General features: G+C 35.3%; 2 protein-coding genes across 4 annotated transcripts; one reads left to right on the top strand and one right to left on the bottom strand.

Annotated features, from left to right (window-relative positions):
* Nucleotides 1-7,308: 7,308 nt before the first annotated feature.
* LOC127880980 (protein kish-B-like) lies at nt 7,309-14,932 on the bottom strand. Its single transcript, XM_052428539.1, has 3 exons — nt 14,832-14,932; nt 9,478-9,609; nt 7,309-9,053 (listed from the first exon to the last, which is right to left on the bottom strand). The coding sequence occupies exons 1-3, from the start codon at nt 14,839-14,841 to the stop codon at nt 8,971-8,973; spliced, it is 225 nt and encodes a 74-aa protein (XP_052284499.1). The 5' UTR covers nt 14,842-14,932; the 3' UTR covers nt 7,309-8,970.
* A 197-nt stretch (nt 14,933-15,129) lies between these two features.
* LOC127880971 (ubiquitin-like modifier-activating enzyme ATG7) lies at nt 15,130-55,777 on the top strand. 3 transcript variants are annotated; one of them, XM_052428514.1, is made up of 19 exons: nt 15,130-15,201; nt 16,903-17,059; nt 17,897-17,951; nt 18,975-19,092; nt 23,285-23,362; nt 24,696-24,812; nt 26,654-26,797; nt 35,079-35,167; nt 36,102-36,229; nt 38,020-38,110; nt 39,726-39,870; nt 40,201-40,365; nt 41,342-41,393; nt 43,691-43,827; nt 44,119-44,289; nt 49,508-49,702; nt 51,305-51,385; nt 52,903-53,022; nt 54,680-55,777. In XM_052428514.1, exons 2-19 carry the CDS (start codon nt 16,912-16,914, stop codon nt 54,728-54,730), a joined length of 2,085 nt encoding a protein of 694 aa, XP_052284474.1. In that variant the 5' UTR covers nt 15,130-15,201; nt 16,903-16,911; the 3' UTR covers nt 54,731-55,777. The 3 variants fall into 3 exon arrangements, with proteins under 3 accessions (XP_052284474.1, XP_052284452.1, XP_052284463.1); XM_052428492.1 differs by having other exon boundaries at nt 15,136-15,284; XM_052428503.1 differs by having other exon boundaries at nt 15,137-15,299.
* Nucleotides 55,778-61,881: the final 6,104 nt, after the last annotated feature.

The following is a 61,881-nucleotide window of genomic DNA, read 5'->3' as shown; positions in this document are numbered from 1 at the left end:
GCACTTTGATTTTAGAGCCTATGTTAAAGTTTGATATTAGAGGTCACAGTGACCTTGACCTTTGACCTAGTGACCCAAAAATGGGTGTGGCGTGTAGAACTCATCAAGGTGCATCTACATATGAAGTTTCAAAGTTGTAGGTGGAAGCACTTTGATTTTAGAGCCAATGTTAAGGTTTTAGCACGACACCTATGGCGGACGGCGGACAAGCTGGCTATGACAATAGTTCGGGTGTTCTCCGAAAACAGCCTCGCTAAAAATGTTATTTGGTGACAATTCACATTATTTATTATAAAATGAGCACAAACGTCAAAACTGTTCTTATGCCTTAATATCAGTAAAATTAATAAATTAAAAAGACTATTGCCAAGCAATATATGTCCCCTACCGGCTCCACCATTGTCAGAATTATTTTTTGTTATTTGTTGCCATAACAACCAGAATTTTTGACATAGGAAGAAAAATAAATAACATGCATAATGTCCATATTGCCATCTATTTATGTTTCAAGTTTCATGAAAAAATATGAAGAACTTCAAAAGTTATCGCAGAACCATTTTCAGCAGTATTTCTAGTCTATTTGTTGCCAAAGCAACCAGAATTCTTGACGTAGGAACAAAATGAAATGATGTGCAAATCTCAATATTGCCATCTGTCCATATTTCAAGTTTCATGAAAAAATATGAAGAACTATTACAGTTATCTCAGGATCTAGAAAAGTGTGACAGACTGACGGACAGACGGACACACAGAGCGCAAATCATATGTCCCCTCCGGTGAAACCGGTAGGGGACAAAAAAACATTTCTTCATGCACATGAGAACCAACAGTTCTTCAAAAGTCGAAAATGTATCAAAGACATAAAAAAAATACTTTAGCAAAATAACAAAACCAAAACACAACCTTTTACAACTAATTGGCTAAAAAAATACTTTTATACAACAAAGGTTTAAACCCCAGGATAATGCATACATAATGTATTCATTTCAACATTACAGTATGCGAAAAATATTTAAACATGCTAAAACAATGTGATCATGGTTGCTATATAAAGTGCACATGAATATTATTTAATTGTACATTTGTTTCAAGTTCTATGTCTATAAGTTGTTGCAAAATACTTTACAAAACCCATATAATACAATTCATGCAAGTATACTATTTCAGAAACATCACATATATGGCCATGAAAGTCAATGACAAAGCAACAGGTATGTGCAACCTTGTCCCAATCACAGATGCTGAAATGAAGAAAAAAACTCAATTAAACATCTACAATTTAATACTTTTTTTTCAAAAAATATTATATCATTGAAAAGCAGCTAACAAAAACTACACAAGATAGGGAAATTAACCAATTAAATATTAACAATCTTGATTAAAAAATAAATGTATGTATTTCTAACATGAATCAGGAAAAAACATTTTGCATTTTACATCCATTTTAAAGCATGTGTATGCTTTATACTATTATAAATATTTAAATATAAATATATAAAAATTAAATCAACCTTACATAATTCCAAAACTGTTGCTGCTGTGTTTGTATTGCAGAGAATGCTAAATGTTCTTTTATCATTTATTATAATTTCTTACAATAAATGAAATGCAAAATTATTAATTACTCAAAATTAAATTGTAGAAATGATTAATCATATCATATACCTTTGTAAAATACACCAAGAAAGCCTTTCTTTTCAGACAGAAACCATTGCTTTAACCGTGGCACTCTCCTCATGTATGCACATGTGCAGATCACAAGCATGCTGAATATCAGCACGCCCTCAAATGAGTACGCTGCAAAATAGGAGAAGATATTGTTAAATAATAATACTTCTGAATCAATCCTATTATATGTCTACTTTTCAGACCACACAACAGTATAGATTTATTAATTGAATAATATGCACCCATAAAAAATGATCAGTCATGAAAAAGGAAACTCCATTTTCCCTCTGAAAGTGTGAACACAAACATCTACTTTTATCACTGAACTGCTTTTTCAGCTACAGCAAAATCATTCATAATTTAAGGTAAGAGATTTTGTGGAGTTTTTTTTGAAGAAGATGGCCCTTAAGCCCACACCAGTTCACGGACAAAACAGTTTACGGCCAAATTATTTTTTTTACCTTTGTGATTTTGACCGTAATACAGGCCACACTCAGTGGCCTCATGATAGTCATTTGCAGAAAGCTGTCATAAACATTACTGCCAGGACAAGCTGTTTTATAGACAAATTTGACCTGTGACCTCTTAATGTGACCAATCCTCTGAAGTTCACATGAAATGCCATGTCCTCATGGTCGCCTACTTGGAAAGAGGTTATAATAAAGAGCTGCGCCATGAGCGCATGATACGCCCGTCGTTCGCCAATGAAGTAGTAAGGTAATAAATAACCCTTTGAATCATTTTTTTACTTCAGTTTATTTGTATTTGAATACATGGTTTATTTTATAAGTACATGAGCATGGAGCGCCGTCTCCTTGACATTCAACAAAGTCCCATAACTGTGGAACAACAATTCAGAATTCCGTCAAAAACGAAAGGGGATCAGGGTTTATCAATATTAAGATTGTGTTGAAATTTGAAAAAAATCCATCGAAGGATATTTGAGCTACGGTAGGACATTCAATGAAATAACGAAATTTTGACGAACAAAGTCCCATAACTCTGGAACGACAATTCAGAATTCCGTCAAAAACGAAAGGGGATCAGGGTTTATCAATATTAAGATTGTGTTGAAATTTGAAAAAAATCCATCGAAGGATATTTGAGCTACAGTAGGACATTCAATGAAATCACGAAATTTTGACGAACAAAGTCCCATAACTCTGGAACGACAATTCAGAATTCCGTCAAAAACGAAAGGGGATCAGGGTTTATCAATATTAAGATTGTGTTGAAATTTGAAAAAAATCCATCGAAGGATATTTGAGCTACAGTAGGACATTCAATGAAATCACGAAATTTTGACGAACAAAGTCCCATAACTCTGGAACGACAATTCAGAATTCCGTCAAAAACGAAAGGGGATCAGGGTTTATCAATATTAAGATTGTGTTGAAATTTGAAAAAAATCCATCGAAGGATATTTGAGCTACAGTAGGACATTCAATGAAATCACGAAATTTTGACGAACAAAGTCCCATAACTCTGGAACGACAATTCAGAATTCCGTCAAAAACGAAAGGGGATCAGGGTTTATCAATATTAAGATTGTGTTAAAATTTGAAGAAAATCTGTCAAAGGATATTTGACGTAGCGTACGACATTAACAGACGGACGGACGGACAGACGGACGCGGGGTATACCATAATACGTCCCGTCATAGACGGGCGTATAAAAACAATGAATGAACTTAGCACAGAGGCAGTCATGAGGCAACAAATAGCGTGTAAAACTTGTGGCCTGTCACAAATGTCAAGGTCACATTTTATAGGTTCAAAGATAAAGTTGTCCACATAACAGCTTGTTCAGAGTTATTTGGTCATTCAAATTCACCCTACTATATTTAGTCAATGAAATTGGCAAATCACACATTTTACAAATGTAATTTACAGCTTTAACTATTATCTGCAGAAATAATTCCATAGATAAACACTTAAAGACATATCAACTCTGAAGTCTCTAGCATTTATTAACAACAATCAAATAACCAGACAGATGTAAACAAAAAGACGTTTGGCATTGAATCTTATCAATATGCATTAAAACACTTTTTACCTTTACGATAAGTTCAAATATTGTATCACCAAATTTTATGTAGATCTTTAGATATTAAAGGGGCCTTTTCACAGATTTTGGCCTGTTTTGAAGTTTGTCATTAAATGCTTTATACTGATAAATGTAAACATTGGCTCTAAAAAGCTCCAGTAAAAACCAAGAATAGAATTTAAAAAAAAGGAAAAAAAAGTAGCCTGCAGCAGGGCTCGAACCAGTGACCCCCGGAGTCCTGGAGTAAAAACCAATTAGACCGCTCGGCCATCCTGCCAAGTATGTAAGAGAGGCGTATTTTATACTTTATAAGCAATCTTCGTAGTTTCAAAAAATTAAACGACAACAACAGAACTCTCCAAATTATTCAATCGTTTCGCGTTGCAACGCTTTATAATTTTCAGGTTTTTAAATTGTCAAAAGATGCATATAATGGCTATTTTAGAAAATGGTACATGTTCAGTATTACTGTTTCCTCACAACTATCATAACTAAAACAAAAATTTGCGAATCTGAAACAACTTTTTTCAATTTTGCCAATTTACCAAAACGTGAAAAGATCCCTTTAAGTATATGTTTATTTTCAAAACAAAACTGTAAGTGTTCAGATTGAACATCTTTAAGTCAAACTAAGCAGCTAATTATAAATATATATCTATACATATAGATGATACATCTGTAGATGTTGATTGTCTATAGATTGTTGATCAGTGCTGGTGATATCTCCTTCATAACTAAATGTTGATTACATTTCCATTACACAATAATTTCAATAAGGTATTTTATATAACAAAACAGGATAAAATTGCAATTAAATAATATTTTACTAATTAAGAACGCTAGCCTCAGGGTACCAATTCTCCAACGATTTTTTGCCGATTTTATTTAATTTGTCAAACTGTTTCATGTTTTTAAAATTAATTTAAGCTGATATTTCAGGTAAAAGACTGCTCTTTCTGAAACTATAAAATGTCAAGAAAACAAGCGTTAATAACTCGACCTTACCGTTGGTCAAATGAAGTTGGTTCTGTTTACATTTTGCAACCCGTTTGGAACCAATTATCGAACGTTCACTAAAGCAAGCCATCAGACATTTGCAACACACACATACACTGGTAAAATAAAAAAAATTACATAGCAACTGACGTGGATAATCCTTACTTATATATATTTTGTTCATTTAATCGAAAGATACATATTGACTTTTGACAAACATTTTCCTTTTTTGACTTCTCTAACAGCTGCTAGTAAAGCACTGAGTATTTATTTGATTTTCTTCATGTCATTTGTCAAAAAGAAATAAAAATAAAATTTAAATAGATGTATTATATTTATGAATGAAATGATTCTTCATAAATGTGGTTGAAAGCAGAATGTTACCAAGTTACGAGTTGGCTTAAGTACGAATTGACGATAAAGAAACTTAGTTGTTTGCAACCTAATCCATCAAAATAAAAAATAGAAAACAGGGCAAGGTCAAGGATGTAATCGCTTATTTTGACAGTTGTAAACAAAGTGAAAGGTAGTAAAAAGCCTGACTGGGGAATGAAAACATCGCTCATATTGTTAGAATGTTATAAAACAAAACATTTTGATGACTTATAATGATCTAACTGAATTAACCACTCATTTATCTGGTCAAATATTAAAATTTTACTTGGTTCAATGAATCTTCGTCTGCAGTTGCGTTTACGAAGAAGAGGCTGTCAAGTGGGAAGTTTGCCATTAGAATGTATTCATATTGGACTTACTTAGAATGGGACCCGATTTCAAATTGAACAATTCCACCAAAAGTAAATTTTATAATTTATAAAAATTGTTCGAGAATTGGTTCTGTTCGAGAATTGGTACCCTGAGGCTAGTAACTGTATCTAATTTCATGAACTGACACTGACATAAACAAATTTCGCTGACACCCACACCACTGCTTTATTTGCTTAAAATATAGTCCGAATTACAATCAATTAACACAGACCGTTATCTCTTCAATCTCTTAATTAATGGACAACGATCCATAATGGAACATATTTATATGGTAAGAGGCACGCTCCATGTCTAAAAAGCCTTTCTGTAGCCTTTCAGGCCTGAGCTCAGTATTTACACATTAATGGCGCCGAGGTAAAAAGGTACTGTGAATGCGGGAGTCGGTCTGAGCTGTTTAATGGTTTCTGGTAGGGCCATGCGGTAGCAAGACATGCTGTAGCGGGCGTGTCTGGGCCTTGAATCATTAAAAGGGGGAGGGGTGTAGTAAAAAGTAAGGTCACTTCCAACAGCCTTCCTGTTGGGCTAGCTCTTTAGCGACGTGGTTAAAGTGTCGGACTACCACTCTGGAGATCGTGGGTTCAATTCCCGACCTGAGCTCAGTATTTTCACATTATGCTATGTTCTCGCACATTTGTGCCCCTTAACTTTGTATTTCGCGCATGCGAATACAATGACAAGTATTTTTAGCATTGTATTACTTTTATATCCTCATTAAAATACTATTTCAGTATTAAACCATCTGAAAATCGTCTTTGTTTACATATTTACTATTTTTTTCAACTCGTGAAGGTGAAGGCCAATGATCTGCATCATCCAGAAGATTATTCTCATTGGATTCGTGCTCCTTGCTTGACCGCGTTCTAAATGGGGCTCCCAGTGGGGAAGTTATTTTTATACATAACGGATTGCAATGTCTTATATACAGCAAAGATCAACAAAATTCAATAATTCATAGTTACTTTTAAGCTATGCTGAACGATTTTAAGTGTAAATGGGAAGACATCGTTAATAGAGAACATGGTCAAATACGCGCAAATGTGGGTATTTACACGAAACTAGAGGCATTTTAAGACAGAGGTCACTGTAGAGCCATACGTAAAGTGTACTACAATAGGTCGAACACTACGAAGTGCCTTGGCAAAATTCCGCGGTGGTGTTGCACCTGTTCGTATAGAAACAGGACGTTATGAAGGTGTACCGGAAAATGAACAATATTGTTTTATCTGATGCGTGTGTCGAAAGTGAACAGCGTGCCTTAATGATGTTTCCGCTATACCCAAATATAAAAGCCACTTTTACAAAAGGTGCTCTTTTGGTAAATCAACGCACTAAACCCAAGAAAGAAAATGAACTTCTTGCTGTGAGATGAATGCCTCATTAAACCCATTTCCAGAGCATGTCATGACATTTTAATGAAGCGACGCATAGATGTGTCAATTGCGTATCAAATAGTAATTACCTTGTAATTCATAACTAACTAATAGTTAATAATGTACACATTGCATTGATGTGTGTTAATATATTTTTATAAATTGTTTAAAAAGAAAATTCATCATTTTAATTTCCATAAGGATCTTCGTTTATATTTCTAACAAATGTGAAAGTTTTTACGATGCGTATAATCTTTGAACTCTTTTTAAATGTTTAACACGTCTTTCCTAAATCTTTTAGAGCGGTTTTGTACCCATATAAAGTTTGTTTACTGCTTTACTGTCGTGTTATGTACAAAAAATGAAACGTTAATAAACTAGTCGGTCTGTCTGTCTGCTTGTCCGTCTGTCCGCCCGATTGTCTTTCTGTCTGTCTGTCTGCCCAAAGAAAATGCAAATCTCATGGAATCAATTTTTATGCAAGATGATATTTGTGGTATACTATTGTATTGTCAGAAGTGTGAGGCAGATTATAAAAAAACAGAAGTACAGTAATTGTATGAAAGAAGAGACGTGGCCAAATGGCCATCAATACTAAAAAAGAATTACACAGCTGTTAAAAGCAACAGATTAACAAAACAAGAGCATCGCATAACGGGTGTCACGCTCGGCTGTGAAAGCTTGTCAGAATTTTTTTTTTTTTTGAGGTCACAGTGACCTTGACCTTTGACCTAGTGACCCAAAATGGGTGTGGCGTGTAGAACTCAAGGTGCATCTACATATAAAGTTTCAAAGTTGTAGGTGGAAGCACTTTGATTTTAGAGGCAATGTAAAGGTTTTTGTTAAAGTTTTATATTAGAGGTCACAGTGACCTTGACCTTTGACCTAGTGACCCAAAAATGGTTGTGGCATGTAGAACTCATCAAGGTGCAACTACATGTGAAGTTTCAAAGTTGTAGGTGGAAGCACTTTGATTTTAGAGCCTATGTTAAAGTTTGATATTAGAGGTCACAGTGACCTTGACCTTTGACCTAGTGACCCAAAAATGGGTGTGGCGTGTAGAACTCATCAAGGTGCATCTACATATGAAGTTTCAAAGTTGTAGGTGGAAGCACTTTGATTTTAGAGCCAATGTTAAGGTTTTAGCACGACACCTATGGCGGACGGCGGACAAGCTGGCTATGACAATAGTTCGGGTGTTCTCCGAAAACAGCCTCGCTAAAAATGTTATTTGGTGACAATTCACATTATTTATTATAAAATGAGCACAAACGTCAAAACTGTTCTTATGCCTTAATATCAGTAAAATTAATAAATTAAAAAGACTATTGCCAAGCAATATATGTCCCCTACCGGCTCCACCATTGTCAGAATTATTTTTTGTTATTTGTTGCCATAACAACCAGAATTTTTGACATAGGAAGAAAAATAAATAACATGCATAATGTCCATATTGCCATCTATTTATGTTTCAAGTTTCATGAAAAAATATGAAGAACTTCAAAAGTTATCGCAGAACCATTTTCAGCAGTATTTCTAGTCTATTTGTTGCCAAAGCAACCAGAATTCTTGACGTAGGAACAAAATGAAATGATGTGCAAATCTCAATATTGCCATCTGTCCATATTTCAAGTTTCATGAAAAAATATGAAGAACTATTACAGTTATCTCAGGATCTAGAAAAGTGTGACAGACTGACGGACAGACGGACACACAGAGCGCAAATCATATGTCCCCTCCGGTGAAACCGGTAGGGGACAAAAAAACATTTCTTCATGCACATGAGAACCAACAGTTCTTCAAAAGTCGAAAATGTATCAAAGACATAAAAAAAATACTTTAGCAAAATAACAAAACCAAAACACAACCTTTTACAACTAATTGGCTAAAAAATACTTTTATACAACAAAGGTTTAAACCCCAGGATAATGCATACATAATGTATTCATTTCAACATTACAGTATGCGAAAAATATTTAAACATGCTAAAACAATGTGATCATGGTTGCTATATAAAGTGCACATGAATATTATTTAATTGTACATTTGTTTCAAGTTCTATGTCTATAAGTTGTTGCAAAATACTTTACAAAACCCATATAATACAATTCATGCAAGTATACTATTTCAGAAACATCACATATATGGCCATGAAAGTCAATGACAAAGCAACAGGTATGTGCAACCTTGTCCCAATCACAGATGCTGAAATGAAGAAAAAAACTCAATTAAACATCTACAATTTAATACTTTTTTTTCAAAAAATATTATATCATTGAAAAGCAGCTAACAAAAACTACACAAGATAGGGAAATTAACCAATTAAATATTAACAATCTTGATTAAAAAATAAATGTATGTATTTCTAACATGAATCAGGAAAAAACATTTTGCATTTTACATCCATTTTAAAGCATGTGTATGCTTTATACTATTATAAATATTTAAATATAAATATATAAAAATTAAATCAACCTTACATAATTCCAAAACTGTTGCTGCTGTGTTTGTATTGCAGAGAATGCTAAATGTTCTTTTATCATTTATTATAATTTCTTACAATAAATGAAATGCAAAATTATTAATTACTCAAAATTAAATTGTAGAAATGATTAATCATATCATATACCTTTGTAAAATACACCAAGAAAGCCTTTCTTTTCAGACAGAAACCATTGCTTTAACCGTGGCACTCTCCTCATGTATGCACATGTGCAGATCACAAGCATGCTGAATATCAGCACGCCCTCAAATGAGTACGCTGCAAAATAGGAGAAGATATTGTTAAATAATAATACTTCTGAATCAATCCTATTATATGTCTACTTTTCAGACCACACAACAGTATAGATTTATTAATTGAATAATATGCACCCATAAAAAATGATCAGTCATGAAAAAGGAAACTCCATTTTCCCTCTGAAAGTGTGAACACAAACATCTACTTTTATCACTGAACTGCTTTTTCAGCTACAGCAAAATCATTCATAATTTAAGGTAAGAGATTTTGTGGAGTTTTTTTGAAGAAGATGGCCCTTAAGCCCACACCAGTTCACGGACAAAACAGTTTACGGCCAAATTATTTTTTTTACCTTTGTGATTTTGACCGTAATACAGGCCACACTCAGTGGCCTCATGATAGTCATTTGCAGAAAGCTGTCATAAACATTACTGCCAGGACAAGCTGTTTTATAGACAAATTTGACCTGTGACCTCTTAATGTGACCAATCCTCTGAAGTTCACATGAAATGCCATGTCCTCATGGTCGCCTACTTGGAAAGAGGTTATAATAAAGAGCTGCGCCATGAGCGCATGATACGCCCGTCGTTCGCCAATGAAGTAGTAAGGTAATAAATAACCCTTTGAATCATTTTTTTACTTCAGTTTATTTGTATTTGAATACATGGTTTATTTTATAAGTACATGAGCATGGAGCGCCGTCTCCTTGACATTCAACAAAGTCCCATAACTGTGGAACAACAATTCAGAATTCCGTCAAAAACGAAAGGGGATCAGGGTTTATCAATATTAAGATTGTGTTGAAATTTGAAAAAAATCCATCGAAGGATATTTGAGCTACGGTAGGACATTCAATGAAATAACGAAATTTTGACGAACAAAGTCCCATAACTCTGGAACGACAATTCAGAATTCCGTCAAAAACGAAAGGGGATCAGGGTTTATCAATATTAAGATTGTGTTGAAATTTGAAAAAAAATCCATCGAAGGATATTTGAGCTACAGTAGGACATTCAATGAAATCACGAAATTTTGACGAACAAAGTCCCATAACTCTGGAACGACAATTCAGAATTCCGTCAAAAACGAAAGGGGATCAGGGTTTATCAATATTAAGATTGTGTTGAAATTTGAAAAAAATCCATCGAAGGATATTTGAGCTACAGTAGGACATTCAATGAAATCACGAAATTTTGACGAACAAAGTCCCATAACTCTGGAACGACAATTCAGAATTCCGTCAAAAACGAAAGGGGATCAGGGTTTATCAATATTAAGATTGTGTTGAAATTTGAAAAAAATCCATCGAAGGATATTTGAGCTACAGTAGGACATTCAATGAAATCACGAAATTTTGACGAACAAAGTCCCATAACTCTGGAACGACAATTCAGAATTCCGTCAAAAACGAAAGGGGATCAGGGTTTATCAATATTAAGATTGTGTTAAAATTTGAAGAAAATCTGTCAAAGGATATTTGACGTAGCGTACGACATTAACAGACGGACGGACGGACAGACGGACGCGGGGTATACCATAATACGTCCCGTCATAGACGGGCGTATAAAAACAATGAATGAACTTAGCACAGAGGCAGTCATGAGGCAACAAATAGCGTGTAAAACTTGTGGCCTGTCACAAATGTCAAGGTCACATTTTATAGGTTCAAAGATAAAGTTGTCCACATAACAGCTTGTTCAGAGTTATTTGGTCATTCAAATTCACCCTACTATATTTAGTCAATGAAATTGGCAAATCACACATTTTACAAATGTAATTTACAGCTTTAACTATTATCTGCAGAAATAATTCCATAGATAAACACTTAAAGACATATCAACTCTGAAGTCTCTAGCATTTATTAACAACAATCAAATAACCAGACAGATGTAAACAAAAAGACGTTTGGCATTGAATCTTATCAATATGCATTAAAACACTTTTTACCTTTACGATAAGTTCAAATATTGTATCACCAAATTTTATGTAGATCTTTAGATATTAAAGGGGCCTTTTCACAGATTTTGGCCTGTTTTGAAGTTTGTCATTAAATGCTTTATACTGATAAATGTAAACATTGGCTCTAAAAAGCTCCAGTAAAAACCAAGAATAGAATTTAAAAAAAAGGAAAAAAAAGTAGCCTGCAGCAGGGCTCGAACCAGTGACCCCCGGAGTCCTGGAGTAAAAACCAATTAGACCGCTCGGCCATCCTGCCAAGTATGTAAGAGAGGCGTATTTTATACTTTATAAGCAATCTTCGTAGTTTCAAAAAATTAAACGACAACAACAGAACTCTCCAAATTATTCAATCGTTTCGCGTTGCAACGCTTTATAATTTTCAGGTTTTTAAATTGTCAAAAGATGCATATAATGGCTATTTTAGAAAATGGTACATGTTCAGTATTACTGTTTCCTCACAACTATCATAACTAAAACAAAAATTTGCGAATCTGAAACAACTTTTTTCAATTTTGCCAATTTACCAAAACGTGAAAAGATCCCTTTAAGTATATGTTTATTTTCAAAACAAAACTGTAAGTGTTCAGATTGAACATCTTTAAGTCAAACTAAGCAGCTAATTATAAATATATATCTATACATATAGATGATACATCTGTAGATGTTGATTGTCTATAGATTGTTGATCAGTGCTGGTGATATCTCCTTCATAACTAAATGTTGATTACATTTCCATTACACAATAATTTCAATAAGGTATTTTATATAACAAAACAGGATAAAATTGCAATTAAATAATATTTTACTAATTAAGAACGCTAGCCTCAGGGTACCAATTCTCCAACGATTTTTGGCCGATTTTATTTAATTTGTCAAACTGTTTCATGTTTTTAAAATTAATTTAAGCTGATATTTCAGGTAAAAGACTGCTCTTTCTGAAACTATAAAATGTCAAGAAAACAAGCGTTAATAACTCGACCTTACCGTTGGTCAAATGAAGTTGGTTCTGTTTACATTTTGCAACCCGTTTGGAACCAATTATCGAACGTTCACTAAAGCAAGCCATCAGACATTTGCAACACACACATACACTGGTAAAATAAAAAAAATTACATAGCAACTGACGTGGATAATCCTTACTTATATATATTTTGTTCATTTAATCGAAAGATACATATTGACTTTTGACAAACATTTTCCTTTTTTGACTTCTCTAACAGCTGCTAGTAAAGCACTGAGTATTTATTTGATTTTCTTCATGTCATTTGTCAAAAAGAAATAAAAATAAAATTTAAATAGATGTATTATATTTATGAATAAAATGATTCTTCATAAATGTGGTTGAAAGCAGAATGTTACCAAGTTACGAGTTGGCTTAAGTACGAATTGACGATAAAGAAACTTAGTTGTTTGCAACCTAATCCATCAAAATAAAAAATAGAAAACAGGGCAAGGTCAAGGATGTAATCGCTTATTTTGACAGTTGTAAACAAAGTGAAAGGTAGTAAAAAGCCTGACTGGGGAATGAAAACATCGCTCATATTGTTAGAATGTTATAAAACAAAACATTTTGATGACTTATAATGATCTAACTGAATTAACCACTCATTTATCTGGTCAAATATTAAAATTTTACTTGGTTCAATGAATCTTCGTCTGCAGTTGCGTTTACGAAGAAGAGGCTGTCAAGTGGGAAGTTTGCCATTAGAATGTATTCATATTGGACTTACTTAGAATGGGACCCGATTTCAAATTGAACAATTCCACCAAAAGTAAATTTTATAATTTATAAAAATTGTTCGAGAATTGGTTCTGTTCGAGAATTGGTACCCTGAGGCTAGTAACTGTATCTAATTTCATGAACTGACACTGACATAAACAAATTTCGCTGACACCCACACCACTGCTTTATTTGCTTAAAATATAGTCCGAATTACAATCAATTAACACAGACCGTTATCTCTTCAATCTCTTAATTAATGGACAACGATCCATAATGGAACATATTTATATGGTAAGAGGCACGCTCCATGTCTAAAAAGCCTTTCTGTAGCCTTTCAGGCCTGAGCTCAGTATTTACACATTAATGGCGCCGAGGTAAAAAGGTACTGTGAATGCGGGAGTCGGTCTGAGCTGTTTAATGGTTTCTGGTAGGGCCATGCGGTAGCAAGACATGCTGTAGCGGGCGTGTCTGGGCCTTGAATCATTAAAAGGGGGAGGGGTGTAGTAAAAAGTAAGGTCACTTCCAACAGCCTTCCTGTTGGGCTAGCTCTTTAGCGACGTGGTTAAAGTGTCGGACTACCACTCTGGAGATCGTGGGTTCAATTCCCGACCTGAGCTCAGTATTTTCACATTATGCTATGTTCTCGCACATTTGTGCCCCTTAACTTTGTATTTCGCGCATGCGAATACAATGACAAGTATTTTTAGCATTGTATTACTTTTATATCCTCATTAAAATACTATTTCAGTATTAAACCATCTGAAAATCGTCTTTGTTTACATATTTACTATTTTTTTCAACTCGTGAAGGTGAAGGCCAATGATCTGCATCATCCAGAAGATTATTCTCATTGGATTCGTGCTCCTTGCTTGACCGCGTTCTAAATGGGGCTCCCAGTGGGGAAGTTATTTTTATACATAACGGATTGCAATGTCCTTTTTCTAAGACACAATTGAATGTGTATTTAATGATGTAATCGATTTATTTTCAAATATAAAATTCCAAATAAGAGCAGGGATGTTAATATTTTAACCATGGTTACTTTCAACAAAACAATGCAAACGTGCTAATTGAAATATAATTGTCTCGCGCGTCTTGCATATTGAGTTACAATACCCTGTCGGGTACCTCTCAGTGCTCCGAATTAAATAGAGCGTGGCCTTCCTTAGAAATGATTCTGCCACTTGCACCGAATTTCTAAACTTTTTTGTTTTAAGTGCAAGCGATTTATAATGCAATAATACTCTGCAATTGTATTTTTTACCACAATTTAAGCAATATCTATGTCTGTGTGGAACATTTCTTGTTTAAAACTCATTTTCTCGGCAAAATAGTCAGCAGTTGTAAACGCTCGATCTACTTGCATAGAATCCTGACACGCGAAGTATTTGGCGAGAGCGAAAATGACGTATTAAATTGAGCACGAATCCAATGAGAAGACAAAAAAGTATGAGAACGAGGCATAATTAAAAGAAAATTTCAATTCATTGAGAAATCCAAAAGGAATGATGTTGTAAAAAGATCAACAATTGCTTGTTAAGCCAGAAAGTGTTTAATTTACCATTCGTCATGCTGACATCGCAAATAGAGCATTGATTTAGAAATAAAATGCCTGTGTTCACGACTTGTTGTCACCGGAAGTTGTTATATGGTCATTTTGATTTTCCTGTGTGATAATTTTATTTTTTTTATTATACCAACAAAGCTGAATCTATGTCATTATGTTAATCTCTTGTAAAGTATTTGATAAAATACACACGCATGCATCCGTTTACTTAACTTAATACGGTGATACATTGTCATTCCAAAATATAGTCGATTAATAAATTGACTTCAACAATTAATCAAGTAACGATAAATTCGTACCCTAATATTTCGAACCGGAAATCGCTCAATATGTCATATGCCAAAAAACACTAGATTTGTTTTACGTAAACAATAATAAATGCTTTCATTTAATGATAACTAGTTTCGATTTTAAGAAAAGATACTATATTGTTTATACCTGTATACGGTGTGTGTTTCACTGGTTTGTATTGATTGTTAAAATTTGTTAGCTAAAATGAAAGTGATTAAAATTGCAAACTGAAAGTGAGTTACAACTTGCAGTAAAGTGCTCAAAGAATCAACATTTTCATCAACTGCTTCAATATGAACATGAACAATTTGATGAATGTTTACTTTTTGGTTTTGATTGAAATTGCAAACAAAGTTATTCAAATTAACAGACTGTGAAATCAAAGTACAAGATATTTATCTTTGTTGCCCTCTGGTGAAAATAACTGGCATGTCTATCCTACATGTAGTATCAGCCCTCTTCATGAATACATACAAATTTTGGAAGTGAACAAATACAAAAATACGCATGTTTTATATGTCAATCTATAGTTAAATGTGTATTCTTGGACATAACAACGAAAACTGCATTTAAATCGGCAATGTTTTGACAAAATACTGGCTTGACTTAGATTCCCGGTAGTAATCTGCTGGATGTACAATTTTCTCGTAGTATCGGCCCTTCTGATTGGTTGCTAAGATTTACTACTATGTGCATGTGCTTGTTTTTTAAAAAGTAACTTAATGGAAACACGAAACTCTTGCTCATGTTGTTCTTAAAATATTTTTACATTTTATTTAAAAATAAGCGCGCATATAAAACATTTGACAGAGCTACTATTAATCCATAAACAAACTAACATAATTGTGTGTTACTTATTAAAAATCATAGCATCACCCTGGCATAAACATTACCTTCTTTCCAACTAACACCAGAAATCACAAGAATCATCGTCGTAATACTGAGTCCTGGATTACATGTACCATCAAATAAATGTCAACTTCTAAAAATTGAAAAAGCATTCACTTTCCGGCACTTCTTGAAGGTTTTTTGTTAAAGGCGTGATGCTATGAGGAGGACCTATACTATGAGATTAAGGGATTCATAGAAATAAAGGAATCAAACCATAAAAAACATTTATTGATAGAGAAAGTTATGAGTAAGAGCAGATGGCTATTACTCTATTCAATATTTACATGTTTTTAGCAGCCCTTTTTAAAAAATTGTATGTGACATATTCTTAATCAGTATTCAAGGAATTAAAAATATACAATTATAAAGACTGTTCATTAAGTGCAGACTGCCATAATCTAATTATTTTATCAATATTTTAAGAATAATTGCGTGATAATTGATAATTTGATTACTTCGAGAAATATGCCAGAAGAGCAACTCTAAAAAAATATTGAAAGGATTCAAATTATGCTCTGTACAAATATACAGCTATTTTATAGTCAAGTGTTTGTATATTTAAGTTTGTTAATTTAATCCATATTGTATAACTTTTCAATATAATGGGCTAGTCTATTTGTTGAAGATATATTTTGTAATATCATTAAATGTTATTAGTTTGAATGGTTTCCCTCAAGCTATTCCTGAAAAACTTGCTTACTGAACTTAAACCTGCCTATATAGTGCGCTTTAGCCTGGCTTGGACGCAAATGCTGGGGTGTGAAGAATAGATTAAATTTTTAATTGAAAAGTTAATTTAAAATGCCTTCATCATGCAACTTAACTAGTAATAAATGACACTTTAAAAATGACTATTTTTATCAACAGAATTAATTTTCTTCAGAGGAGTACGATGGCTGACAACCGAACCATGCCTCTTCAGTTTGCACCTTTCAGCAGTTTTCTGGATGGAGGCTTCTGGCATCAGCTGTGTCACAACAAAGTCAATGTTTATGGTTTAGACGATTCTGCCAGGCCCATAAATGCATCATATTATAATGGTATTGTTTTGATTAATATCGCTTTGACACAGTGTTTTTTCCACCATTTCGGGAATGAGTCCAGGTCGCTTTGGATTGGGAAATATCGCGTCTTAAATATACCGACTTAAATCGGGAAATTAATGTTGTTGACTTTCTGCTTACAAATACCTTATAATTGATACTTAAAGTGATTTCAATATTATATTTACTAAGGTTCAACTTATTAATAGATGAATGACATGTTGAGACTTATAAAACAAAAGATTATTTTTTGGAAACCTTCAATTCAGATTTTTATTGCCCCTGGTAGGGTGGTATAAAGCAGTTGAACTGTTCATCAGTCTGTCCGTCCATCCGTCCGTCCGATAATTTCTAAACCTGCCAAATGATATACCCCGGTATTAAAATTTTATTTCAAAGCGGCGCAATAGGGGGCATTGTGTTTCTGACAAACACATCTCTTGTTTAGGTCCCATTTGGGAAAAATAAATACTTAATTCCATTGGGGATGGGTTCCACTACAGGACCCACATTTGAACGAAAAAAACACTTTGTATGGAAGTTATTACTTGTTTTGAAGTTTTGATCATTGACTTTGTTTATTTTATTTTTTTGCAGCAAAATATTGTGGAATTGCTTTTGATTGGGTTAATAAATGCCTGTACTATGAAACAAAATATTGATTTTATGAAAAGATGTATACTCATTTTTTTATGCTTTAAAATACTTTGAATTTAATTTGTAACCATTTTTATTTAACTGGTAGCTTGTCTATTGTTTTGTTATCACTATTTTTATAACTGAGTCATGATTTATGCAATAACAATCTATCGGTACTGTAATTTCTATTCTCAGGGGATGCCAGTGGAATGCCTTGCAGAATGAGCTTAGAACATTCATCATTTGATATGTAAGAAATTTCAATTTTAAATTATTTCTGTGGCATAAAAGCCACTGACCCATGCCACCAAAGAAACCATCTATATTATAAACAAAGACTTGGTATTGCAAAACCAGCATCAATGGGTTACTTTTTAAAAGTGTTCTTAACATAAAAAATTATCTTCTAAATTTAAATACTTAGAGAATAATTCTTTATGTCTGTTGTTCATCGTCTGTAGTGTCAACATTTAAATTGTAATCATTTATCAACCAAACCTCGTGTACAGAAAATTTGACCCAATTATATCTCGACTGATTAAAAAAAAATGGTTATAGTAAATTGACAAACATGGCCGCCAGGGGCGGGGCAGTTTTCTATGTATCTCTATAGTGAAACCTTTTGAAAACACAAGAGATCACATTGATAGCCCAATCTTCAGGAATCTTAGTCAGAGTAAGAGCATTATATCTTGGTAGAGTTTCAAATTGGTTCCTGTCTGTTGATACACATTGCCACCTGGGGGAGGGGTAGTCGTCCTAATATAGCTATATAGAAACCTTCTTAACACCTCAGAAGTCACATTTTTTGTCTTAATCATCACGAAACATGCTCATAAAAAAGATATCCAGTCTGAATTCTAAACACATCTAAACATTAAAAAAAAACTGATCAAAACAGTTCAGTTTCTTCAGGTCTCAGGTGTGTTACCTTTAAACTTCCGACCTCTTGTTTTGACAATTATCATGAAGCATTTGGCAAGCCATGTGCTCATCTGCTTGTTAGCTTCACAAAGTTTTCCTTTTTCAAATACTTAGTTAATATCCTCTCTCTCTATAATGGCCTATACCTGTATTTGCCTGGATTTATTTCCCATGCAAACTCTGGAGTTATAACCTGGCTCAAAATTTGTGTCATCCAAATTTTCCTGGAAACAACAAAATTCTTGTTGATTGGGTATTTACTAGATTTCCTTTAACCAGATGGGTCAGTTTGGAGTCATTGGTTAATTTGGCTGATGGAAAACTGAGCCCTGCATGTATGTGCTTGTAGGTCCAGTAAGACTCCCAGCCAGTATTTCCGTGCGGAGGGCCATCTGTACAACAAGAACACCCTTGAGGACTTCAAGAACACAGACAAGAAACAGCTGCTGGACCAGGAGGGAGCTCAGGTTAGTTTAAACCTATTTATTTAAGCTTGATTGCATTGAAAGCCTAAGGCTTATTGAAATGATCTCTAGTCTATTTCCTGGGTAGAACCAGTACTTGGTGTCTTTTGGGAAGATCTAAAGAACGCTCTCAAAGTGGGGATGGAACCCGGTAGCTAGGGGGACACCATATCCACTATGCCACGCGGACCTACATTTGTGCTCAGGTTGGTAAATTTATTCATTTTATGCTCACCTGAGCACGTTTAAGAGTATATTGCGCTCATGGTGGGCTTTTATTATCACATTTTGTCCGTCATTTCTTGTGCATGGTGTGTCATCTTTTGTCAACACTAGAAGCTGCATTTATTACCAGTTGTCATGAACCTTATTCAGAATTTCTATCCCAATGATGTTGCGGTTGAGTTCAAAACTGGGTCACATGGGAACTAAAACTAGGTTAATAGCTCAAATTAAAGAAAAATAACTGTGAACTCTCTTGATACCCCATGGGTCATTTGCCAATTAAGCCAACATATAACGTTGTAAAGAATAATTCATCTTAAACTTTTGTTATTAAACTCTATGAAAAAGCCAAAATGCGGCAAGAACATAAATTTGCTGATGTATAGAATACACATGTATGTGGCTAATGACCATCCGAAATTGTACTTATACGATTAGATTATTTTTAAGTTTTCTATCATGAAAATAATAGTTTCCACCTCTAATCCAAATAAACAAATTCCTTTAAAAAGCTATTATTTTAAATTTTTGCCTTGAAAATATTATATTGTTTATTGCCAAATCAGAAATTGTTTTATTCTTCAGGTTTCTATGTTGGGCAGAATGCCTTTTAGCAAGAAAAATCTATATATGTATGTACTAATGTCTGCCCAGCTTGTTGTTTTTAGCTCACCTAAGCACAACATGACGATCATGCTTATGGTGAGCTTTTGTGATCACCTTTTGTCTGCTGTGCACTGTCTGTCGTGCGTTCTCAGCATTTGCCATGTTCACCCATTAGAGGCCACATTTATGTCCGATCTTCATCTTCATGAAACTTGGTCAGAAGATTTGTCCCAGTGATGTCTCGGATGAGTTCGAAAATGGTTGCGAATGGTTGAAAAACATGGCCACCAGGCGGCTGGGCATTTTTACCTTTATGGCTATAGTAAAATCTTGCTAACACTCTAGAAGTCACAATTATTGTCCAATCCTCATGAAACTTGTAAGAACATTTGTTCTAACTCTTGATTTGATATTTTGGCCAAGATTGAAAATGGCTTCAGAAATATCTCAAAAGTTGCCCAGAGCACTTGAGTTCCCTGAAGTCTCAGGTGAGCGACAGTGGGCCTCTGGCCCTCTTGTGTTATAAGACTATAAATGTTGAACTTTGTAAATATCTGTGATTGCACAATGTTGTACTCTTTGAATTATAGTATTCACACATCTCATCAAACAGGAAGATATTTCATTTAAAGTCCACAGAAAAGTACAACTACATGTACTAGTCTGATTATATTCATAAAGTATTCAAGGCTCAAGTTTACCGGTGACTCATAATGTTGAGAAGTGCTTTTTCCCCATGAAACAAACAAGCTGTCAATCATGTCATGATAATTTAAGTGCTCCAGCACAGCCTAAGGGCGTAGCACCATTCTTCCCTAATGTCCCACCTTGCACTTTTTGATTCCAACAATACCCTTATTTTATTTGATCTCATGATAATAATGCATATTTTATTTGAAGTTTGTAATACATTAACAAAATTGTAGGGTTAACTGGTTCTATTAAGTACAGAAACAATTTTTTTAATTAAACTACTATTTACTATTAAGTATAATTTGTACATATAATACATGCTACATTGAAAATATGTAACAGGGATAATATGACAGCCCAGGCTAAAGTGACCTTTTGACAAAAAAACACCCTTTGAGCTTGAGTCGAACCTTGTGGCTAATTGAGCTTTCAAACCCTTAACCGTTGCTTGCAGAATGGTAGAACCAGTATTGGAGACACCTGAAAGTTTATTGCCTTGGTGGAACCAGTATTTAGGACACCTTCAAGTCTATTCAAGTCTATTACCTTGGTAGAACCAGTATTTGAGACACCTTCAAATCTATTACATTGGTAGAACCAATATTTGAGACACCTTCAAGTCTATTACCTTGCTAGAAAAAGTATTTGAGACACCTTCAAGTCTTTTGCCATGGTGGAACCAGTATTTAGGACACCTTCAATCCTGCTTCCTTGGTATAACCATTAATTGAGACACCTTCAAGCTTTTTGCCATTGTAAATGTAGAACCAGTAATTGAGACACCTTCAAGCTTTTCGCCAAGATAGAACCAGTAATTGAGCCACCTCTTACTCTATTACCTTGGTAGAACCAGTAATTGGTAGCTTTGCTAAGTATCAGTAAAACATAACTTTGAAAGATTACACACAAATTCCTGATTGCAAGATAGAATCCATATACGTAAAACAGAGCTCCAGATAAGGATTTGTGAAATAAGTAACGGTACTGCCACTGACAGAAAGATAAGGAGTAACGCTTAAAATCAATTAGTACCTGTACTACCATATCCAAAAATACAGGTGGTACTGTACTACCCGTGTTCTTGGATATTGAAGGGTGTATAACTGACTTTACAGAAACATTTGCAACAATTATAATGAATATATGTAGCTTCTTAAACAGTTACTGTATTAGGTTTTCCATTCTGAATTATGATGCTAATACAACTACACATTAAAACACATGACTAATACTATTTCTTCATTTTTCTTGACAAAAAAAACACAAGCCAATTAGTAAGCTAAGTAAATGAACACTTATTTCACTGTCTCATCCGTTTCCGATCGTGTTTTCTAACGTTTTACGCCACCGATGCAATCAAATCGTTTAGTTCGGGGTGACAATGTCTTTTTCTGGGTTTACAGATTTAATGTCAGGATGGTTAGAAGACACAGTATGTAGTCATTATATGACAACAAAGTGTTGTTTTGAGCCAATTCCGGTTAAGCCGGCATTCAATTGCGCGCAGACATATCGTTTTTGACAGATTTACAAGTTACAGGAAATCACGCGACAGAATAGACAATAATATATGACCCCAGTCTACAATTTTTCGGTAATTTAAATAAACGAAAAGCGCCGTTAGGTTAGAGACCAACAAATCACGCAGCGCTGACGCAGACGTATCGGTACGGCTAGATTTTTTTCGTAAATGCGTAAAATGGATATTAATGTCGTAATTGTACATCCAGTTTATAAAAATAAATGCGTAAATCTTCATGAAAAATGCGTATTTACGGCTGTACGGCCCTTATCTGGAGCTCTGGTAAAACCAATGTTGACACCACTTTTGCCTCTCTTAATCATCTATATAATGGCCCATTTTAGCCTATGTAGGGAGAAGTGACATATCCTTTGACAAAATTTTGCAAAAGCTTGATTAAAACTGTCAACTGAAAATGGCCCATAACATGGTTGTTAACCCTCACTCAGAGGCAATGCAAAATGGCTATGTGCAAACAGCATAAAACCAGAACAGCCTGCAAGTAACTCATCAGTATCTAAGGGTTGGAAATGAAGCCTTTAAAATCTAGTAAGAAAGGTCTTTGAATAAATATATCTTTCTTAGGGACTATGAATGCGTAAAAATACGTATATAAGTGGTAAAGGGTTAATTTATTTACTTTTGATTTATCAATCCCAATGGCCAAAGGAATATATTCCTAATGAGCCTTGCTTTGAGAAAATGGGTCTGAATGCGGCAGCAAGATTTACCCAAATACACCCAAATACACCCAAATACACTCAAAATACCCAAATAATTATAATTTAGACTCATTATGGCATGTTTGTCCATATTTTTTATTAAGAAAGGGATAGGGTTAAGATATTAAGATATTACGTTTTTCTTAATATTGCTTCACTTGATTAAAAAAGTCCAAAAATATGGACAGACATGCCATGTGTCAAAATAATGAGTATTTGGGTATATTATTTGGGTATTTTGAGCGTATTTGGGTGTATTTGGGTAAATCGTGCAACCCGCTCAATGAATGTGGGTAAAGTTTTTTCCCAGATTAGCACATTTAAGCACATGCATTTAGCCCTGCAAATTGCACAGGCTAATCTGGGAGACACTTTATGCACATGCATTATGCCCAGTTTTCTTAGAACACGACTCATTTGTATGCAGGTGTGGAAAGCAATCACATCTGGAGCTGCACTAGAGAACACAACACAACTCTCCAGGCTTCTGCTACTAACATTCGCAGTAAGTAGAAAATTTGAATTTATATTGGCTTGTAATAAAATCTGTATGCTTGTAGAGACACAAACACACATGGATGACATTGGTTCGGTTTAAAATTTATTATTTTGAGTTTGTATGTAACAAAATATGGACTGTGAAACTTTCAATACAATGACTTGTGTGGTTTCAGCATTGTTCCTTTGTTTTCATCTTTTGAATGATGCCTTAGTAAATATCATAGGGTGTTGTATAAATTAAGTTTTATGCCAAAGTTGTAGGCTACAGTTTGTGAAGACGATTGAGTTTTAGACATAATCATATATAGAAAATGAGTTTTTACTTGTAACAAAATTTTTTTTTATCAATTTGTATATTAATAAAGAGTTTTGGATGCATACATTTATAGAAAATTTGTTTTTAGAGCAAAGTGGCTTTTTAAAAGGTCATCAATTCCTTTTTTTAAGTGGACAGACATGCTGAGCTGGAGTATTTTTGAGTTTGTTAAGAAAAAAGCAATCATTCATCATTCATATGGCATATGAGACACATCATGCGAAAATGGGTCTTATTACATATGCATGCGCATAGTCTGGCAAGAAGCTACCCTGTCTGTAATAAAGTCACATAAGGTTTTGGGGTCTCAATAGCGGTCATAGTAGCTCATGATCAGACTGTGCAAATGCGCACGCTGGTCTGGAGCTTTGCTGGCTGCATATGGCATAAAACCCATTTTCTCATGATGTGACTCATATTCTGAATAAGATGCCTAGGTTATCAGACACATGTTTGTCCTTGTCAAAAACATGTCTTTGTTATCCTGGCAGGACATCAAGAAGTACCACTTCTACGATTGGTTTGCCTTCCCCTGTGGCCTTGGTAATCAGTCTCATGTTTGTCCTTGTCAAAAATGTGTCTTTGTTATCCTGGCAGGACATCAAGAAGTATCATTTCTACTACTGGTTTGCCTTCCCCTGTGGCCTAGGTAATCAGACACATGTTTGTCCTTGTCAAGAATGTGTCTTTGTAATCCTGGAAGGACATAAAGAAGTATCATTTCTACTATTGGTTTGCCTTCCCATGTGGCCTTGGTAATCAGACACATGTTTGTCCTTGTCAAAAATGTGTCTATGTTATCCTGGAAGGACATTAAGAAGTATCATTTCTACTATTGGTTTGCCTTCCCCTGTGGCCTTGGTAATCAGACACATGTTTGTCCTTGTCAAAAATGTGTCTTTGTTATCCTGGAATGACATTAAGAAGTATCATTTCTACTATTGGTTTGTCTTCCCATGTGGCCTTGGTAATCAGACACATGTTTGTCCTTGTCAAGAATGTGTCTTTGTTATCCTGGCAGGACATCAAGAAGTACCATTTCTACTATTGGTTTGCCTTCCCCTGTGTGTGTCCTGCTCAAGACTTCACCCTGGTCCGCCCTCCACAAACACTGCTGCAGGCTTTCACACCAGAACAGGTGAGACTTGTACATACTGTGGCCCAGTTCTTAGCTCACCTGATCACTACATGATTATTGTGAGCTTTTGTGATCACCCTTTTCCTATCAATCGCTGTTTGTCGTCCGTCGACAGCATTTACCTTGTTCATACAATAGAGGTAATTTATTTTCCAATCTTCACGAAACTTGGTCAAAACATTTGTCCGATTGATATCTCGGCAGTTTGAAAATGAGTCATTTGAGGTCAAGATTTAGGGTACTTGGTCAAATTAAAGAAATGCTTGTTAACACTCTATACTTTTTTTTACCCAAAAATCCTGAACATGGCCAACAGGGATGGGCATTTTTCAATGTATGGCTATAGTGAAACATTGTTAACCCATAAGTAGCCAATTTTTTGTCTAAATCATAATTAAAGTTGATCAGAAAATTTTGTTTTAATGTTATCCGGGATGAGTTTGAAAATAGTTTTGGTAGGTTGAAAAAAAAGCCACCAGGAAGTTGCTTTGATATGTCTAAAGTGAAACTTTGTAAATACCATACATCACATTTTTTTTGTCCATTTTCATGACTTACATTTTTATAATTATATCTTGAGTTTGAAAATTGTTTGAGTGTCAGTCTTCTAAAAAGCATCAATACCAGGGTCAATAAGTTATCCTTATGGGGTAATTGTGGAACCGAATGAACACTCAATTGTTTGCTTATTTTCCCCATAAAATTCGCCCTCTTGTTATTAAAAAAGACCAATTGTTATTTCTCTAATACACACACACTTGATGCTCCTTGCTGAATTGATCACCATCCAAATGCAGCTAAAACTATTAACTAGATATGCATGATTAAGCTTTTATGTTTGTTATAAAAAAGAAATAAGCCTCCAACCTTAAACAAAGTGTTAGAACAACTGGCACCAGGTGAGCTATGTAGGTACTCTTTATCTAGGGTTTGTATGCTCCCTCCCTGGACATGAAACACAACTTGTATGGTGTTTTGTCATTCAATTATTTCCACAGCCGTTCTCCCCTACCAGCAGCATAGTTGGCAGTTACTGGTGTAAGCGCTTCTGGTACTAGTAATTGGTTTAGATTGGGTAAGATTCATCATATGACATCCGTCGTCAACTTTATTGGGTAAGCTTGTAGTGCAAAAGTGTCAGTAGGTTAAATTACTTCTGTGATAAACTGGTAAAAACATTGAAAAATTCAAACAGATGAATCTCCTCTGGGAAAACGGGGCTTAAGAAATGGGGTAAAGTTTCACCCCAGATAAGCCTGTGCAGTCTCTTGATGGAAGTTTCGTCGTATTAAAATTCCAGTTAAGGTGGAAAGTGTTGTCCCTGATTAACCTGTGCAGACTGCACAGGCTAACCTTGGACGACTCTTTATGCACATGCATTAAGCCCCATTTTCCCAGAGCAAGGCTTAACTGTATTGTCCGTTTCCTAGCATGTTGTAGGGCAGCAGTGATGCAGTATGCCTTTTTGTCTTCTGCTCAGAATCAACACTGGTTTTAGTTGTCAAGAGACCACTGTACATATGTTTTTCTTTGATTGGAAGTGAAATTATTGATAATTGATTTGTGCAGGCTTATATCATAATAAAGAAGTAAGTTGCCCTGTAAGATAACAACCATTCACTCAAGAGAACGTGCATGTTTTTCATAAATTGTTTCATTATTTGTAAGAACTTTCTAACAAACATCAATTTTTAACATTTAGTGAAACCCATGCACATTATTTCAAATTCTTTAAAAAAAAAGATACATATCCGGTGTTTTTATGCTAAAATCTTGTATCTGGTGAATATTTAGGAATGAGATACAGCTGTCTATTTCAAATTTCTCAATACTTTTCCTAGGCTGACCAGATATTGGAGAGATACAGGGAGTTCCAGTCCAGGGGTAAGGAAGGTGTAGCATTCTTCATCATTGTTGAAGAAGCCTGTACCCTGTCAGTTGATACACTTGCCTCTACTGAGAGACATATGCAAAAAGGGCACAAGGTTAGACGTCACCTTCAAAATGATAAGCCTTTTCTGCTCAGGTACGCATTTTGGCCCATTTGTAGTCCCTTAGACAAGTACTTTATTTAAAGACCTTTCTTATTAGATTCAAGTTTTAAAGCCTTCAATTCCATCCCTAAGATACTAATGAGCAGCAAACAGCATAAAACCTGAACAGATTGCCAGTTACTCGCAGACTGTTCTGGTTGTATGCTGGTTGCATACAGCCATTGTCAATTTACTTCTGAGCGGGAAAGGGTTTATGTGCATGTTAGAAATGTCAAATTTTGTATTTTATTAATAATACTGATGTTTTATGAAAGAAACATGTAAAGTAGACATGATTGTAAATTAGGCCATGAAAAAGATAAACTCAAAAACATACAGGCAAAAACATACAGTGTGAGAACTACATTATTCGACATCTATTAATTATGTATTGCCGCCTATTTAAGGGGGAGCTCTACCACATATTTTCCTCTTCTCTATATCAGAAGCTAAATGGTTCTGAAAAGTTTTCTTAAGTTCTTCCATGTTGCCACAAATAAATCTGATTTTAAGCGATATTCTTTAATATAAAAGAAACTTGTAACTTGCATATATTTCAATTAAAAAAGCAAAATACTTCTTCATTTTAAATTTAAACAGAAAACTTAAGTGCCAATTTAGTTTTACTACATGAAGTGCTGACATTTGAGGGTCAATCTTTTTTTTAAAAACATTTTGTAAATGGTGCCAAGGCCCTTTTCATTGTGAAAATTGCGTTTTATTTTCACTTAAATTGGTAAAGTAGTGTTGTTTTTGTTTTTTTTGCAAACAAATACTTGAAATTGAGAATTTAAGTATTAAATTTATTAAGGTTAAACTTATAAGCTGGATAGGAAAATGAAAAATAAAATGTTGCAATTAAAAAAAAAATGTTTTCCTTTCAATGTGGAATTCTAAGCAGTCATTTGGGAAATATATGAGTCGCGTTCTGAGAAAACTGGGCATAATGCATGTGCTTAAAGTGTAGTCCCAGATTAGCCTGTGCAGTCTGCACAGGCTAATCAGGGATGACACTTTCCGCCTTAACTGGATTTTCGTGTAGAAGGGACTTCCGTTAAACGAAAAATACTATAAAAAAGCGTAAAGTGTCGTCCCTGATTAGCCTGTGCAGACTTCACAGGCTAATCCGGGACGACACTTTTTTTTTTTTTATTCAATATAATACATACAATGTATACATGAATATATACAACATAGTGATTGTACAAAGCAATAAAGTTCAGACATGTTATACAAGATATGCTAATTTTTTTTAAAGAGAAAAGAAAAAAAATAATAGAAGAATTGTTATGAAAAATAATGAGTTGTATAAAGTCGGAAGAAAGCATACTGGACTTGTGTGTTTCGTTGTATATTCAAAATGATCTTATAAGATTGAAAAAAAAAAACATACAAAAATATTTTAGAAAGATAAACTTACATTAGAGTGAAATGTATATAAGTGGACAAACATCATGAGAATTTAATCCGATTCCATTTTTGTTCAAAGTTTTGTAATGTGTCATTACTGAGGGCTATTTCTTTCTCAATCTGGACTTTAAGTTTGAGACTATGGATAAAACAATTAAAATTTGGTACTTCTTTTTTGAACTTCATGTTAAAGATGAACAATTTCATCATTATAAGAATAAAATTCACAATATTATTACAATCTTTTGATTTCAATGAGTAAATTCCGAAATTTACATTTAAGAAAGATAGTTTAACGTTTAGTTGCTGTTGTTCAAGAAAAGATGTTAATTGATTCCAAATAGGCTGGATGTGTTTGCACTCCCAAAACAGGTGTTCTATAGTTTCGATGTTTTCACTGCAGAAGTCACACAGATTTGAATTAGATAATTTGCATTTAAAGAGATATTTATTTGTAGCTATAATTCTATGAATGTATTTATATTGAAAATTTCTCAGAGTGCTTTCAATAGTTGCTTTATATGGCATGGTAAATATGTGTTTCCAATTAAGTTCATGTACTCCGAAAAGGACTTGCCATTTATTTTGGGTTTTTGAGTTTTCTGTAGGGTTTTTAATTTGTAGTGTGTAAAATATTTTATTTGTTTTGTTTTTTCTTCCAACTATATTTTCTACGAATGTTGTTTGAGTACATGGTGTATTATTTGTATTGATTTCAGATTTAATATGTTTGGGTATGCTTTTGATTAATGTGTAGTACTTCAAAAAATTATTTGAAGGTATTCCGTATATGTAGCATATATCATTAAAAGAGTAGAAATCCTTAATTCTGTAGTCATATAATTGGTCCACATATTTAATGCTTCGTTCAAACCAATCTTTATAGAAAAACGTCTTATTGTTTGAAGTTATGTCTTTATTGTTCCATAGAATAGTTTTGCTGCTTGTTTGGGTTTCTAGGTTATGAGTGACATCACTCCATGCTGATAGAACATCAGACAGAAATATGTTTTCGTTTGCAATTTCATGTAAGATAGTATTGCTGATGTTACATTCAAAGAGGAAGGAGTCACCATATTTTTTTAGAATTTTCTGATAGAATAATTTCCATTTACTTGTATTGGCATTATCTAGGTATCTTTTAACCCAGCTGCATTTGATTGCATTCAAGAATGAGTCAATGTTCGTTAATTGGATACCTCCATTTTCTACAGATTGAATTAACTGAGTTCGTTTTATTTTATCAGGCTTACCGTCCCATATGAAATTAAATATTGCTGATTTTATATCGTTAATAATATCATTTGGTGGATTTGGGAGGACTGTTAATACATAAATTAATTTAGGAAGTGCAAACGTTTTCAATACTGTGTTTTTTCCGATAAGTGTAAGTTTACGGTGATGCCATGATTTTAAGCAGTTTTTTAAATTCTGTAATTTAGGTAGTATGTTTTTAAGAACTGTATCTTTTTCATTATTTGTGAAAGTAATTCCTAACGTTGTGGCTTCATCGGATGTCCAATTAAATTTCATTTCTTTTTATATTGGACATTATTTTGTTTTAATTTACCTACTCGTAGCACAGTACATTTGCTTTTGTTTAGTTTCAGACCCGATGTCATTCCGTAAAGGGTTAGCGATTCTATTAGGTTATGGAAAGAATCGTAAGTGTCGTTTAAAAAATAAGTTGCATCGTCAGCAAATAGGGACTGTTTGATTTCTTCGTCAGGTTCTAGTGATATGCCTTTTATGTGTTTATTTGATTGGATGTGATGTGATAGATACTCGATGCAGATAATAAATAGCGATGATGAGAGTGGACATCCTTGTCGAACCCCTCGTTCGATGTTAAAACTGTTTGAAAAGAAGCCATTGTTAATGATTAAACTGTTAATATCGGTATAAAATAGTTTGACCCATTGAATGAGACTTTCACCAAAGTTCATATTTTCTAAGCAAGAGAACATAAATGAATGATCAAGCGAATCGAATGCCTTTTCGAAGTCTGCAAAGAAAATTAGACCAGGATTATTTGAATTGTTGAAATAGTTTATGCATTCTTGGATAAGACGAACGTTTTCACCAATGTAACGTCCTTTTATGAAACCAGATTGAGATCTTGAAATGATTGCTGGTAATATTTTTTTTATTCTGTTTGCTATACTTTTAGTTGCAATTTTATAATCATTGTTTAGTAAACTAATCGGGCGCCAGTTTGATAAGGATTCTAAGTTTTTTCCAGGTTTTGGAATAAGTGATATAATACCTTGTTTTTGTAGCGTAGTTAAGTTTTCGTTGTTAAATGAATAGTTTAGTGAATTAATTAGATGTGTTTTTATATCATTCCAGAATATTTTATAAAATTCGATTGTGATGCCATCAGATCCTGGGCTTTTGTTATTTTGCATATCTTTTAGGGCTAATCCACATTCATATTCATTAAGCAATCCGTCGCACAGTTGTTTTTCCTCTTCGTTTAAAGCGTGATGTGTATTTTTAAAAAGGGTGTTATTTTCAACATTTTTTCGTTTATAGAGGGTTTCGAAAAATAAACGTTGTTCTTCTAGTATTTGAGTCATGTTTGTTATATCTTTGCCTTTGACTACTAATTTGTGTACAGTTTTTTGTTCACTTCTACGTTTTTCAATGTTTGCGAAGTATTTTGTATTTTTTTCATTGTGTTCAACATGCTGTGCACGCGCTCTTAGTATAATTCCATTGAGACGTGTATGATAGATTCCATCTAATATTTGTTTTTTTAATGTTATTTCATTTTCAATGTCGGTGGTATCATTTGTGTTTGTTTGATGCAATTGTTTTTCAAGTGTTTCAATGGTTTTGATGGTTTTAGTTTCAAGTTTGTGTGTTTCTTTTTGTTTAAATGATGTGTATCTAATTGTTGTGTTACGTATATTTCCTTTAATTACTTCCCATAAGGTGTTTGGGTTTGCATCTTTATTATTTTGAACTGTATTTAATATTTCCTGTTTTATTTGTGTTTGATATTGTGTATCCAATAAGATGCTGTTGTTAATTTTAAAGTATCCTGGGCCTCTTTCAGGTTGTATATTATGCAGTTTAAGTTCAACTAGAGAGTGATCAGTCATAAATCCTGGTTTTATGTTACATGTGTCAATAATGTTGCAAAGAGATTCAGATATTAAAAAATAGTCTAGTCTACAAAATATTGTTGGTTTTGTGTTTGAGTGCCAGGTGAATTTGCTTTCGTTTGGGTATACTGTACGCCAGATATCTATCATATTGTAGTTTTCAATTATGTTATTTAAAATATTTCTATTTTTAGGATGAGTATAAAGGTTTCCATTCTTTTTATCTAATAATGGGTTCAGGACAGTATTGAAATCACCACCGATTATAATATTTTTATCTTGGTTATTAATTATAAAAGATTGTAATGTTTCGTAAAATGTGGAATCATCTATGTTAGGACCGTAAACGTTGATTAATGTTAGTTGTGTTTCATGTATTTTGATATCTATACTTGCTAGTCTGCCAATTATTATTTCGTTAAAATTATCAACTGTGATCCCTATGTTACTTTTTATCAGAAAGGCAATGCCTTGTTTATTAGTATATTGTCCACTGAGGTAGATGTCCCCGTCCCATTCATCTTTTAAGGTTTGTGTTAAAGTATGTGTCAAGTGACTTTCTTGTAGTAGGCATATATTTTTTTTTTTTCGTCTAACCATTTGAAGATTTTAATGCGTTTGTCTTTATTGATTAGCCCTTTTACATTCAGAGTGCATAATTTAATCATTTAAAGAAAGGGAGGGTGTGTAAATATTATTGTGTGGATTTGTCCAGTAAGTTTCTATTTTAAAACATGTCCAGTAGGTTTCTCTTATAGGACATAAGATGTCCATACATACATACAAACGTTTAATTGGTATACAGCATACATCAACATCATTTTTAACTCTAAATTTCTGCATTTTAAGATGAAAGCAATTCAGCAAATTAAGTACAAAAAAAAACAAAGAAACAAGAACAAAAAAACAAACAAAGGGATAGCAAGGTAAAACAAATGATCGTGATTGCAAGCAAACAAATCAGTTTGTTTACATCAAAATACATGATTTTACAACAGGTTTTTTACATATATGTGTTAAAGAAGTGACTTTTACAACATAAATGTTTTGAACGTATTATTGTATATGTAGTGATTCATCTTATCGCATCCAATGCAGAACATATAGTATGATATTGAGAATGAGACAAAAAACACCCGATTCTTACGCATAATGACATTTAAATACTTATAAAGCATAATGTCTTAGATGAAAGCATGTTTTCAAGTTATTTACATATACTTACATATATTTACATCTATATAAATAAATACTGACATATACAATCACTCACAAAAACATTCCCATATACATTTATATCTATATCTCAAATAAATGCATAATTTCTTAGATCAAAAGCAAGTAGATAGCTGCATGGGATATTTTTTGAGTTACATGTGTACCTACATATATTTATATTAACAAGCACACAAGTTAAGACAATGACCACTCTGTTTGAAAAACAAATAAGAGTATGATATGAATAGCAATGACATATAAGGATTGACAAATAAACATCAGCGTTTTAACAGAAACATTCAATTAAAGAAATAATTTATTTGTTTTTATTATTACAGAAAAGGTTTATACGTTACTTTTTTGCAAATTTGCATATTCTAAACACATGTTGACTTCATTTAAATAAGATAAGGACTATAGTCTCACTAGTGGTTTGTGATGGTTTAAATAATCCAATTTATCAAGGTGAATGACCACATGCTAACAATACTATATGATTTATAGTCTGTTTTACAGTTTGACATTTATATTCCTTTTTATAGACTTTTTAATTACTATTTGTTTACAGGTTCACTTATATCGAATAATGTATCGAGAAGTGCATTTCTGATATATGTAAATCATTTTCTATCGCTCACTAGATAATGTATAGTCTGGTTTGAAGATTGACATATATATGCTGTTTTTACAGTCTCTTTCATTGTTAATTCGTTTACAAAGTATACTTACATAGAATAATGTATCGAGAAGTGCATTTCTGTTATATATCAAGCATCGTTTAAAACAAAAAAATCAACGAACGTTATTAGTTAATTATAGGGTATAATTACAATAAATAATAGAATATATTTACAAATGTTTTTTGAATTACAGAGAATTGTGTAACATACAGAAGCGTGAACTATTTTATTAGAATCATACCATGTTTCAGTGACATGGGGTCCATACATGGTAGTAATGATGTCTTTAACGTCCACTCACCCCCGTTCTTCTGAAGCGCCTGAATTCTTCAATAACATTGTTCACGTTGTCATAAATGTCAAATTTGATGCGCTCATCAGCAACAGTTTGACCATATACGGAACCGTTAAAGTACCAGGCACTACTTATGTCCGGGTGTAGGTGAAGCCTACTGATAAGCCCCTGGTTGGGCTTAGTGACGTCATCCACCAGTTGGTAGCCATTGTTCTTCATGGGGGTCCTCTTTCGCATAATGGTGGACTTCGCAGAGTTGTTTTTCAGTTTAATAAGGACTGGGCGGGTTTTTCCCCGCTTTGTGGGGATACGATGGATCGCCACTATATCAGTCAGCAGTAGGTCTACCCCTGCATGGGTCTTCAGGGTTGATGTTACTGCTTTTGCTAGTGATTCTTCTGATTCGTCCCTATTTTCTTGAATGTTCAATATCTTAATATTATTCTTCCTGGAGTATTGCTCATTGTTATTTGCTTTTTGATGTGCAAGTTTGCTCAGCTCATATGCTTTATTTACTTGTTCTTGTAGTGATTTATTTTCAGAGGTTGTGGTGTCTTCTATTTTTTGTATTTTTTCTTTTAGGTTTGTATTGTCAAACTCTAGGGAGTCGATTTTTGATTGCATTTCATTAATCTTTGAACTAACTATGTGCTCTATCTTATTGTTCATGTTCTCTTCAATTTTGGCCATAATTGTTGTTATTGTGCTGGTAATTAATTCTTCTATCTCTTCTTTTTTAAGCATACTCTTGAGCTCATCCCTCAAACTGGTAATTCCCTCTGTCATATTTTGCAGCTGTGTTTGGATAGTATGTAGCTCATCCATGCTTGAATTACTTGTCTCACTGTCAGGGCGTGATTTCTTAGTAGCCTGCTTTGTTTGAGGTTTTGTCCCCGTGAAAGTCAATTTTGCCTGGCCTTTTATTGTATTTTCACTCATTGTTAAAGCAACTCTTGTTGAAAGGCAAGATGGAGATAATTGAGATAATTAAGAAGAACAGTTAGTTTTCACCAAGTTTTTATTGTAATGATAATATAGCTTTTATTCAGCTTTTATTCTGCCTGGGCCTATAATCCAGGTAAGCGCAGGTAAACCCAGGTATTCAGGGGTTTTCTCAAAATAATATATTTTGAACAAATTCAACAGTCGTTCATCTATTGTAAAAAAAAACACAAAAATCCACACCTTCAATCTACTCTTTTCAATCACAATATTTCCAATGTTTCACTTCATCACTTGAAGCACCTAATATTCATGTACATGTTGTACTCAAAAAGTCCATGACATAGTCACTATAAACATGTATTTTAATGTATTTGTTTCAGAACAATTTATCCACGCATCTCTCTGTGATGACCTTGACCTTCCATCTTTCACGACACTTTACGCACAAGCAATATGCCCAGTTTTCTCAGAACGCGACACATATATTCTTATTGAGATTGGAAATAGAGCCACATCCGGCCCCAAATTAGACTGAGAAAAATACTGCTCACTAATGCCTTTGCTTACGTTCTCAGGTGCTGTTTGCCTTTGCTGACCCCTGCACCCTTGAGCAGCACCCTGGCTGGCCCCTCAGGAACTACCTGGCCCTTATTATACATCACTGGTAGGGGCTAGGGGGTTGATTTGAGACAATGCTATACTCTTAAAACTGACTGGTACAAACAGACTTGTGTTTAGTGTGCTTATGCATTTTGCAGAATGTATATTTGTATTGAAGAATGAATGGCTGCAGAGCGACCGGGAGGTCACGGGTTTGATCCCCACTGTGGGAGCATTCTTTAGATCTCCCCCAAAGATAACAAGTACTGGTTCTGCCCAGGAAACTGACTCGAGAGAGTTTCAATAAGCCTTAGGTTTTTGATGCAATAAAGATAAAATAAATAGGTTTAAACTAGAATGTATATCTGTTCAAGAAATTAATAGATGTACATAGGATAATAACTGTTAAAAAGGATAATTGTAACAAAAGATTAAGTAATTTTAAAAAGTATTAATATTATTATGGCATATTGACATATTTATTGTGAATAATACAGTATTTTGTGCTAGTACCCTTTAAGGGCTAAGTATGAAAATAGTGTATATTATAAAGAAATACAATCATCTTTTCTAGACTAGTGTGTAAACTCCCTCATTTCATCCATGTTCATAGAAAATCAGGCTTAATGCATGTGTGTAAAGTGTCATCCCAGATAAGCATGCATGTGTGTAAAGTGTCATCCCAGATAAGCATGCATGTGTGTAAAGTTTCATCCCAGATTAGCATGCATGTGTGTAAAGTGTCATCCCAGATTAGCATGCATGTGTGTAAAGTGTCATCCCAGATTAGCATGCACAGCCTTCCCAGGCTAATCAGGAATGACACTTTTGGCTTTTATGTATTTTTCGAAGATTTTTTTTATGGAAATCGAGTTTACACCTTAAGTGTTGTCCCTTATTAGCCTATGTGTACTGAACAGGCTATCCTAGGAGGACACTTTACGTTCATGCATTTAGCCCATTTTTTCACAGATGGAGGCTCATTAATTGATTTCCAGGGGCAGTAAGCTCCCATGTGTGGACGTCGTGTGTTTCCGCTATCGTAGCAAGGCAGGCACCCATGATGCCAGTCACAGTCTGGTACTGCAGGTGAAAATCAGCCCGATGGAAGACTCAGATACATCTGGTATGGGGACAGATAACTATCACTTAAACCCTTCCCCACTCAAATACATACTTTTACGTGTTTATAATCCTTAAGAAAATCTAATTAAGACAATTCTTTACTTGACTTTTTGTCACTTTTGTAGTTCCTAAGAAAATAACTTAAATTAAAGACCTTTTTTATGAGATTGAAGTTAAAAAGGCTTCATGTTCAACCCTTAGGTACTGATGGACAGCAAATAGCATTGAACCTGAACAGTCTGCGAGGAAAAATATATTTACTGGATGAAATTGTCTTCTTCTGTCTCATTTAGTATTATTAAAGAAAGTTGAATGCTTTGTTTATATAATCATTGGTCTATCACTATTAACATGAAATAAAATATTTACAGAAATCCTTTCTTATTATTCTTTACACACACAAATTAAAAGAAATGCACTTTGAATGGTAAAGTTATGCTTCAGTAACTTTATATTTCATGGTATATAAGATACCTGGGAATGTCTCTGACCTCTGAGTAAATTAACATACATGTGCCTGTCTGAGGGAGAACCAGCTTATCTCTTTACCACTTAGATACCTGTTTTCATGCATTTGTAGTCCCATAGAAAGTTATATTTAATTTAAGACCTTTCTTACTAGATTCAAGTTGTTAAGGCTTCATCTCAAAACCTTAGATGATCTTGAATGACACTTTCTGACAAGACTGGATTTTTGTTTAGATGAGACTTCCTTCAAACTAAATTTTCCCTTAAAGCAGAAAGAGTCATCCCTGATGAGCCTGTGCAGACAGCATACTTTACAAGCTTGGCTTTTTAAGAGCTGGGCTCAAATATACAATGAATAACATGTGATAATGTTCATACCAAGCAAATCTATGTTTAAATTTAATAAATATTATCTATGTTCATTAAAAAATGTTTCAATTTGAGATATATTGAGTACCATTTTTATGCCTCTGGTAGGGTGGCATATAGCAGTTGAATTGTCCGTCAGTCTGTGCGTCCGTCTGAAAACTTAAACATTGCCCATAACTTTTGCAATATTGAAGATAGCAACTTGATATTTGGCATGCATGTGTATCTCATGGAGCTGCACATTTTGAGTGGTGAAAGGTCATTGTCATCCTTCAAGGTCAAAGGTAAAAAAAATAAATCCAAGGGAAGTAACAAGCTTTAAAGGGAGATAATTTCTATTTACCATTTGGCAGGTACAGATCATATTTACAACGGAAGTAATATTTTTTTAAAGGGATATAATCAAAAACAAAAATATATAAATCAAAGCGGCGCAGTAGGTAGCATTGTGGTTCTGACAAACATATATCTTGTTTACTGTAATTTTTATTAGATTATACATTTTTTTATGTTTTGTTCATAATAATTATTCCTCCACATCCATCAGTAATATTTCAGCATATATAAATTTAATTAAATTCTTCTGTTTAAGTTAAAGTATTCTGGAATATTAGACCTATGTCTGGAAGTCAAACACTACATATCCTTATAAGTCTTTTTAAGTGTTAAGACATAAGTCTTTTTGGGGGAAAAATGGACTTCATATATTGCGCAGAGTGTCATCCCAGATTAGTCCGCACAGGCTAAGCAGGACAACCCTTTCCGCCTAAATACTATAGGTGTTTTGTCCAAAAGAGACTTCCGTTAAACAACAAATTCCCATAAAGTGAAGTATTGTCCCTTAATAATTTATGCATACTGCAGAGGCTAATATAGGGCTACACTTAACATGCATGCAGTATGCCCCCTTTTCCCAGAACAAGGCTCTGATCTTAAACATGCTGTTTTTCACAGACCTACCGAAGGTTGTTGGATGGGAAAAGAATGAGAGGGGCAAACTTGGTCCACGCTTTGTCAACCTTATTGATTCCTTGGATCCAACTAGGTAAGAAACTCAACATGAAGGTACATTAATGTAATAATGGTTTTTTTGCCCACTCTTTTTAACTGTGGGTGGTGGGGCATATATTTCTATCTGTCCCAAACATATGAACCAGCATTTGAATTTGCACACCTCCATATTTTGGGGTCAGATACTTGGGACAGTAGTTTGCATGGTCAAGGTATCTTGCTAAATATAGAAAAAAGTGTGAGGCAGTATCTCCAGTTAGAATGTAGATACTGTAATGAAATATTGTGCATATGGAGGTTAAAGGCTGATCTAGTAAGGGATTGAATTTGGGGTGAGTTGGATGAAGGTAAATGTTGCTAAAAATAAGAAAAAGTTTCTGCTTGATTACTTGAGTTTAGATGGAGGTATTTTGCTGTAATATTGTATTTAGGAAGCTTTCATACATACCAAGGGTGCGATTGCATTAGGGACCATTTGGATCAATGTCATTTTCACTAAAAATAGAAAAATGTTTTCAATCAAGAACTTGAATTTGGATGGAGATATGGTTCTTAAATTGTGTGTGTACATAGCTTATATGCAGACCATGCATACAAAGTAAATTAAATTTAACTAAATTAATTGGTGAAAAGTTGAAAATACTTTCAAAGAATGGTCGCATTTCTTGCTTTCATACTACATTTCAAGATTTAAGTTAACATTAAATATATAACTACTACATACATTTGACTTTCAATATGTCTTGATGATTACCATGTCAGGTGTTAGACAGAAAATGTACAATATACTATCAAGCAAGAATTATCGTCGATCATGCTGTCTTGGTACAGTTCATGCAATTAAGATTTGTTCAGTTCATTATTTAAGAAAATCTTCTACATGAAAACTAGAAGGGTAAGAATTTAAAATTAGATGTGTAACATTGTTTAGTGGTCCTCTACAAAGTTTGTTAAAATTATGCCCGTGCTCAAAATTACCCATGCCTTAGGGTTCACATAATTTATATATCGTTTTATTGTTCAAATTTACCCCTGCCTAGTTGAATGTGGTTGACATGTTTAATATTGAACCTTGTAGCTTAATAACGTAAACAAATTTTATCTAAAACCACAAAGCACTTAGCTGTTCAAATCATGCCAATGAGTTTGAAACTGGCCACACTCGATTACACAGACGATTGATCTAGAGCCATCTTGGCTCTGCTGTTTTAATTACCACCAGGTGTATTTTGTCTGTCTGTTTCAATGGAAGAACCAGTCCTTATTGCCCTTTGGGTGAAATCCGAAGAATGCTCTCACAGAATTGAACCCATGACCTACCGGTCACAAGGCTGACTATAATCTCAAATATAAGTTATATGATATTTATAGTACATATCTTTCGGTCAAAAAGTTATTTACAATTTTAAACTGTTTGACGCCTAAAGCTCTAATATTTCTTAAACATCTTAAACTGAAATACGATTGGGCCATTTGCCCTTTGTTGGTGGACAGTAACATTATGTTTGAAATTCGAGAAGAAAATTTCATTCAATGACAAAACTTCAATGATTTCAAGTAATTTATGCGAGGGAATTACACCTTATTGCAGACCATATAACTGTAGAGGGAAAATATAGCTTGGACTAAGTTGATAATTGTCATTTCAGGTTGGCTGAATCAGCTGTGGACTTGAACTTGAAATTGATGCGCTGGCGACTTCTGCCAAACCTTGACCTAGAAACTGTATCCAGTGCCAGGTGTTTGTTGTTAGGCGCGGGAACTCTGGGCTGTAACGTTGCCAGGTGTCTGCTGGTAATATGCCTTCAGTGTTGTCAGCAGTAAAAATATTAATTGACAGACTGCATCAATATACTGATATAGTGGTGTTGATTTTCGTTTAGTTTTTTATCTACCTATAAGCACGTTATATCATTTTAATAATATAATAATGATAAAAAAAAAATCTTAATTCATATTTTTTTTTATGAATATTTTAACATATTTTAACAGTTGGTTGGGAGATTCCATGATTTGGATCAAATACAACAAAACATTCATGTAAAATTATTATTATTTTATAATTGTTATATTTCTTAGTATCAGCTGTCCAAAAAGCAGCATTTGTTGTGAATTTCAAAACAGGGCTGGGGCGTGCGTACAATCACACTGGTAGACAGCGGTCGAGTGTCTTACAGCAATCCAGTGCGTCAGACGCTGTTTGTGTTTGATGACTGCAGGAGTGAACCCGGTGGACGCCCTAAGGCGGAGGCTGCAGCCGAGGCCCTGAGGAGGATCTTCCCAGGCGTGGTATGCACATTACCGTAATTTACTCTGTATAATGCTGAGTTTTAAACCACAGAATTGCAATTAAACAAATTGGTGTGCATTAGACATTGATAAAATCTTATTCTGTGTGCTAATTTGTGAAAAATTGTGAAATCTTATGAACACTAAATGCTCAGAACAGTTTCGTTCCTTTGGGTCTCAGTTTAGCCCTATAGGTCTTTTTGCCATCCTGTTTTAGCTTATAATAAGCAGATCATCTTGTATTGGTTATGAAATTTGACTAAGAAGTCATTGTTTAAGTTTTGTGATGAATCTCACTGTGAATTCATTAAATTGTTATCAAAGTATAGATACATGTATTCATCTATAAACGTAACATAAGCTACTACATGTATGTACAAAAGAAGCTCTTAACTGTTGCCTGGTGTTTTTTCTCATTCTATATGTATTGGCCACTCTCTAAATCAACTGTACAATTTCAAATTGTCAATAAATGATTCAGTTGACACATTATGGGGTTTAATGTCAATGGTAAATATCAATTACTTGTTTTATTTGAAATCCTTACACAGACAATCAAACAGGGAGGTGGCTCTCGTCTAGTTTTTTGCTACTTGTCAATTATCAGATCTCCCTTATTTCAGAAAGCTGGAGGGGTCAGTTTGTCCAATGCCACAATTATCAGATCTCCCTTATTTCTTAATCCTTTGAAAGACTATCTTAAACAAACAGGGAGTTGGCTCTGGTTATTGTTTTGCGAACTTGTCAATTATCAGATCTCCCTTATTTCTTAATCCTTAGAAAGACTATCTTAAACAAACAGGGAGGTGGCTGTGGTCATTGTTTTGCAAATTTGTCAATTATCAGATCTCCCTTATTTCAGAAAGCTGAAGGGGTCAGTTTGTCCAATGCCACAATTATCAGATCTCCCTTATTTCAGAAAGCTGAAGGGGTCAGTTTGTCCAATGCCACAATTATCAGATCTCCCTTATTTCAGAAAGCTGAAGGTGTCAGTTTGTCCATTCCCATGCCAGGCCATGCAGTACCAGGTCCGTAAACATACATGTACTAATCTCTGTCCTGAAAATAAACAATTCAAAGCAGGATACCAGCAAAGAAAGGTTGATCTAGTGGAATTTGTGTTTATTCATAAACTATGGTATCGAACATAATGAATAGTTCAAATAAGGGACAAAAGTTGACCAAACGGGGTACGATTTAACCACAGTGCGAGTTGACTAAAGTATAAGTTGACTGTAGATGCAAATATTTGGAATTGTTAGTGGTCTAGTTTGTATACTAGTGATGGCGTATGATGCTTTTGGAGTGAATGTACAAAGCATACTATTGCGTTTGCACAAAGGGTGTTCAATTAAAAACTAAGTTAACTGTCCATTATACAAAATTTATCATTTTTCAGTGAAATAATTAATTTTCTGTAATAAGAAAGAATACCAATCTAGGATAGATTGAATTATTTCAGATGAAAAGAGGCTTTAAAATAAAGAATTTATTGACCATATTGAATACTTAAGTAGTTATTTCTACAATATAGTGTTGCGCTCTTAAGTAGTTATTTCTACAATATAGTGTTGCGCTCTTAAGTAGTTATTTCTACAATATAGTGTTGCGCTCTTAAGTAGTTATTTCTACAATATAGTGTTGCGCTCTTAAGTAGTTATTTCTACAATATAGTGTTGCGCTCTTAAGTAGTTATTTCTACAATATAGTGTTGCGCTCTTAAGTAGTTATTTCTACAATATAGTGTTGCGCTCTTAAGTAGTTATTTCTACAATATAGTGTTGCGCTCTTAAGTAGTTATTTCTACAATATAGTGTTGCGCTCTTAAGTAGTTATTTCTACAATATAGTGTTGCGCTCTTAAGTAGTTATTTCTACAATATAGTGTTGCGCTCTTAAGTAGTTATTTCTACAATATAGTGTTGCGCTCTTAAGTAGTTATTTCTACAATATAGTGTTGCGCTCTTAAGTAGTTATTTCTACAATATAGTGTTGCGCTCTTAAGTAGTTATTTCTACAATATAGTGTTGCGCTCTTAAGTAGTTATTTCTACAATATAGTGTTGCGCTCTTAAGTAGTTATTTCTACAATATAGTGTTGCGCTCTTAAGTAGTTATTTCTACAATATAGTGTTGCGCTCTTAAGTAGTTATTTCTACAATATAGTGTTGCGCTCTTAAGTAGTTATTTCTACAATATAGTGTTGCGCTCTTAAGTAGTTATTTCTACAATATAGTGTTGCGCTCTTAAGTAGTTATTTCTACAATATAGTGTTGCGCTCTTAAGTAGTTATTTCTACAATATAGTGTTGCGCTCTTAAGTAGTTATTTCTACAATATAGTGTTGCGCTCTTAAGTAGTTATTTCTACAATATAGTGTTGCGCTCTTAAGTAGTTATTTCTACAATATAGTGTTGCGCTCTTAAGTAGTTATTTCTACAATATAGTGTTGCGCTCTTAAGTAGTTATTTCTACAATATAGTGTTGCGCTCTTAAGTAGTTATTTCTACAATATAGTGTTGCGCTCTTAAGTAGTTATTTCTACAATATAGTGTTGCGCTCTTAAGTAGTTATTTCTACAATATAGTGTTGCGCTCTTAAGTAGTTATTTCTACAATATAGTGTTGCGCTCTTAAGTAGTTATTTCTACAATATAGTGTTGCGCTCTTAAGTAGTTATTTCTACAATATAGTGTTGCGCTCTTAAGTAGTTATTTCTACAATATAGTGTTGCGCTCTTAAGTAGTTATTTCTACAATATAGTGTTGCGCTCTTAAGTAGTTATTTCTACAATATAGTGTTGCGCTCTTAAGTAGTTATTTCTACAATATAGTGTTGCGCTCTTAAGTAGTTATTTCTACAATATAGTGTTGCGCTCTTAAGTAGTTATTTCTACAATATAGTGTTGCGCTCTTAAGTAGTTATTTCTACAATATAGTGTTGCGCTCTTAAGTAGTTATTTCTACAATATAGTGTTGCGCTCTTAAGTAGTTATTTCTACAATATAGTGTTGCGCTCTTAAGTAGTTATTTCTACAATATAGTGTTGCGCTCTGGGAAAAGGAGGCTTCATGTATGTGCGTAAAGTGTCTTCCCATACTAGCCTGTGCACATTTCCACAGGTTAATAAGAGACAACACTTTCTGCTTTGATGGATTTTTTTCCTTTAAAGAAAGTCTCTTCTTAAGGAAAAGCCAGTTGAGGAAAGTGGGAAGTGTTATCCCATACTGTACAGGCTAATCATGGATGACACTGTACGCACATGCATTAAGACCTGTTTTCCCAGAGCAAGGCTGGTATCAAGGGCTTACAAACGGCTGTACTTTCCAGAAAGTGCTCAACAACAGACAAGGCTTGATGTAGAGAGGCTGGCTAGTCTTGTTTCTGCCCATGATGTTGTATTTTTGCTCCTTGACACTCGGGAAAGCAGATGGCTCCCCACTGTAATGGCTGCCGCTAATAACAAGGCTAGTAAAGCTTGAATAAGATTTTTAAAAGATATTGAGAATTGAATATCTGTTGAATGTTTATTTTTTAGCCCAAGTCTAATTGGAAAATATACAAAATGCAAATGTATTTAATGTATACAATATGTATAATAAATTATTCTTATAACATATTTTAACAAATTGAATGAAAAGCAGTCAAATTCCAAATACCGTGACCAACTTTATTATCGACCTTATTGAAAATATGTTGGTGCAGTATATTTTATGCGTTACTTCCTATTAATTCCACTTTATTTTTCTCACATCTAGACTGTGATATGTGCAGCTCTGGGATTTGATACATTCCTAGTGATGAGACATGGAAACCAGTCATACTCAGCACCGAGTCCCAGCTCACAGCAAAACTTGCCATTGAATAAAGTGATAGCAGGAGACCAGCTAGGCTGCTATTTCTGCAATGATGTTGTAGCCCCAGGAGATGTAAGCATGAACGTATTTCAAATGAGCCTCGCTCTGCAAAAACAGGGCTAAATGCATCGATGTAGAGTATTGTGTCTGGCGCAGTCTATCAGGGAAGACACTTTCTGCTTGAATGTTTTTTTTTAGCTAACCTGATTGCTCAGGTGAGCTTGTGACCAGTCTTTGTCTGTCGTCCGTCCGTCCACATTTGTTCTTAAACACTCTAGAGGCCACATTTATTGTCCGATCTTTATGAAACTTGGTCAGAAGATTTGTCCCAATGATATCTTGATCGAGTTCGAGACTGGGTCATGCTGTGTCAAAAACTAGGTCACTAGGTTAAAAAAAAAGAAAAACCTTTTAAACACTGTAGAATTCACATTTCATGGCCAATCTACATGTAACTTTGTCAAAATGTTTGCCTTAATGATATGTTGGTTGAGTTCAAAAGTGATTCCGGTCCGTTGAAAAACATGGCCCTCAGTGGGCGGGGCAGTTTTCTTTATTTGGCTATAGAGAAACCTTGTTAACACAATTGAAGTCACAATATTTGGCCAATAATCATGAAAATTGGTTAAAACATTGGTTTTATTGATATCTCGGATGAGTTCGAAAATGGTCCAGATCGGTGAAAAAACATGGCCGCCAGTGGGTGGGGCGTTTCTCTATATGTATATAGTAAAAACATGTGAACACTCTAGAAGTCACATTTTTGGCCCAATTTTCATGAAATTTTGTCAAAATATTAGCCTTAATGATATGTTGGTTGAGTTCAAAAGTGGTACCGGTCAGTTGAATAACATGGCCGCCAGTGGGCGGGGCAGTTTTCCTTATTTGGCTATAGAGAAACCTTGTAAACACTCTAGAAGTCATAATTTTTGCCCAATCATCATGAAAGTTGGTCAAAACATTGGTTTTATTAGCTCTACTGGCCAAAGGCCTGAAGAGCTTGTTTCTGTTGTCCGTCCGTGCGTGCGTTAGACTTTTTCTTGTTTTCTTGTCCACAGTTTTCATCCGATTCTTTTTAAACTTGTTCAGTGTCTTTATATTAATGAGGACTTGAACCCTATTGAAAATGGGTTACATCAGAGTAAAAAGTCCAGAATCATCTCCCCTTGAATTTGAAAAAATTGTAAAATAAGGCTTGTTTACGCAATAAAGTCCACAGTTTTCCAATTATTTCCCAACTTGCGCAGTGTCTTTATCTGAATGATGAGTCAAACCCTATTGAAAATGAGCAATATCGGAGTTATAAGTCCAGAATTATCTCCCCTTGAATATTAGAAAAAAATGAAAATTCAGTTTTTGTATGTGATAAAGTCCATAATTTTCATCCAATTCTTGGCAAACTTGCACAGTGTCTTTGTATCAATAAGGACTCAAACCCTTTTTATGCCCCCCCTTCGAAGAAGAGTGGGTATATTGTTTTGCACATGTCGGTCCGTCCGTCCACCAGATGGTTTCCGGATGATAATTCAAGAACGCTAAGGCCTAGGATCATGAAACTTCGTAGGTACATTGATCATGACTGGCAGATGACCCTGGTCACTAGGTCAAAGGTCAAGGTCACAGCAACTTGAAATAGTAAAATGGTTTCCGGATGATAACTCAAGAATGCTTACGCCTAGGATCATGAAACTTCATAGTTACATTGATCATGACTGGCAAATGGCCCCTATTGATTTTCAGGTCACTAGGCCAAAGGTCAAGGTCACAGTGACTCGAAACAGTAAAATGGTTTCCTGATGATAACTCAAGAATAATAAGGCCTAGGATCATGAAACTTTATAGGAACATTGATCATGACTGGCAGATGACCCCTGTTGATTTTCAGGTCACTAGGTTAAAAGTTAAGGTCACAGTGACAAAAAACGTATTCACACAATGGCTGCCACTACAACTGACAGCCCATATGGGGGGCATGCGTGTTTTACAAACAGCCCTTGTTTAAAATGAGCAATATCGAAGCAATAAGTCCAGAATGACTGCCCCTTATATATGAGAAATTTTTTAAATCACGCTTGTTTACGCAATTAATTCCACAGTTTTCATCCAATTATTTCCAAATTTGCACAGTATCTTTATATCAATGAGGACTTGAACCCTATTGAATATGAGCAGTATCGGAGAAATAAGTACACAATAATCTCCCCTTGAATTTGAGAAAATTCTCCTTGTTTGCGCGATTAAGTACACAGTTTCTATCTTATTCTTTCCCAACTTGCACAGTGTTTATAGCAGTAGAGCGATTCAGGCCCTCATGGGCCTCTTGTTGATATCATAGACGAGATTGAAAATGGTCCAGATCAGTGAAATCATTGCTGCCAGTGGGCGGGTCATTTTTCTCTATATGTAAATTGTGAAAACATGTGAACACTCTAGAAGTCACATTTTTGGCCCAATTTTCATGAAATTTGGTCAGAACATTTGTTTCCTTGGGGGGGGGGGGGAGTTACATTATTTGCCCAATCATCATGAAACTTGGTGAAAAGATTGGTTTTATATATATCTCAGATGAGTTCGCAAATGGTCCTGATCGGTAAAAAAACATGGCCGCCAGGGGGTGGGGCAGTTTTCCTTATGTGACTAGAGAGCAACCTTGTGATCGAACCCTATAGAAGTCACATTTTTTGCCTTATCATCATGAAACGTAGTCAATACATTGGTTTTATTGATTTCTCGGACAAGTTGGAAAATGGCTCAGATCGGTGAAACACACTTTTTAGCTCACCTGATTGCTCAGGTGAGGTTTTAGGATTGGTCTTTGTCTGCCGTCCGTCCGTATACATTTGGTTTATAAACACTCTAGCATTCACATTTCTCAAGCATTCTTTATCAAGTTTCTGAAAGATCTCAGTCAATTTTGATAATGAGAAAATCACATAATTAATGGCATAATTATTGCCCTTAGATTGTCCAAATTTTCATTTTATACAAAATCCTTGTAAACACTCTAGAGGTCACAATTTTGTTTCAGATTTTATGAATCTTGGTCATAATATTTATTTTTGTAAGCAAAGTTTTATGTTTGGTTGGGGGGTCAACTCAAAATAAAGATAACCAGGTCAAATCTTACAAAAACAAAAACACTCCATGCGCCAGAGTTTTGGTTCAATAATGACGAAACTTGACCCGGATGTTTGTCTGGGCAATATCTAGGTATAGTTTAACATTTGGTAAAGATTGAATGAACCGACTCCTCTCAGGTGAGCGAACAAGGGCCATCTTGGCCCTCTTGTTTAATGAAGTCTTTTCAATACAAGATCCAGTTTAGGCAGAAGGTGTCATCCCTTTATACCTTAACTGGCTGTTCGCTAGTTTTCCACTTCATTTAAATAAAAAATTCTTCAAATGGACAAAGATACGTCCCTTATTAGCCTGTGCAGACTGCACATGCTCTGGGACAACACTTAGCGCACATTCATTAATCTACATTTTTCCAGAGGGTGGCGCATATATAAAAAATTATTACTAATTATGATATTCAGGGATCATATTTTCCCGCAACATCAATCGGTCCGGATATAAATGGGGAAAAGTATCCAAAAATGTATATCCGAAATCATGACAAATTACGTTAAAATATATACCATTGATTTTGCCATTCATGAAGGTGGTATAATACATGTACAAGTAAAATTTCCTTAGGCATTTTTTTAAACGGAACGTGTTTTCTCAACTGGTTTTATCATTTTGTATTTCATTGTTGTTTCGTGTGCTGTTTTATAATAAATCAGACTATTTTCATCGTTGTCAATATTATTAATCTGTGTAAGTCTATACCGATTTTTTTAATTGTTGTCGACTCGATAATAGCTTACAAACATGCACTGAACCAAACAAATGTCTGTGCGTAGGTTGGCTACTGACAACAACCAAATATTTAATAAATAATTTGTTGTCAAATAACCCACGGCCGATAGTTTAGATGCGTAGGGATTTAATCACGAGAGCGAAGCATTTGAAACCACGCATCTAATTTTCCGGTCGTGAGTTATTCAACAACAAAGTATAAAGTACACGAATTATTCCGATTTTAAATCGGTTTTACTAAAGATTTATTCAATGTATATTATTTTTCTTGTGTACTATTTTATGTGAAGTTCCGCCCATAAAAATAACTTTCGGCTGTTCTGTCGATCAGATCCGCGACTTTCATTCATATTAATTACCGGATTATTACGCTGGTGGAAAATGTATCGGCATGTTTTGTTTAGTTACAGCGCGTGCATTCAGACGCGTCTTTTCGGATGCGTTTTTAATCCGCTGTTCACAAGCTTTTGATTCCTGGTCTGACACGCAATAAACCGGTCTTGACCGGTTTAGAGACTTCAGCGAATGGTTATCACACCTAATCGAGATAAGAATGTCATTAGGATGTGTTAGCATGTACACTGTGTAATCGATTTCATGACATGGGAATTTTAATAGCAAACAGAATCGGACCGACTGTTTGGGATTTTCAATCGGTCTTTAATGACCCCAATCGGTCTAGGACCGACAAAACCGAAAAAAATATGATCCCTGGATATAATATATTATTGTGTTTTAAGGTGTGAATAAAAGCTAAAAGCATTTTTACAGGGAATCTCATTCCGTATCTTTCCAGAATAAATTTCCAAATAATTTTTATAAATTCACTGATTGTGCATAAAATACAACTGAGTTATAATCTGAAAGACCTGTAAGAGTTTGTTTTTGACAATAAGAATTGATAAATTTGATTTAATATCAAAACTGAGTACCTAAATTGTATGGGTGTTCCTGAATTATTAATATACCATTAAATTCTAAAATATATACCATATTCATAAAAAACTGACAATCATACTAAACCCACATTTTTTAAAAGGCTACAAAGGACCAAACATTCAGTCCAGCAGTGCTCAGTTTTTCACCCAGTCATGTCTTGAGCTAGGGTTGTTATATTAGGTTACTATCCAATTCTCTTAACCGTGGGGTCATTATGTAAGGTCACTGACAGAAAATCTATTATTAAAGCAATATGAATAGTCTTAACATGCTTCCTTAAGGCATCAAGATGAAGTTCTGTTAGTGTATTGAGAATATAATATATTTATAGCAAAATGAAGATTCTACTAAAATCCTCTTACTGTAATTACTTAAGTTTTCGTACCCTTAATTTTTTTGGACATCCTATTTTTAAGGCAAAAATAAATAAAAATGTGTCCCAATTTTTTAGACACCCATATTTTCGCTGTTACATTATTCACTTTAGTCTACAAGGGACCGAACTCTGGACCAGCAGTGCACAGTGTCACGGCCTGGCATGTCATTCATTGCAAGCGCGTTTGCGGTCGAGCTTCTAGTCTCCGTGCTTCAACACCCGGAAAGGGGCTGTGCCCCTGCTGACACTGGGGACACTGATACAGGGTCAGACACTGACTGCCCCTTGGGGCTGGTACCTCACCAAGTAAGGGACTTTTTTTCTTCTTTTTTTTCATTCAAAATATTGTATTTTCCTTGTCAATATGTTATATTGGTTGAGGGCATCTGACTCCACATTGTCCAGAGTTTACAAGTTACATGCAAATTTTATCACAGTTTATATGCTTTACAATCAAAAGCTTTTACATGACAATATAAGAAATTATTATTTTTTGTTTAATATTATTTGAGCTTTGAAAAGGTTAATTTTTTGTTTTTTTAGTAATGGTCCTCTTTGAAGAAGGAGGGGTATATTACTTTACATGCGCAAGTCCATCAATAGGTCTGTAGGTCCGTCGACCATTCGTTTTTGGGCAATCTCTAGAGAAAGCTTTGTTCTGTAAGCTTGCACATAGATATGATGGTTATTTGGGAGGGAACGAAGATGTCTATTTATTTCAAGGTCAAAGGTCAAGGTCATAGGGGCTTGTCACTGTACATTTGTTATTGCAATATGTATTTATAATACTTTGACCTAAGATCATTTATTACTTTTGAAAAAGGGAAGATTTCTATCGATTTTGAGATAACCAGCTCAAAGGTCAAGGTTACAGGGTCTTGTAACAGGAAATTACCTCTATTTTTGAGAAAGCTTTGACCTTCAAGTATGCAAATTGGTATAGTGGTAATATGAGAGGAAAAGAAGACACATTCTATTTTTTTTAAGTCACCAGGTCAAAAATGACCTATGTGCCAGTGAGCTTGGTGCTGTTACGTTAACGCCAATATTCGAATTGCTGATTAAAATAACCTTCACTTATTTCAGCACTTAGTACCACAAGTCAAACACTTTAAAATGTGACCAACTCCTTAGACTTTATTCTATCATATAAATGCCTAAGGGCCACTGATGGGCCAGGTAGTCTTTCAGCTCTTTGGTAGACGATTCATCATCTAGAATTCCTGTAGCATATATTCAATTACAAATATGAATGTCATACTTCTTTAAGCTATAACACAATTAGGGCCGCATTATGGGAACATTTCTCTTAATGCATGTGCATACAGTGTCATTGCAGATTAGCCTATGCAGTTTACACAGGCTAATCAGGGACAACAGTTTCCACTTTAATAGAATTTTTATGTTAAAGAAAGTCTCTTTTAAACCAAAATCTATTCTGGGCCGAAAGTGTTGTCCCTGATTAGCCTGTGTGGACTTCACAGGCTAATATGTAACGACATTGTACGGACATGCATTCAGCCCAGTTTTTAGCTCGGCTGTTTTCGGAGAAAATCCGAGGTATTGTCATAGCCAGCTCTTCGTGTCGTGTCCGTCGTCTGCGTCGTGCTAAAACCTTAACATTTTGTCAAGGTTTTTAACATTGGCTCTACAATCAAAAAGCTTCCAGCTACAACTTTGAAACTTCATATGTAGCTGCACCTTGATGAGTTCTATACGCCACACCCATATTAAGGTCACTCTTGTTCAAAGGTCAAGGTCACTGTGACCTCTTAAATGACCTCTTAAAAAAAAAAATCTGACAAGCTTTCAAGTCTTCAAAAATGCACCCACAGCCAAGCGTGGCACCTGTTATGCGGTGCTCTTGTTAAAGAATGCGGCTCATTAGATCTTGTTTGTATTTACAAGATACGAGGTTTCCTGTCCAGGTTCCAGCAGATACTTCCAGCCAGTCGAGCCTTCGACAAATGTACAGCCTGTTCACATAAGGTAAGGGTTCTAGGATTGTAATGTGCTAGTTGTTGGCTTATTTCATGTGCATAAAGTGTTATCCCAGATTAGCCTGGGCAGTCCCCGCAGGCTAATCAGGGAAGATACTAGGATGTTTGAATCTAATAAGTCTGAGAACGCTTTTAACCCTTTCCCACTCAAATACGTATTTTGGCACATTTACGGTCGCTTAGAGAGTTAAATTTAATTAAAGATCTTCCTTACTATATTCAAGTTTTAAAGGCTTCATTGCCAACCCTTAGATAATGATGAGCAGCAAACAGCATAAAACCTGAACAGACTGCGAGTTACTCGCAGGCTGTTCTGGTTTTATTCTAGTTGCAAAAGCAATTTTCACTTTGCTTCTTATGGGGGAAAGGGTTTAAATACTCTCTAAAAGTTATTACACACACAAGTTTTATAAAATAAAACTTTAATCTTGAAATGTCAGCTTTTATTGTTTGGGTTATAAATGCATGTTTAAAGAAACCAAAATATGTGAAAAATACTGATGACATTTTGTGTGTTTTTCTATGGCACAACCAAAAATAGTAATAAACATTGGACAATTTTGTATCAGCTTTTGAAAAGTATTGTTTGATCATGATCAAAGTGATTTGACCTGAACATACTTGTCAGTAATGGACTGAGTTGACTAATTATGGGTTTACATGTGAGTGGTAAATAATGATACATGGTCGCATAATGTAATAGATTTCATTTCATTTGTGGAGTGATCTGTGTTTGGTAATTGCTTCCTTTATTGCCGTATCATGGTACACTTCGTTGCATTCTATAAGCAATTTATTAAATACTTTCCCGTGGTTCATAGGAAATTATAAATGATACTTCACTGTATGGTTAAAAAGGTCAATGAAAGTATCGATAATTTCAATGTTTTACTGTGATATAATGTAGTTTTTTCATCATTTGTTAGTTAAATTTCCCTGTTTAACTCTTCTTATATGTATATAAACGGTAAAACAAGAGGAAAAAACATTGATAAGAAAGAAAATTGTGTTGGTTTTGGGTAGATAATCGATTTTTATTCACTCATGATTGCTATAAATAAATATCCTGACTAATATATAAAATATTACTTTCTCTCATCACCAGTGAATTGAAATGGATAATCTACCGAATTAAACAAATATGCTCCATTTATTTTAAATCCTTGGACACTAAAAATGCAAGGTGATCAAAGTTCCTCTGCAGATAAAGTGAGCGTCATCCTGGGGAATCTTGACATAATGCATGTGTGTTAAGTGTCGTCCCTGTGCATTCCGCACAGGCTAATAAGGGACGACACTTTCCGCCTAAACATAATTTTTGCTAAAAAGAGACTTCTTTAAACAAAAAAAATTCCTAAAATCTGAAAGTGTTTTCCCTGATTAGTCTGTGCTGACTGAAGGCAGAGGCTACTCTGGGAGAACACTTTATGCACCTTAATTAAGCCCAGTTTTCCCAGAACGAGGCTCCGCCACTGATAAATTGCTGTTCTGTCTGTGTGGTGTCAGGTAATAGAGGTGTTCCGCAGTGAAGGGTTTGAGTTCCTGCTCAAGGCGTTCAATGAGCCCCACTACCTGGAGGACCTGACTGGGCTCACTGCCATGCACCAGGAGACTGCGCAGGCTGAGGTAAGTAATTGTCATGCACCAGGAGACTGCGCAGGCTATGGTATGTAACTGCCATGCACTAGGAGACTGCGCAGGCTGAGGTATGTAACTGCCATGCACAAGGAGACTGCGCAGGCTGAGGTATATTACTGCCATGCACAAGGAGACTGCACAGGCTGAGGTATGTAACTGCCATGCACAAGGAGACTGCGCAGGCTGAGGTATGTAACTGCCATGCACAAGGAGACTGCGCAGGCTGAGGTATGTAATGTCCATCACCAGGAGACTGCGCAGGCTGAGGTAAGTAACTGTCATGCACCAGGAGACTGCGCAGGCTAAGGTATGTAACTGCCATACACTAGGAGACTGCACAGGCTGAGGTGTGTAACTGTCATGCACCAGGAGACTGCGCAGGCTGAGGTATGTTACTGCCATGCACCAGGAGACTGCGCAGGCTGAGGTATGTTACTGCCATGCACAAGAAGACTGCGCAGGCTGAGGTATGTAACTGCCATGCACCAGGAGACTGTGCAGGCTGAGGTATGTAACTGCCATGCACAAGGAGACTGCGCAGGCTTAGGTATGTAACTGCCATGCACCAGGAGACTGTGCAGGCTGAGGTATGTAACTGCCATGCACAAGGAGACTGTGCAGACTGAGGTATGTAACTGCCATGCACAAGGAGACTGCGCAGGCTAAGGTATGTAATGTCCATGCACCAGGAGACTGCGCAGGCTGAGGTAGGTAACTGCCGTTCACCAGGAGACTGCGCAGGCTGAGGTATGTAACTGTCATGCACCAGGAGACTGCGCAGGCTAAGGTATGTGACTGCCATGCACCAGGAGACTGCACAGGCTGAGGTATGTAACTGCCATGCACCAGGAAACTGCGAAGGCTGAGGTATGTAACTGCCATGCATCAGGAGACTGCGCAGGCTGAGGTATGTAACTGCCATGCACCAGGAGACTGTGCAGGCTGAGGTATGTAACTGCCATGCACCAGGAGACTGTGCAGGCTGAGGTATGTAACTGCCATGCACAAGGAGACTGCGCAGGCTGAGGTATGTAACTGCCATGCACCAGGAGACTGCGCAGGCTGAGGTATGTAACTGCCATGCACCAGGAGACTTTGCAGGCTGAGGTATGTAACTGCCATGCACAAGGAGACTGCGCAGGCTGAGTTACATAACCGTAATGCACCAGGAGACTGCGCAAGCTGAGCTATGTAACTGCCATGCACCAGGAGACTGCATGGACGGTACAGGCTGAGTTACATTACAGTAATGCAGGAGACTGTGCAGTCTGAGGTATGGGGGCCAGTAGGCACTTACATCCTTGGGCAAATGGCAACTTATTACTAGTAATGAGGAAACGATTCATGTACAATATTCCTTGTGGAAACGAATGTTTCATATCTAACTTATTCAAAATGTGGTGAATAAGCAGCATAGAATAAGAAATTGTTCACAAAAATACTAATACCCAGTTGGCACAAAGATCCAAAGGAAAAAAATCACATATTACTGAAGAGAAAAATTTAAAGACAATACAGTATTCCTTGTAAAAACCACTGTTTCATGTTTTAAATGTGGCAAATAAGAAGCGCTTTTATTTTTTACAAAATGTACTGCATTTTGTGACTGTTTTCATTATGTAAATTCCCACTATTTGTGTTTTAGGTGTGGGACTTTGATGATGAGGACTCGTTTTCCAGCATGGAGGCCACCTGATGTCTTGAACCTCACAACAGACATACAAGAGCCGCGCTACGTGAAAATATGGCTTAATGCATGTGTGCTAAGTGTCATCCTTGTTAAGCCTGTGCGGACTTTTAATTCCGCTTTCATGGAATTCTTTTGTTTAAAGGAAGTCTTTTCTAAACGAAAATCTGGTCTAGGTGGAAAGGGTCCTCACTATTTTGCCTGTGCAGACTGTACAGGCTAATCTGGGGCAAAATTGTACTCTTATGCATTAAGCCCCGTTTTCCCAGAGCAAAGCTTTCTTTGTTTATTGGGAATGGACTTTCATCAGGAAATACTGTCATTATGTTTTGTGATTTAAATTTTTAAAGTCTATAATTTGTTTGCATTACAAAACATCATTTTGAAATATTTTAATATCAATGAAAATAATATATGTGCCATGTTATAATTTAGACTGAAAGCAAATCATATTTAAATACATGTATATGTTTACGTAAATCATTAAAACCACGTTGCCCCAATAATAATAATAATTACTGCTATCAAAATAACTTACCCCACTGCTGCATTTATGACAACTCGCGTTTTTTACATGTATCATAAATTGTTATATGTGTTCTTCTGTTAGTAAGAATTTCAAATTAAAGAGAGACCAAAGTCGTCACCTTAAAATGAGCACATAGCATTCACCTTCCAGATTTTTGGCAGACATCAATTTGTATGTCCCAAGTTTATGAGGGGAGGAGGGAATAGATTTGCCCTTGTTCTATCCAGCTTTCCATCCTTCCCATTTTTTTTTTGTGGCACGCAAATCAGAAACAATTTGATGCTAGAGTGAATAAATTTTGCAAAACATAAAGTATCATCCTTTAAGAGGTTGCAGTGGTGTAGTGGATAGGGTTCCCGCCTAGCCATCTGGAGGTCACTGGTTCGATCCCCACTGTGGGAGCGTTCTTTATATTTCCACATTCACACCAAGTACTGGTTCTACTCCCTAAAAACGGACTTGAGAGCATTTCAAATAAACCTAAGGCTTTCTATGCTATCAAGCTTAAATAAATAGGTTTTATTCTATTCTAAACTCGCGCTTGGTTTGGATATTTTCTACATAATTGGGGTTGCTGCCTCTTTTTAAGCAAATATTACGTTACATTTTTAAAACTTTTGAAACTGTGTTGCTTGTTACTCAAAAGTATTGCTGCTACTTTACAAACAGGGCTGAAACTTGACGAATATATTAACCAGCATGTGAACCAGCGCACCTCTATATTTTAGGTTTAGCAGATATTCAACACAACTAGAGTTTTGGCCCCTTTTTATATGAAAAAAATATAATTTTCACTTCTGTTGGTTATAACTAAAAAATTATTGCTGCTTGGGGGCTTAAACATAATGATCAGCATGTTAACTAAAGTTCCACCATATTTTGGCCCTGATATTTTTGACACAACCAGATTTGCAGCCCCTTTTCATAGAAAAAAATAACTACATTTTTAGCTCACCTGAGCACAACGTGCTCATGGTGAGCTTTTGTGATCGCTTTTTGTCTGTCATCTGTCGTCAACATTTTGCCTTGTGAACACTCTAGAGGCCACATTTATTGTCTAATCTTCATGAAATTTGGTCAGAACATTTGTCCTATTGATACCTCGACAGAGTTCGAAACTAAGTCATGCTGGGTCAAAAACTAGGTCAAACAAGAGGGGCTGAAAAGCCCAAAGTCGCTCACCTGAGATAACAAGATATTATTGGGACAAATCTTCTGACCAAGTTTCGCGAAGATCGGAAAATAAATGTGGCCTCTAGAGTGTTAACAAGGTTTTACTATAGCCATATAAGGAAAAATGCCCCGTCCCCTGGCAGCCATGGTTTTTAACCAACCGGCATCATTTTTGAACTCTTCCAAGATATTATGGGGATGAATCTTCTGACCAAGTTTCATGAAGATTGGACAGTAAATGTGGCCTCTAGAGTGTTAACAAGATTTTACTATAGCCATATAAGGAAAAATGCCCCTCCCTTTGGAAGCCATTTTTTTCAAGCAAACATAATTATTTTCGAACTCATTCAAGATATCATTGAGACCAATCTTCTGAACAAATGTCATGAAGATTGGACAATAAATGTGGCCTCTAGAGTGTTAACAAGGTTTTTACTATAGCCATAAATAGCCATGTGAGGAAAAATGCCCCGCCCCTTGTGGCAATGTTTTTAAAGCAACCAAAACCATTTTCGAACTCATCCAAGTTATCATTGGGACAAATCTTCTGACCAAGTTTCATGATGATCGGAAAATAAATGTGACCTCTAGAGTGTTAACAAGGTTTAAGTAAAGCCATATAAGGAAAAAAGCCCCGTCCCCGTGGTGGCCATGTTTTTCAACCAACCGGCATCATTTTTGAACTCGTCCAAGATATTACTGGGATGAATCTTCTGACCGAGTTTCATGAAGATCGGACTAAAAATGTGGCCTCAAGAGTGTTAACAAGATTTTACTATAGCCTTATATAGCAATATAAGGAAAAATGCCCCGCCCCTTGGCGGCCATGTTTTTCAAGCAACATAACCATTTTCGAACTCATCCAAGATATCATTAAGACAAATCTTCTGACTATATTTCATTAAGATTTGACAATAAATGTGGCCTCTAAAGTGTTAACAAGGTTTTACAATAGCCATATAGGGAAAAGTGCCCAGCCCCTTGGCAGCCATGTTTTTCAAGCAAAGGTTACCATTTTTGAACTCATCCAAGATATCAGTGGGACAAATCTTCTGATCAAGTTTCATGAAGATCAAAAAATAAATGCCGCCTCTAGAGTGTTAACAAGGTTTTACTAAAGCCATATAAGGAAAAATGCCCTGCCCCCTGGCAGCCATATTTTTCAACAAACTGGCATCATTTTCGAACTCGTCCAAGATATTATTGGGATGAATCTTCTGACCAAGTTTTATGAAGATCAAACAATAACTGTGGCCTCTAGAGTGTTAACAAGATTTTACTATAGCCATATATAGCCATGTAAGGAAAAATGCCCTGCCCCTTGGCAGCCATGTTTTTCAAGCAAATGTAACCATTTTCAAAATCATCCAAGATATCATTGAAACCAATCTTCTGACCAAATTTCATGAAGATAGAAGCCATAATTTTTGTACGACCATCATGAAACTTTGTCAGAAGATTTGTCCCAATGATATTTTGGACTTATGAATCTTCATGAAAGTTTGTCAGTATATTTGTTTAAATGATATCTTGGATGTGTATGAAAATGGTTCTGGTCTGTTGAAAAACGTGGCTGCCAGGGTGTTCACTAGTCATGAAAGTTGGTAAGAACATTTTGTTCTAATGACATCTTGGGCTGCACAGAGCAGGTCAGTTCCTTTGAATCTCAGGTGTGCGACTTTGGGCCTTTCTGGCGCTCTTGTTTAACTTGTGTGGCCCAAAACTCAAAAGGTACTGCTGATATGGAGAGCTTTAATTTTGCAATTTAATAACACATTGTCCAGCATTGGAAGTTTCACACCTTTATATTTTAGTTAGGATAGTATTACACCACCAGACTTCTTGCCTTTTTTTTTGAAAAAATAACACCTTTTTTAACTTTTTGTGCGCATAACCAAAGAAGTTTTGCTATTAGAGGGCTGAAAGCTCATAAACATATTCACCAGTGTGTGATCCAGCGCACATTTATATTTGTAATTAGTTTTTCCAATATTAGTGGAGTTTTCAGACAAAAGCGTTATGTGGGGGCAAACATGTCCTATGGACACATTTTTATTTGGGTACATGAAACATCTTATTTTACACTAAAGCAGGGTTGTATGTGTATTTGTTTTTGCATTACATAGAAATACAAGTTTAGAGTAGACATGTTTATTCATTATTATTTATATAAGATTTAAATCAATGCATGCATAACATGCCTTCTTAATTGTTTTGAAATAAATCTACTTGAAATATAAAGTGTTATAAATATGCAAATGTATGTATGCAATAGACCATACAGTATAGTTTAAGACAAAAAAGTAAAAACTAATTAATTACAATACAGAAAAAAATCTATCTCATTTAAATTATTTGAAGTTTAAATAAAGTTTCAGTCCAAGTTTAGTGGGTAACATGGATGGATTGGGACTGTTAAAAAAGAACAAGTACCAAAATGTTGAAGAGTGGAGTATCTGGTAAATTATATATTTTAATGTCTGATGCAGTTACTGAGAAATGGAAAAAAAAGACGTTGAGGGAATGAAATACTTTATTATACAGCTTGGAACAAAATGTGTTTGATTCATGATGTGCCTGTAATAACCAGTATGTTTTGTTCCCTCAGACATATGTATGAGCTAATGTGAGGGCTGTTCTTATTAAATAACTGCCTGTCATGGTCAACAATTTTCTTCAAGTAGGTGCCTGTTACCTATCTTGGCAGCATTCTGGACAACCATGGAGGAACAGATGCAGATATCAGAACCTGCATCGGTAAAGCAAGAGCAGCCATCCACCAGATTGAGAACATCTGGGGATCCAGCACACTTGGCATCACCACCAAAAATTTGGCTCTTCAATACCATTGTGAAGCCACTACTCCACTATGGAACAGAGACCTGGAGAACCACTGTCACCACCATAAAGAAAACACAGGTTTTCATAAACACCTGCCTCAGGAAGATCGTCAAGATCTGCTGGCCATACAAGATCTCCAACAAAGAATCATGAAGAAGAACAAAGCAGCAGCCTTTTTAAGAAAACATCCTTCAGAGACGTTGGTGATGGCCACACTCTTCGAAAGCTTCATCCAATACGACAAAGCAATCTCTCGCCTAGAAGCCCTAATGGAAAAGGAAGAGAGGGCGGCCTGGAAACGCCTGGCGCATTGACCTGGATGAAGATGAGCAAACATGGGGGCAGCTGGAGACTCGCCCAGAACCGAGATGCCTGATGCCTGGAGGAAGCTGGTCCAAGAAAGGACCACAAGCCAAGATGAGATGATGTGCCTGCCGGCAACATGTTGAGCCAATTGTCAATAATGCTTGTAATTATTTAACAAGCTGATCCAAGCTAACAGGTTTTATAATTCACCTTTAGTGTGACCTTGACATTTAAACAATGTGTAATACACCTCCACAAGGTTCACATTATTGGTAAATAAAACTATTGGGCCTGAAAGGCCCAAAGTCACTCACCTGAGATACAAAGGAACTGACCTGCTCAGTGCAGCCCCAAGATATTATTAGACCACATGTTCTGACAAAGTTTCATGACGATTGAACTATAAATGTAACTTTTAGAGTGCTAACAAGGTTGTACTATAGCCAAATAAGGATAAATTCACATACCGGTACCCCTGGTGGCCATGTTTTTCAACAGACTAAAACTATTTTTGAACTGATCCAATATATAATTAAAACAAATGTTCTGATCAAGTGTTTTGAAGCTTGGACAATAAATGTGACTAAGAGTGGTAACAAGTTTTTACTCAAGCCATATCAGGAAAAATGCCCAGCCCCCTGGTGGCCATGTTTTTAAACCAACTGAAACCATTTTCAAACTTGTCCAAGATATGGTTCACAGGGGGCTGACGAGGTCAAAGCGTAGTCCGTTTCGCCATGACGTCGTGTATATGTTTTACTACGAAAATATTGTTTAAATACACATGACATCAAGAACGAATTAGTCGAAAATTGTGTTTAGACATGTAAGATTATGCTTTTCTAATAACAAAACTCTGAATTTAAGCACAATGACATTTCATAGGGCTGTTACATCAAATTATAATCAAAGATGTGTCTGGTTTATGCGGTTAAACATGAAATATACCGCTGATTTATAAAACCGAAGTAAAGTTTCACTTTAAAAAAATGCAATTAAGGTTTACAACTGTGTTTAAGTGACACAATTTTACAATTTCCATATTGGTCTATGTATCGTTAAGTCACTGGTGTGTTTAGAAATGTGTAGGGTGACCCAGTTATCAGAAATAAAGGCTAAATATTATTATTAGGCATGATCATGTCTCTGACAGTATACGTATATGCCTCGCTACGACAACGCTTTAGCGTGTATGCGTTTCTCACAGAAGACATATTGGTTATCTCTTAAAGGCCTAATAAAGAAAAGTGTTTTTGTAATACGGAGTCATGGAGTGGCTGGATGTTTCCTTTGAGGAAGAGGTAGTAACAACGGCACAACATGATCCGAAGCGCACAGTCGACATGGTAATGCACATTATTATGATCAAATTAAATTCACGACTAGGCCAAAGGAAACGATTAAAATCGAAAATCCATATACATGTATAAGATGACAGTTGAGAGTCGAGAACCCAATGTCGTCGGTCTCAATAAAATTGACGCATCTTCACGTTGTGACAATCCCTTATACGTTCATTTTGATAGAGACCGACGATAGGTTTTCAGCATACGGTGCTCTTTATCAAATAACATTCGATTCTCGTTATCCCCAACTCGCTTATCTCGAAACTCTGCTTATGTCAAAGTAAATCCCATGTCCCAACTTTGATCATTATTTATCTCATACGGATTTTGATTTTTTCATTGTATATATCAAAGCGAATTTCTTGAAAATCGGTTATCGTCAACTAATTTTGAGATGAATTTCATGTTCGTATACATGATTTTACCTGTAAAATCCACACCTGTAATAGCCGGAAGGTGTGGAAAGTAGGACCCCAATGGCATAAATCCGCAATTGCATAATCAATATATCGTTGTAAAGGTGTGGCAGTGGGTTTCTGTCACAGGTTATTGTTTACTGCGTACATGACGGCCGGTAAATTTACCTCGTGTTACAATGCGGTTAAGGCCCAGTCTCAATATGATGCCGGCAGAGCCCCAGTGCGTGATCAGGCATCTACCGGGATGAACCGGGGCCCTACCGGGATGAACCGGTGCTCCACCGGGATGAACCGGGGCTCCACCGGGAAAGTATTAAAATGTTTAATACCTCCGGGATGAAGCGGGAGTCACCGGGTAGGACCGGTAACGACCGGCGTGGCAACGGGAACAACCGGGACGGCACCTTAGCTCCACCGGGGCCTAAACACACCCCGGAAGAGCTACGGCAATGCCCCGGTAGAGCCCCGGTGAATGCTGGCAGAGTCCCTTTATAGCTACGTTGCATAAGTAAACCGGATCTCTGACGATGCCATCCCGGTTGTTCC

This window comes from Dreissena polymorpha, chromosome 1 (genome assembly GCF_020536995.1).
Source record: "Dreissena polymorpha isolate Duluth1 chromosome 1, UMN_Dpol_1.0, whole genome shotgun sequence".
NCBI lineage: Eukaryota > Metazoa > Mollusca > Bivalvia > Myida > Dreissenidae > Dreissena > Dreissena polymorpha.
This window is presented reverse-complemented; position numbering and strand designations above follow the sequence as displayed.

What these genes read in the sequence shown, in the direction of transcription:
- LOC127880971 (XM_052428514.1), top strand. Translation starts at nt 16,912, where the DNA reads ATGGCTGACAACCGAACCATGCCTCTTCAGTTTGCACCTTTCAGCAGT. An exon ending in GATTCCTTGGATCCAACTAG is followed by an intron (nt 38,111 to 39,725) that starts GTAAGAAACTCA and finishes TTGTCATTTCAG; the next exon opens with GTTGGCTGAATCAGCTGTGG. An exon ending in ATGTTGTAGCCCCAGGAGAT is followed by an intron (nt 44,290 to 49,507) that starts GTAAGCATGAAC and finishes TATTCACTTTAG; the next exon opens with TCTACAAGGGACCGAACTCT.
- LOC127880980 (XM_052428539.1), bottom strand. An exon ending in TCTTGGTGTATTTTACAAAG is followed by an intron (nt 9,054 to 9,477) that starts GTATATGATATG and finishes TCTTCATTTCAG; the next exon opens with CATCTGTGATTGGGACAAGG.